At 40.5% G+C, this 71403-nt stretch overlaps 5 protein-coding genes and 1 long non-coding RNA gene across 7 annotated transcripts; 3 read left to right on the forward strand and 3 right to left on the reverse strand.

Moving 5' to 3' along the window:
* Positions 1–1696: 1696 nt before the first annotated feature.
* Positions 1697–4476, reverse strand: LOC129750094 (elongation factor 1-gamma). The gene is made up of 3 exons (XM_055745320.1): positions 4319–4476; positions 3823–3972; positions 1697–3185 (listed from the first exon to the last, which is right to left on the reverse strand). The coding sequence occupies exons 1-3, from the start codon at positions 4325–4327 to the stop codon at positions 2058–2060; spliced, it is 1287 nt and encodes a 428-aa protein (XP_055601295.1). The 5' UTR covers positions 4328–4476; the 3' UTR covers positions 1697–2057.
* A 7443-nt stretch (positions 4477–11919) lies between these two features.
* Positions 11920–41571, forward strand: LOC129753516 (uncharacterized). Of its 2 annotated transcripts, none has more exons than XM_055749338.1 (5): positions 11920–12216; positions 36638–38729; positions 38800–39271; positions 39332–39970; positions 40040–41571. In XM_055749338.1, exons 2-5 carry the CDS (start codon positions 36649–36651, stop codon positions 40664–40666), a joined length of 3819 nt encoding a protein of 1272 aa, XP_055605313.1. In that variant the 5' UTR covers positions 11920–12216; positions 36638–36648; the 3' UTR covers positions 40667–41571. The 2 variants fall into 2 exon arrangements, with proteins under 2 accessions (XP_055605313.1, XP_055605318.1); XM_055749343.1 differs by lacking the exon at positions 11920–12216 and adding an exon at positions 22204–22574.
* Positions 13926–20054, forward strand: LOC129757920 (uncharacterized). Its single transcript, XM_055755325.1, has one exon. The coding sequence runs from the start codon at positions 13926–13928 to the stop codon at positions 20052–20054; it is 6129 nt and encodes a 2042-aa protein (XP_055611300.1).
* A 2705-nt stretch (positions 41572–44276) lies between the features above and the next one.
* Positions 44277–53101, reverse strand: LOC129753004 (aminopeptidase N-like). The gene is made up of 4 exons (XM_055748798.1): positions 52566–53101; positions 46781–47055; positions 44674–46719; positions 44277–44615 (listed from the first exon to the last, which is right to left on the reverse strand). The coding sequence occupies exons 1-4, from the start codon at positions 52749–52751 to the stop codon at positions 44351–44353; spliced, it is 2772 nt and encodes a 923-aa protein (XP_055604773.1). The 5' UTR covers positions 52752–53101; the 3' UTR covers positions 44277–44350.
* A 1579-nt stretch (positions 53102–54680) lies between these two features.
* LOC129757183 (uncharacterized) lies at positions 54681–55735 on the forward strand. The gene is made up of 2 exons (XR_008739639.1): positions 54681–54840; positions 54912–55735. It is a non-coding gene; the product is annotated as an uncharacterized LOC129757183 (long non-coding RNA).
* Positions 55736–60825: 5090 nt separating this feature from the next.
* On the reverse strand, positions 60826–64246 carry LOC129739128 (aminopeptidase N-like). Its single transcript, XM_055730522.1, has 5 exons — positions 63994–64246; positions 63624–63928; positions 62746–63565; positions 61415–62691; positions 60826–61353 (listed from the first exon to the last, which is right to left on the reverse strand). The coding sequence occupies exons 1-5, from the start codon at positions 64204–64206 to the stop codon at positions 61083–61085; spliced, it is 2886 nt and encodes a 961-aa protein (XP_055586497.1). The 5' UTR covers positions 64207–64246; the 3' UTR covers positions 60826–61082.
* Positions 64247–71403: the final 7157 nt, after the last annotated feature.

Here is a 71403-nt window from a genome sequence, read left to right on the forward strand (position 1 = left end):
ACTAATCTGTAGATCTAGACCAGCTAGATCTCAAACCATCCAGAAAGTTCCACTCCAGCTGAGAAGCAAAAAAGCCCGACTGATTTAAACTAAGAAGTTTAGAGTATCGATGAATCTCGAGCCAGAAGCCACCGAGCAGGCTCGAAGGAGAAAAGCGAGGCAGCAGAAGTTATGTGAAATTCCTTCGGGTCTCTTCGTGCTGGCCGAGTATGGCTGCGAGGCATCGATTTGACATTGCCCCACACAACTACCTATACCTACTAGCGACTAGTCGAAGCCTCTGAAAGTCTAGCTAGATGATTAGCACACGTTTGGCAGGCACTCATACAGGGGGTTTAAGTAATCTAACTTTGCTCAATCTACATTATGCTCGGTGGAAGGTAAATGGCCATCGCTTTTGACTACTGCATATGCTAGCGCGAGTACTTTACGGAAACTTGCTTCTAGTTTGAGATCTCAGCGCCCAAGCTTGCGACAGCGATACGCCGAGAGTGCTGCTCGATGAGCCTAAACATATTTTGAACACTATTTACTACTCCTACTTAAAACCTTTAATATTTACTTTTGTCCTAACCCATCAAAAGTAAAAACAAAACATTCAACAGGTTTCTAACATAAGAAAATAGATGGACTCCCTCTAACAATCATTTACTGATGCCCTAAATCTCAGCCCCTCTAGAGAACTTCCGGAAAGACATTAATGTACTAAAAAAAACATCGTCTCCAATAAATGTTTTAAGATTAATACCTGAAAATCACTCGACTCGGCAAGCTGAGAAACACAGCGGAACACGGGTTCTGTATCCGGTAGAGTATCTGGCACTGGTCAACTCACTGTAGCTTCCCGGAGCTTTAACAACGATAAATATCACGGCGGAACTAGTAGCTAGCTAGTAGCAGCACCAATTACAGGCACGACGACGGCGACGTTACGCGACCTATCCGAACCGAGCGCATCGATTGAATGGATTGAATAGAAATAGATTGAATGAAATGGATCCAATCCGATACGCGAACCACGCGAACGCGCCGAGGAATTTCGGTGTGTGCGTTTGCCGTGCTGGAAGTCGAGCAGTTTTGAGGCGCTCGAGCTGTCATTTTTGTGGGAAACGTTTTGGTTGATTCGAGCATTTCAGGGGCACCCTATCTACTTAGAAAACATCGCACACACTGGGATATTTTGGAGAATTTCGCGGAAAATGACGTTTCTGCAAATATTAAATTTTCTTGAAATAAATCAGGATTTTGTTATATTTTACAACAGATTCTCCCTGAGATTTCACCATGACTTAAATAAAATTTTGAACGAAAATGAAAATAAATATATTCTTATTAGTTTCACAAATCACTCAGATTTTCATTGATTTCCAACAATAGATGTACAATATGAAATACTTATTTCATTAAGAGGGGTTTCTAAAATACTTATTACTTGATTTTTGTAGGAATCAAGGTACATTGTTTATTGTTCAAAAATACAAACATTTAATTATGGGCATTTTTAAACATTGTTACTTACAACTGGTTTCGAGACATATAAATAAATCCAAATGCTCTTGAGTTAATTTTTGAAAAGGAAATCGCATGTATATTCATCTATTAAAACTCAGTAAATTTCCAGAAACGAAATTTGTTATGGAAATTAGAGCAAAAAATAGTGATAAATGTGAAGAATTTTATGAAAAAAACGCAAAAATTGTAGTCTTATTAGTGTTGTGAATTTTATTTTATAACAAAAAAGGTTGTTTCTTTCTTGCTTAGCTGTGGTTGGCTTTTGTTTCGCTGCTGTTGATAACGAATTTGAGTTACTTATCCTTGCACCTGGTCGTTGACGATGATCTTCTTAGCGGGTCCGAGATTTGTTCATACTATTAAAAAAAACCGTCGTATCGCACGGCGGCATGAGAGAGACGGACATCTACTTTTGTTGATTGACTATAAAGCCCTCACACAGGAAACCGGAACTTTCTAATCTAGATTGAGGTTTATTGTGTAACCGTTTCTGTTTTTAAATAGTTGTTTATTTTCCTCTAAGAGCAAACCGTTCATTTGCTAATTTACTTGAAGATTTTACCCTGGTTGAACTTGCGACCGGCTTTGTCGGCTCCAGTCCAAGAGAAGTACTGCTTGACCAGGTTTTTAGTTTCCTCGGACTTGGGGTCAAGTTTCTTCCAGTCGTAAACCTCGTAATCGACCTGCCAATCGGGGGACAGAGTGAAGGCCAGCTCCTGTCCACGCCAGACCCAGATGCCGGAGATTGTGCTGTTGTTGTCCTCGCCGAACAGACACATGGAAGCGAAGGCCTGCTTACGCATCTTGTCCAATCGCTGATACATGCCCGAGATCAGGTTGCAGCTCATGAATACCTTGGTCAGTTCTTCGGGGTATTTGTATTCTCCGTACCAGATCGAGTAATTCTCCGTATCGAATTTTTCCCAGAAGTAAGGAATGGACTTGGCTTCATCCTCGTTGGAATAACACCGTTTGAAGTCGTCGAAGTTGAATGTTCCCTTCGGCAGAGAATCGAACGGATCCTTGGATTTGGGTTCCTCTGCCAAAGCCAATTCGGCAGCATCCATTTCCTCGGCAGGTTCCGGTTCCTTCTTGGCCGGGGCCGGTTTCTTTTCCTTCTTCTCCTTGGGTTCCTTCTGTTGAGCACCAGCACCTCCAGCCGTCTTGCTCTGGAACTCGGCGAACTTCTTTGGGTCGACTTCCGCTGCCTTGGCACAAAGCGTAAAGTTCTTAACCACTGCCTTAACCTGAGGCTGGTTCAGTACGGTCGTGAACCAACGGGTCACACTACCGAACGGTGCCCGGAACGATGGGTCCAGCACATATTCGTAGGCATTGAGCAGTGTGGCGAAGACAACGATGTCGGCCAGAGTCAGACGCTCACCAACAAGGAAGGTTTGGTGGATCAAACGAGCATTGAGGGCAGCCAGGGCGGCCTTCAGGTCCTGCTTGGCACGTTCCACGTTGTTCTTCTGGAACTGGATGATTCCGATGACCGGAAAAACCCAGGCGTGCACCGCCGGCAGCAGCTCATTGTCCGCGAACGACAGGAACGACAGAACTTCGGCCTGCTCCAAAGCACTCTTGCCCCGCAGCTGCTCGTTCGAAACGTAGTACGCGATAGCGTTGCTCTCGGTCAGGAACTTGCCATCGGCGGTTTCGAAAGCCGGAACCTATCGAGAAGCAAAATGTGATTAAAATTCGCTGTAATTCTCATTTTTTGATTGATAGTTTATATTCTGATCCATAAAAAACTTGACATATACATAGGTACCTAGCTGAAAGATATGATGATGTCGAAAATAGTTATTTATGCAACAAGTAACAAAAAGTGTATTTTTTTAGCACGAGTCGTAAATGGATATACGTCGAGAGCAAAAAACGATTTTTGCTACGAGTTGCATACACAATTTTATGCAAACTCGAAAAATTAGCAAGATGGACCATAAGGATCTCAGCCATCCCCTAGTGGGACAACGAAATGAAAAAAAAAATCATTTATTAATGAAGCGCATTTTTACAAATAACTACATTAAGAAAATTATGTCAGTGTCCTGAAAATTTTGATTAAGCAGATCGAGGACTGTTCTTTTGAAAGGAAAAAACAGTCTTGAAAAATGCACTGTTTTCAGTGTCGTAAAGTTCACTCAACTAATAATTAATTAACTGACCGGCTGCGTTAATGTTAATAAATTAAAAATTACTGAACAGCATAAAGCAAACTCTTCAATGACAGTAGAAACAAAACCGCATATTTTAACCTCACTGAAAAGAATGATCATGACATTTGGCATCGGCACGTTTACTAACCTTTCCAAGTGGGAACTTCTTCAGGAAGTCGGCACTCTTGTTCGTTTCGCCGAACACGAAATTTGGCGAAACCGTCACCTTGGCACCGGAGAACTGGGCCGCAATCAGGGCCTTGTAGGCGCGGAAGTTATCCGGATAAGTATACAGGGTCTGCAAAAATAAGAAGAAAACAAAAAAAATGTTAAAATCCTATTTCAAAGCTTTATATTTACACAAGATTTCTAAAAATATCATCAGTTTCGTGATGCATCATCGTAAGGGCGGCCAATGCCCATCTCGTTCTCTTCTACGTGGAGTATACGGGGAGCAACGTTGCTGCCACATCACTATCTTTCCTTGTCTAGCAAACGCGCGTGTATCGGAGCAATTGTCATGAAACTGAAACTTCAGCCAAAACCAGAAATCGGGTGAGCCGGGTAGATGAAATCCGTGCAAAATCCCATCTTTACTAATCGGAACCGACCGGAATTCACATTACGCCGAAGTGGATACTTACACCAGCCATTGCGAGCGTCGTTTGAGCACAATCAACACAGCGGAAAGTCGAAATTCTAGCCTTCGAATGCAAAACTCATGCGTTTTGCACGTACGTGTCTGGCCGCAGCGGAAATGAAGAGGAGGTCGCCACCGTCGCACTGGTCGGCTGCCAAGAGAGCGACAATGCGCGAGAGTGTCAAAGCTAAACCTGTCATATCATCGCATGCGATGTTGTCGGATAAATGTCAAAAAGTGACAGCAAATTGCAGCCGCCGTAGCTAAGACTTGAACCAAATTAGACGAGCGGCAAGTGAGAAAACGTCGTCGGTTGACCTATACACTGAAAAGAAAATATGACGATTTTGTTAGTTTACAAACAAAAAAAAATAACTTGAATCCTGAATAGGACATATTGTCAGAGATAAAGTCCCTAAAACTTCAGCAGACCCCTGCTGAAACCAGAAAGAAAAATCCTGAATAATAAAAAAAATTAATCAAGAAAAAATCTTCGTTCTTTCATCAATATCTGTGAAATAAAATGAAAGTTTGTAACTTTGGGATACATGGATCTCTTTTGAAATTTACGCATCCAACAATATGTAAAATTCCTGTACACAATAAAGGCCTTTTTAGATCTTGTTCAAATGAACGTGGAAAATCTTATTTCTTAAAAACTGAACGGAACTAAAGGTTTCCCCATCGATTCCACCATGTCACACAACTTAGTTTCATTGACTTGTTTGAGTTATTGAAGCTGTGGTAGATAGATTCTAGGAAATGGTAACAGTGAACGAACTTAACATTCTTGGTACGCAAAATATGTGTATGCTTTTAACGACACATACTTTGATAGCAGATAAACGTTTAAAATAAACTGTGGTAATGAAACACACTGTAGCTTCGTTCAATCGTTAGTAAAAATCGGTTTCAACTGGTTTCTGTTAACTGATAGATGTTCAACGAGCCAATGTTTTGGTCGAAACTAGTCAGGTCGTTGTTCAATGGAGCAAGTTGAAACTAGTCGAAACCAATCCAGCTCGGCAGCAGGATTAGTTTCGACTTGGTAGAAGTCGGTCGAAGTCAATTGGAAAGAGACAGGTGATCAACTATCAATCCATTTCTACTTGTTTCGACCCGTTTCTACTAGAGTTGATTGAACAGACATTGTGTTGATAGAGCGTGACATTCAATGCATGTAGTGGTGAGCTAGAAGAATTATTAAAAATAATCACTACTACATTAATAAAAGAGGATGGAAGAAATTTTGGTGGGAATTGGATGACGGTTGAATCTGGTGAGTCTTTCAACGAGATTTGATCCGAAGTGATGTGTTTCCGCATCTGGAGATTCGAAAGAAAAATTTGGATTGCAGCTACGACAGAAGCATTTGGATTTTTCAGGATCATTTTCACGAGAACATGTAAATAGCCCTTTATAGTCCTTTTTGCCGCTAGTATAGTATTCGTGCACGCAGAAAAATATATTTTAGAAACAATAAGATTTCGAACGAAAATAATAAAATTTTTGGTTGGGAAAAAGCACAAATATATTTTTGGCCACATTGAATAAAAGTATCGATTTGACTTGAACTTATCGATTGATTGAAAACCAAATACCCTCTTTTTGAAAATGATCCATCATACTTGTCAAAATAATAAAATAATTTTGGGTAAAACACACAAAATTTTTTTAGGCTATTATTAAAAAGAATAGGAGGTTAAAAATTAGCGATTTTGTATGATTTGAATTCATTTCTTTTTTTTTCAATTCAAACGAAAGCAAAATTGTTGTTGATTTTCGGATTTATTGATTCGGTTTCAATTAATTTTATTTATGCTTAATTTATTCGCATTAAAATGCCTTTCTTACATTGGAAATTCTTCTTGTGAGGATTGTGGGATACCAAAAGACTTATGTTGTCGATGATATTATTTGCGTTTCATATTACACATAATAATTACCAGAGTGTAACTGGATTGTCATTAGAACACCCCTCGTAAGTAAACGAATAGCAACTATCGCCGTTTCACATCTTGCGTGCAGGCCGTCTTTATCCACCTTCGTTAAGTCAGTTCAAGACAGCTCCCCGAACAGGCACCACGCGCGCATATCTTCAGGCGACGAATCGTTCCGAGTTTTCCCATCATGTCCGGGTTTGCACAAGGTAAGAGGCAACATTTCCTATAGCTAAACGTTATTTATCGGAACCAGATTGCACAATTGGCGATCCTGCCAGGAGCTGTTACAAATTGTAGTAACAGCAAAAATGATGGAACTAATCATGTTCGAAAAAAATAATGTTGGTTACGGAGGCAGCAGCCATTTTGTTTTTTTGGAATGTGCTTTGATTTTATACCGTGGATAAAGCCGCAGCGATATGTGTAATGAGTAACTTTAATATTTTGAAAATCCTTTATTTGATACCATTTAGATCATTTTGAGAAGGTGAAGCGAGGGTCAAAGTTAAAACATGTTCGCTTCGATCGTTTCAAGCGAGCAAGACAAATTCGTATGGTGAAATTAAAAATTAAGTAGGCAATACATTTCTATTTGTGAACCCAATTGGAAATAATTCGATTTCCAAAAAAACCCGTATTATCATGCATTCGGGAAGCAAGTTGGGCCATTTGTTAACAAGAGAACAGGGAATCCGTGCCAACCCACCCCCTCTCTCACCCATCTATATGCCTTTTTTCCTTACGAACGCCTAGAATCGTGACTTGAGGGTTGTTGACAGGACCCGATGAATGGGTGTTCATATAATTGTACATTAAAAAAATTTGTGCCAATTGCTTAGTGGAGTAATCATTCGAAGCTCTTGAGTTGCTTAAAAAAAGCAGCATACATAACGTTGCAAATTTCAAATGGATTGTTTAGTGTCTGGCGCGACAGAGAACTCCACCTGCTAGTACGTTATTGTTAAAAAAATGGTGAAAAGAACTTTGATTATGATGTCTGGCGCGACGAAGACCTCCGTCAGTTATAGTATGTCTGTATGGCAAGTGGCGCGATGTAGACTTCCGCCTAAGTAAATGTTGTTTGAAGTGGGCGCGATGAAGACTTCCGCCTGAGAGAAAGTAGATTCAGCTGTCTGGCGCGATGAAGACTTCCGCCTGAGAGAAAGTAGATTCAGCTGTCTGGCGTGACGCAGACCTCCGCCTAATAGAGTGTGACAGTCTGAAGAGTGGCGCGATGAAGGACTTCCGCCCAAGGAAACTTGAGGAATGGCGCGATGAAGACTTCCGCCTCAGAGAAAGTTGATTCAGCTGTCTGGCGCGACGAAGACCTCCGCCTAATAGAGTGTGACAGTTTGAAGAATGGCGCGATGAAGACTTCCGCCTTGAAAAAATCATTAGCTGGCGCGACGCAGACCTCCGCCTTAAAAAAAATTAAACAGTTTGAGAGATGGCGCGATGTAGACTTCCGCCTAAAAGAAATCGAAAAATTAAACAGCCCAATTTTGTAAGCTTACTGGCGCGACTCAGACCTCCGCCTAGTGATAAGAATTGAAAATGACCGTTTGAGGAACTTACTGGCGACCGCTTGAAAGTTAAAACGAACAGCTTTCGAAATTCAAGTTGCTCGGCATGTTGACTTGCGTATGCATAGAGCTAGAATGAACAGCTTAGGGAGTGCCAGCTGTTTGGTGAGACGGCTACAGCTGCTAAGAAAAAATAGACCTAGGCTTGATCAGACGCGATGCTGCCTATTATATAAAAATGGAAATTGTTATAGTGTGCAATGCATGTCCCGCGTTGAACTCCGTAATCACACAATTAAACTTAAAAGATTTGCGATTGTTAGCTATTTGAAATAGTATGGAGGCGTGATTTTATGAACACAAGTTTTGTAATCCTCAGATACGACACGTGAAAGATAAACAACAAACAAGATACTGAAATCCTGAATACCAAAATGCTGACCGTATTTTACATTGTTACTGATTTCAGTAATTTAGTTTTGGAAGTATATCTCTGAGAGCACTAATAAATGTGAAATTAATATAGTATTCAAAGCACTTAGGAAACTAACAAATTTTGATTGTTATAGCCCGTTTTGTTTGAGAACCGATCGTGGATTATAATCAATACTTGAACGAACACAAATGCCGAAAAAAATCTAGTACTCGCTTATTTGCTTATTGTTTGAATTGTTGAAAGGAGTTTCCGGAAATTGTTTTAATTCAGCTATTTTTATGTTACCAATTCTGGTTCACGCCTCCGCTTTAAATAAAATTTTGCACTTTGATTTCGATAAAAGTGAAAGCGAAATACTATCGTAACAGGGAAAGTTATCTTAATTGATAAATCAACCAAAGTTAGATTGACGCAGTTGCCAGTTATTTGACTTGATTCAAGTCTATTCATATTCTTGTCAGTTCTGGTTCTGGTGTTTCAACTTCGGACCAAGTCATGCGACATTTTTCTTACACCAGATATTCGAGAGCATCGTTGGTAATCCGCTTGAGATCCTATTAAATTTGAATGGCTGACTGTTCACACCTTAAGCATTGGCCTTGCTTTTCCATGTTTAATAACAATGCATGAAGGCCAAACTCTTGATACAAACGAAAAAAATGGGCAGGAACATTTCTCCGTGGTGATGTGATTCTTTTCTTTGCCTTCTGCATGTCAGCAATGTCAGGGTGCATCCCCCTAGGCTGAGATACGCTCTTTTTTTTTGAAAATCAACCAACGATAGTACACACGCCCTTTTATTCTCATCAGGTAGAGTCAACATCTAGCGTGGAAAGTCAGGGGATTCATCGATCACTTACTGCTGCTCGAGTGGCAGTTTTTTTGCATCCTTGGTCTCTTCGGTGCTTGGTACAATCATTCTTATTGGAAGGGTAGATTGACCCCTCACACGAAGAGAACTAGAAAGTAAAACACCTCGAAAGAATAGAAATAGCACGGTTGGTGTTCCTAAAATAATTTAAAAATCCACATTAAAACAAAGTTACACTTGCGAGAGAAACATAGAAGAACTTTCGTAGGTACCCAAAAAAGATGTTTAGTTGATGCACATCGAAACTTGATTTTCACTTTGATCATTAGAGTTGTGGTGATAGCCATTCGAGTTTTTTTTCCAGGATTGAATGCATGAAAGAATAAGAGTTTCAAAAGGGACAGAAGAACAAGCACTTCGATTCTAGAGAAGCAGCTTTAAGAGTTGCTGTTCATAAAAGGGCCTCTTGGAGCAAAGGTCTCGTCTGCTTTGCAACAGTGATTGCCATCGGCACGTTATTGCATATTTGCCTTGGGAAGTACTGCCAGCACCGTTGATTTGTTGTAACAGGGGTTTCTTTCGGGAAACATGTTGATAAGAGCGGCAGAGATTGAGACGAATGGCATTTGGATCAAGGAGCTAAAATAAAGAAGCGTTAAATAGTTGCGAATGCAAACCTTTGCAAATTACAAACATTTGATATCTACCTTATATACTGATGGAATCCGTAAGTGTTGCAGTTTGTGACCCCGTTCTTTTCTCGTTGGTTTTCTATCATCTCGTTCTCTTCCGGAATTACTTATTTGTTCCGAGGTCGAAAGTAAAGTTTACTGTTGGAAAACCGATTTAGAAAACGCGAAAAAAACTAGGAAAATGTTCTGCAATGATGAAAATTTGTGAGTTTTGTTTTTATCCGGTTCTACAGTTTTGGGTTACGTTGAATAAAAAGAAGAAACAGACATGTCAATAATACACGCTAAACTTGAAAACTTTCAATTTACGTAAAATTAAACCAAAAGTAATCAGGAAGCACATTTGCAAATGATGTAAATATTCTATACCGGTGAATCAAATATTTTTAATTGGTAAAAGAATTTCACGGTGCGATATTGAAAACGAGTTTAATAAGCAAACATACGATTTCCAAATACTATAAAAAGTACGTCAGTAAAAGTGGTTGATATTGTCAATAGAGTTGAAATCCGAAGTTTTCGCGCTGGTGATCGGCAACCAAAAATCATAAACATTGTACAGCAAACTTGTTAAACTTGTTTTTTTTTTCTTTTTTTTGAGAGTAGGAAGGGGATGTGGGATACCAAAAGACTTATGTTGTCGATGATATTATTTGCGTTTCATATTACACATAATAATTACCAGAGTGTAACTGGATTGTCATTAGAACACCCCTCGTAAGTAAACGAATAGCAACTATCGCCGTTTCACATCTTGCGTGCAGGCCGTCTTTATCCACCTTCGTTAAGTCAGTTCAAGACAGCTCCCCGAACAGGCACCACGCGCGCATATCTTCAGGCGACGAATCGTTCCGAGTTTTCCCATCATGTCCGGGTTTGCACAAGGTAAGAGGCAACATTTCCTATAGCTAAACGTTATTTATCGGAACCAGATTGCACAAGGATGAGTATTGGCACGTTATGGCCAACTTATCCTCACTAATCGCTAGCCAACCCACGTTATGTTGTAGCTGCTGGACGAAAGTAATGGTCCGCCTTTCTTTTAGAACGCACCGATGTAATAGGTAGGGTGCTCCGCATGTTAATACGCCTGTTCCTTAAAAATTAAAAACAAATTAGTATCTCACTTAATCTTTAATTTATGATACAAACCTGTTAGATGAGTGCATGGTGGATCAAATTCGGAGGGTTCCGGCCGCACCGACGAATGAGAATCGTGCTCGGCAGTCACAGGGGTTTCAAAAAATTGTTTCGGCTGCTGCTACTCGCTGTTCCAATGAGAAATTTTTTTAATATTTCCTCGAAAATTTTTCTTTTTTTTTTCTTTTGTTTTTCATTTTTAGTCTCACTACACGTTCATTGAAATTAACCGATTTCTGGTTTCGAACTAAACCAAATTTAATTTTTAAGTAATAAAAAAGGAGTGTGTAAAAATTACAATATTTTATTATTATTTCTGATCGATTTTGTAGTGAAAGCTATCAAGAAATATGCATTGAAAATGTAAAATAAAATAACAAAACGTTTTGTTGAAACCAACCCCCTTTCTTTTTCTGCGTGTGTCATAACTCAGGGCGTTTCGCTAACACTTTTAAAGTTTGGGAACATTAACCACTGATGAACATTAACTGCATTAACCTCAAAAACGACCGTGTTCGTCGGCCTCATGCACTGAAATTTTGGAGGTTAATTTTCCCGTTCTCGTCCGTACACGCCAGTTAATGTGCGTAAGAAACGTCAAAGAATCAATTGTGTAGACGGATTTTACACATTAATTGATGCAGAAATTTCAAAATGGATCCATGTTACTCAAGTTACGAACTTTCATTTGATTTCACCACATGATGAAGAAACGAAATATTTTTTAAATTACAATTTACCTAAATGAATGCTTGATTTGTTAAAAATAAATCGCAAATAATTTTTTATACCTCTTCCAAGCTTTAATTGAAGAGCCGAAAGTACATTTACAGAATCCTAATTTATAAAAAAAATCGTTCCTCAATTCTTGCAGTTCAAAGAGCTGCCAAGATGATTTTTTAACACCACATAATAAAAAGACCTGAAAGTTTCTGAGGGTCAAACCATTCAAACCTGAAGGTAGTTTGCGACGTTTCAAACCCAAATTTTCTCGTTTAGATCAACTGCTTCCCAAAGCAGCCGTCGGACCGGACCCCATCTAGAGTCGGCGCCCCTATTTTAAACACCAAAAACATCGCCAAATTTTCGAGATTAAACTCAGCAGCCATCGTCTGGGTGCCGCAGACATCTGAAAATTTGAGCAGAAAATTTCCTTTCCGCCGGGTTTCTTGCCAACAAAACGGATAATCGGTGCGATCCGGAACGTACGCGAACCGGGAATTTTGTTAATTCGGTCAAGGATAGGGCCACCGCGCGCGTGCCGGAAGTGATCCTGCTCCTACAGCTCCGCAGCCACACACAAGTGCTCCCCAAGTTAAAGATGTGGAAATTGGAGAAAATCGCCAGCAAAGTCGATGTAAGTGGTGCCTCTTCTTGTTCTCTTGTTTCCATCTTCCGCTGGGGATGGTTCCCAAATTCCAATTGGAACGATGGGATGGGTGGCTTGCTCTAGCGTTTTTAGGGAAAATCCGAATCGGATAGACGGATTTTATTAAAAAAAAAATGATAGCTTGGAAGTCACACACCTTTAAACTACATATTTCAGTGAAGCATCCTTTTCTGTGGCTATTAATATTCGTGCTTAATAAGCCATAGAATTTTCAATGATTTGACTATGCAGGAATTCGCTAATTATTTTGAAGGAGCGATTGGCAAGTAAAAGGAATTATACTGAAGATAACGCTGAATTATTATCTTGTTTTGTTTATACATTACATAAGGACCGAGTGCATCATCTGGTTTCCTAATAAGGCCGAAAATGATTTATAATCTTTCATAGTTCATACAAATATGAATTAATTCCTTATCAATTAGAAACTTTGACGTGTTTCGAATGTCTATATTCGATACATATAAACACTATATTTAACAATGTATTTATTTAAATTTTGAACTAATAATATCATACATACAATATTCATTATTTCTATTCACAGATAGAAAATTTTAGGAAAAGTCCTTAAATAGTAAATATTTTAATGCTCAGGTAATGCAAACTTTTTGCAAATTGAATGTTAACGTAGTTCAAAAAATGATCCCTGATGTTTTTAAATCGCGTGTGAGAGTACACATATGCAGTATCGGATTTTTTTTTATCAAATTTGTCCCGATTCCGAAAACTGACATCCCAACGAGGTTAATTATTAGAAACGTACTAAAGGAGGCTGAAGAAATATTTTAATAACATAACTCATATTTATTTTACAAAAGGGTATATGTATTAGAAAAAAATACTTAAGAATATTGTAATATCAAATAGAAAATATTTAAGTAACTATCGTATATACTGTTCCATAAATTCCTCAACTCAAAGGCTCACCCCAATTATCTCAACCCCTGTTGACGCAACTTTGGCCGCTCCCTTGTTGAAGCAGGAGAATCCAACTAACGTCAGTGGTGATGACAGCTATCGGGCCGGAGACGACGTCATCGTGACTTGCGATTAGGAAAATTGATTTCACGCGACTTGTAGAGTGAACCACAACGATCGGACGGTGGAATTAAATTACTTTGTATCCTATTATATTCTAAATATTATTCTTGCTATCGTGAGTATCTCAATATATATACCATAAATTTATCCTAACAAATCAAATACACAGCCAGGGAAATAATTCGATGCGTTGGAAGGAGCCAATTTAGGCTATCGAATAGTGGCACGTTTTGCACTACGTAGTTTTTCGAGAAGTTACTGCATTATTGTTATATAATTGATTTGCAGTTGTGAGTATTAACAATATTAAGGTAAAATCCATATAAAATTGTTATAATTATATTTCTATAGGCAAAAGTCATTCCATACGATTGGAATCAGTAATATTGTTGAGGAGAAGCGAAATTAGAGGTTAGCCAATGTGAGTGATATATTTGATTCACTATTTTTCTTTATAATCACACTTAAATATAGTTTTAGCTGTACCACATCATCATCGGGTTTGCTAAAAAATCCTCCGAAAATCTCGCCTCAACAACACTAAAAATTGGACTCAAACGATGGCGACAAACACTCCTACCGTACCCGGGCACAGCTGCAGTGCGAATTGTAATCTCCCGGACACAACCAGGATGGTGGCTTGTGACAAATGCGATTCGTGGTGGCACTTTGAGTGTGTGGGAGTAAGCGATAGCATCGGCGAAAAGGATTTTATTTGTCCTCGTTGTACCCAACCACAAGATAAACAAACCACTATCGTTCCCCCTGCTGAATCCATCTGCAGCTCGAAAGCGTCGACGAGTTGTTCTGCCCGGAAGGCGAAATTGCGTTTGAAGAAGTTAGAGGAGATGAAAGCGATTCAAGACAAACAGTTGGACCTTGAACGACAGGAACAAGAAAATCGTTTCCGTCTTGATCAACGAAAATTAGAAATGGAGAAAAAGTTCATCCAGGATAAGTTTCGAGTGCTCGAAGAAGGGGCAGAGGAAGAAGAAGAAGACGAAAGGCAAAGTGGAAAATCCAACCGGAGTAATTCCAGCCAGATTATCCAATGGAAGGTGGACCGACTTCTGGGCGGTGCTGTGAGCTCTACTGTAGTCCCACTAGCCCCAGAGACAGAATTTACCCCGGCTACGTCTAACAACGGTTTTCCAGTAGTTTCCGCGATGGAATATACGTTAGCTCCGGTAACTACGAGGCAATCAACCGTTTCTTTTCCCGTTTCTGCTTCCAATCGCATCCAAGAACCATCAGGCATGGCCTATCCGTTTTACTCAAGTGGAGAAAACTATCTTTCGGCAGGAAATCGCATTCAACAGAATTTGCCCGTAGGCGCAGTGAATACTAATGTGTTTAATTCCCTGCGAAGTTCGCTAATGTCGACCGGAGCAATTCCCAAATCGGCTCCATTTAATCTTGTGGGTCAACAAACATCGACACCTGTTTCCAGAGGACTTCCCGTGGCAAGTGGGTTGCCTGTAGCGCAACAATATTCGTCCGTTCCAGCAGTGGTTCCTCCATCAAGTACCATTCCGCAAACAGCTATCCCAGCATCCTTTCACACCCAGTCTGTAAACCAACCTGCGGTGATGAGTACCGTGAATGATTGCCAAAACCCGTATGCATTCACTAATGACGTTCCGGTCTCCGCCATGTTGGCACCCGCGGTAACGCTACCAAATTCCGTGTACAATCCGTTCGAGAATTATTCTACTCCAAATCGCAGTCAGATGGCCGCGCGTCAACTCATGGCCAAAGACCTGCCACAATTTTCCGGGGACCCGGAAGATTGGCCACTGTTTTCTACGATGTTTTACAACACCAGTCAAGCTTGTGGATATTCTGATGCCGATAATTTAACACGATTACAACGCTGCCTGCGAGGCCCAGCTTTGGATGCTGTTCGGAGCAAATTGCTTCTTCCGTCGTCGGTTCCGGTGATCATGGAAACCTTAAGATCTTTATACGGTCGACCGGAAATATTGATTCATACGCTGCTAAGAAAACTAAATGATACGCCCGGTCCAAAACCAGGAAAGCTCGACACGCTGATTACTTTTGGTATGACTGTTCAAAACTTAGTTGACCATCTCGAAGCTGGGCAACACTATGCCCACATGAACAATCCGACTCTAATCCACGAGCTTGTTAGTAAATTGCCAGATGATATGAAAATCGATTGGGTTTTGTACAAGAACCAATTTGTAGAACCCGATTTAAGAGCTTTTGCCAACTTTATGTCGATTTTGGTAAACGCAGCCACGCAAGTGACTATTCCCGTTGGAGGGAAACAGGATCACCGGAATGCGAAATTCGAAAAGCACAAAGATCGAGGTTTTTTGCACGCTCACACTGCTCACGAGCCATCTTATCCAACGAACGAGTTGCCACAGAACGAGTTAAAAACTATCGGTCCTAAAGTGTGCAAGATTTGTTCGAAAGCCGATCACAAAAACCCAGATTGTCCGCAGTTTTTTAAAATGAATCTCGAAGATCGTTGGCAAGTAGTACACAGCCTACCGCTTTGTCGGACTTGTCTTTTCCAGCATGGAAGAAGGCCGTGTAAGCTGAAGAAAGCTTGTGGAGAACAAGGGTGCCAACGAAAACACCATCCTCTTCTGCACACAACAACAACAAAAACCCAACCGACAAGCTCTGCCGGAAAAGTAAATAATCATCGCCAAGAAGGTCAATCCTCGTTGTTTCGAATTCTTCCCGTGACGCTATTCAGCAATGGTCGGTCCTTGAAAGTGTACGCGTTTTTCGATGATGGGTCCTCAATAACTTTGCTAGAGGAAAATATTGCGAACCAGTTGGGTCTAGAAGGAGAAAGTGCGAGACTATGCCTAACTTGGACAGCGGATGTTAGTCGAGAAGAAGTCGCCTCGAAGCGAGTAAATTTTGAAGTTGCTGGAGAAGGACGATCTCGAAAGTATTCGCTGTCAAATGTGCGCACGGTAAAGAATCTTGCTCTTCCTCGTCAATCGTTATGTTACCAGCAGTTGGCTGCCAGGTATCCTCATCTTTCGGGTCTCCCGGTGAGCGATTACAACGACGTGACTCCACAAATCTTGATCGGCAACGACAACGCACATTTGGCAGTAGCTCTTCGTATAAGAGAAAGCGACGCATATTCACCTCTTGCCACAAAAACGCGACTAGGGTGGTCAATCCATGGACCGATCTCCGATGGGAACGCAGTTGTCTCGGCGTTCAATATGCACATCTGTGAATGCTCCACAAAATTAGATGAACTACATGATCTGATTAAACAATCGTTTGCTGTCGATAGTTTGGGAGTATCTGTTAGGAACGCACCTCAATCCTCCGAAGACACACGAGCTCGAATGATTCTCGAAGCTACGACAAAAAGAATAGGTCGCAGATTTGAGACAGGTTTACTGTGGCGGTACGATGTTTTCGAGTTTCCCGATAGCTACGCTATGGCATTTAAACGTTTACAATGCCTAGAGCGACGCATGGAAGCTGATGCAATGATCGGAAGCAGTGTGAGGAGACAAATTTCGGAGTATCTAGAGAAAGGCTACTTGCGAGAAGCCACGAGAGCGGAATTGGAGAAAACGGATCCTCGCCGAATCTGGTATCTGCCGTTAGGGGTTGTAATCAATCCTAAAAAACCCGGGAAAATTCGAATTTTTTGCGACGCAGCCGCTAAGGTAGATGGAGTCTGTTTGAATGCCATGCTTATTAAAGGACCGGACCAATTAATATCGCTTCCGAAAGTTCTTACTGGGTTCCGGGAACGAAAAATCGCAGTTTGCGCGGACATCCGCGAAATGTTTCATCGCGTGATGATTCGCGAAGAAGATATTCAAGCCCAGCGGATTCTCTGGCGCGATGACCCTTCCAAGCCGCCTACAACATTCTTCATGACAGTAGCCACCTTTGGGTCGACTAGTTCCCCTTGTTCTGTGCAGCATGTCAAAAACATGAATGCGAAAGAGTTTGCCGATAAATTTCCGGAAGCAGTCGAATCGATTCTTAACCACCACTACATGGACGATTTCCTGCAGAGCTTTGACGATGAAACTGAAGCAGTAAAAAGGTCTCTGGAAGTTAAATTCGTCCACTCGCAAGCCGGATTCGACATTCACTCCTGGTCGTCGAACTCCAATCGTGTGCTAGAAGCCGTAGGTGAAACCGATCCGTCAGCTGTGAAATCCTTCGATGTATGTGATCCCAACGTTTCTCCCAGTGAAATCAAACGTGTACTTGGGATGTTTTGGCTTCGAGAAGAAGATGCTTTCACCTATTCATCTAACTTAGGACACATTCCTCATTGGCCGACTAAACGAGAGGTGTTAAGAATTGTCATGAGCCTATATGATCCTCTAGGCTTACTTTCTCATTTCGTCATACATGGGAAAATTCTTGTTCAAGATATCTGGCGTAGTCAAAAGTCCTGGGATGAGCCGATTTCTGAAGACTTACAAATCCGATGGACGCAATGGATCTCTCTTTTCCCGATGCTGAAGGATATTCGAATTCCCAGGTCCTATTTTGGTGAATATGCTACACATCAGCTTCAATCAGTCCAATTACATGTATTCGTTGACGCGAGCGAGCTGGCGTACGCTTGTGCGTCTTTCATCAGAGCGGAGGTTGATGGAGTCATCAAATGCATATTAGTTGCAGCGAAATCTAAAGTGGCTCCTCTTAAAACGTTATCGATCCCTCGACTCGAGCTACAGGCGGCAGTTATCGGAAGCCGTCAATCGAAAAGCGCTATCGAAACACATTCTTTGAAGATTTCACGTCGAATCCTGTGGACTGATTCACGCACCGTGCTGGCCTGGATTAATTCCGACTCACGCAAGTATAATCAATTTGTCTCTTGTCGTATTGGGGAGATTCTCGAAACAACAGATGTATTTGAGTGGAAATGGGTCCCAAGTAAACTCAACGTCGCTGACGAAGCCACCAAGTGGACAACTGGACCCGACCTATCGTCAACGAGTAGGTGGTTCAACGGCCCATCGTTTTTGTACGAGCCGGAAGATCGCTGGCCAACCCAGCAAGCGGAGTGCACTGGAACGAAAGTAGAATTAAGAGCGCAAAAAACAGATATCGTGAATGTTCATCACACTACAGGTAGCACATTTATTTCCATCGAATGGGACCGTTTTTCCCAGTGGAATCGCCTAGTTCACTCGATCGGATACGTTTTTCGTTACTTACATAACCGGCGTTGCCAGGCGAGGAACGTCACTGGTCGACAGGGGTACTTAGAGCAAATCGAACTGGCCGCAGCGGAAAAACTTGTCTTTCGAATTATGCAAAATGAATTCTACTCCGGAGAAATTGCCAAGTTAAAACAAACTAATTCACCGATTGAGCGTCGACGATTGAATCGTTCGAGCCCCCTTGCGAAGCTTTCCCCTTTCATCGACGAAGACGGGATTTTGCGTATGGAATCAAGAATTACCGCTGCAGCGTTCGTATTGTACGACACTAAAAATCCTATCATTCTTCCAAGGGAACACTACGCTACTCAGCTAATCGTTTTATGGTATCACAAGAAATACCTTCATTGCAATACGAACACCGTCGTGAACGAGATAAGACAGCGATTCCACGTGTCCAGATTAAAAACGTTAGTTCAACGTGTTGAAAAATTATGTGTGTACTGTCGAGTTCACAAAGCTTCCCCTAACGTGCCCAGAATGAGTCCTTTGCCTGCCGCCCGCTTGAGGGCCTTCTGCAAACCTTTTTCCTTCGTGGGACTGGACTATTTTGGACCAATGCAAGTGAGAGTAGGACGCAGTACGGTGAAAAGGTGGGTGGCATTATTCACCTGTCTGACCATCCGAGCTGTCCACCTGGAGGTCGTCCATTCACTTACCACAACGTCATGCAAGATGGCTATGAGGCGATTCATCGGCCGTCGAGGTTCACCAGTCGAAGTCTATTCGGATAATGGCACCAATTTTCTAGGTGCGAAGAACGATCTCATCGAGGAGTGCAAAACTATCAACGACGAACTCGCAACGACGTTTACGAATGCCGCCACGAAATGGTATTTCAATCCTCCTTCCGCGCCTCACATGGGTGGTGCGTGGGAGCGCCTTGTAAGATCTGTTAAAACCGCCTTTTATGCCATGACGACATCTAGAACACCGAACGAAGAAACATTCTCCACCGTCATTGTCGAAGCTGAATCAGTGGTCAATTCGAGGCCATTGACTTTCATTTTTCTGGAAAACGACACACAGGAAGCTTTGACCCCCAACCACTTTCTGCTCATGAGTTCCTCGGGCATCGGTCAGCCACATATGAAGTTTCTCCAACCTGGAATGGCCCTTAGAGACGACTGGAACCATAATAGGCACCTGGTGGATATTTTCTGGCATCGCTGGGTGAAAGAGTATTTGCCTACCATCGCGAGAAGAACCAAATGGTTCGAAGAAACGAAACCGCTGGAACCAGGAACCTTGGTGGTTATCATCGACGAGACGATACGGAATGGCTGGGTTCGAGGACGCGTAGTAGGTGTTACAAAAGGTTCTGATGGGCGAATACGTCGAGCTACAGTTCAAACTTCAAAGGGACTTGTTACTAGGCCGGTAGCAAAGTTAGCGGTGTTAGATATCGGTAAGACCTCAGGGGACCATCTGTCTTACGAGCGGGGGGATGTTGACGCAACTTTGGCCGCTCCCTTGTTGAAGCAGGAGAATCCAACTAACGTCAGTGGTGATGACAGCTATCGGGCCGGAGACGACGTCATCGTGACTTGCGATTAGGAAAATTGATTTCACGCGACTTGTAGAGTGAACCACAACGATCGGACGGTGGAATTAAATTACTTTGTATCCTATTATATTCTAAATATTATTCTTGCTATCGTGAGTATCTCAATATATATACCATAAATTTATCCTAACAAATCAAATACACAGCCAGGGAAATAATTCGATGCGTTGGAAGGAGCCAATTTAGGCTATCGAATAGTGGCACGTTTTGCACTACGTAGTTTTTCGAGAAGTTACTGCATTATTGTTATATAATTGATTTGCAGTTGTGAGTATTAACAATATTAAGGTAAAATCCATATAAAATTGTTATAATTATATTTCTATAGGCAAAAGTCATTCCATACGATTGGAATCAGTAATATTGTTGAGGAGAAGCGAAATTAGAGGTTAGCCAATGTGAGTGATATATTTGATTCACTATTTTTCTTTATAATCACACTTAAATATAGTTTTAGCTGTACCACATCATCATCGGGTTTGCTAAAAAATCCTCCGAAAATCTCGCCTCAACAACAACCCCGATATTTCGGATTCAATTCCTTAGGGCCGCGAAGTGGCATTGGTAATTTAACAAGCGTCAAGCGTACGATTGTTAATGTTTACATTGGCCATAACATTTCCGTGCTTCTCGACTGTTGTGGCTGTGGTTGTACAATCTTCGTTCGTTCTTGCGTGTTTCTGGATTTCATGCGCTTCTGAAACTGGAAACGGAGAAAGGAAACGTCAAAAATTTACTCCACACACACATGAAATCCGTAGCAGTCGTCCGCAGCCGATGGCCAATGGATCTGGCTCTGACTGACTGGTATGGTAGGCTGGCTAGCTGATTACCTGCTGGTTGAGTGCTATAGTGAGATTTTCCTCTGACGGGGAACGGAACATTTTTTCGTATAGAGTTGTGTAGGGGAGATGAGGGCATAACGAGCACCCGAGGCATAATGAGAAGTCCATTTTTCTACATAAGTACGTATTTTCTTAAACAAATTTTCATGAGGACTTGTTTCGTACTACCTATAGTATTAATTTTTCACCAAAAAAGAAATATCCTTTTCATATTTACAGAAATATTAAATAATAACCAGCAAGGTTCTCAAGTGACGAAAATATTATAATTTTTGAGCACCACCAAATAAGCTTTTATGACCTTTAAATCACCTTGATCTGAAATGTACGCACTGCAACATGATCTACACATTGTTTTTCAATTTTCAGCATCATAAAATTTTTGATTTTTCACTTTAATCAATTGTAAAACGCGTTTTTACTTTAATTTGTTCACTAGAGGCGAACAGAGCACTTTCAATGAAGGCATATTGAGCATTTTTTTGCCGGGGAATCTAGCAGCGAATTCGACTCGATGTAGTCAATTGAGTAATAGAGCTACAGCTTAACTTGTATCGTCTGACGATTTGGCCTATTGGTAAGATGTCGGAGAGGTAATCAGTAGACTCGAGTTCGATTCCTGTTCGAGGGGATTTTTTTTTGCACATACCATTCATGATTGATTTTTTTTATTGTTACATTATACGGCTAATAGCATCAAAGCATCATCCGTCAAACAAAACACCAGAAACATAATGTATGAACATGTGTTAATTCTTTGAATTCTACAAACAGACCTAGATTATTTTGTTTTTGCTTTGTTTGATGAATCTACGCCTCACCGTTTAGTGCAATCATGATCATAAATGATTAAAGAAGAAAAAAAAATCACCTCCACCAGGAATCGAACTCGAGCCTACTGATTACCTGTCCGACATCTTACCAATAGGCCAATTCGTCAGACGATACAAGTCAAGATATAGCGATATTAGTAAGTTGACTTCATCGAGTCGAATTTGCTGCTAGAATTCCCGGTAGAAAACGCTCATTATGCCTTCATTAATGGTGCTCATACTGCCTCAGGGGGGTTCTCATTATGCCTCTACAGTGGCTGGATTTCAGCTTTTGGCAAATTTTTTTAAAATGCATTTTTTAACGTTTTCATCTTGTTTTTCACGTTTCAGCCCGTTAGGGAATAGGCTTTTCAAGTGTCTGAACACGAAACAATAATGTAACCTCCATATTATAGCTATTTTCTATGGTTAAATAAGCGTTTTCCTTAAGGTGGCCATTATGCCCCCATCTCCCCTACGAGTTTTTATTTTCTTTTCTGGTAGACGTGTTGAAAATTTTCATCTCCCGTTGTGTTTTTGGAGATTTGCTTATCGTCTTCCCCCCATTCCGGATTGAAAAGATAGTTTTCGAGTGCATTTCGTGAAGAAACTGAGGGTTATTGAGGGTTTCTAAATGTTTGTGGTGGTCATTTATCTCGATATGGAAGGCCGAAGAGATCAGTGATATAAAACCAAGGAAGTGTCCTTTCCGGGGCCCCAATTTGGTCATGTTCTGGGTACCGAGTAGCCGCCCTTGGATGTCGACGGAGAGAAGAAACTCTGCCGATGGCTGGAACGTGGCGTTTTTAGTCTTGCTACAGCACCAATCGAAAAAGAACAAAAGTGAAAAGTGGTAAGTGAAATGTTGATTGGAATCAACCCAAAAATAAAAAGAACCTAAAGATTGAATTCAGCCTGAGCTGTCGTCTGATACTGGAATGAATAATTCGGATAAGTTGATTAGGATACGGTGTGGCACAAAGGGCAACCGTTGCTGCTGGCGATATTTGATACTATGGGATTTTCGCGACCTGAACCTTGTTTTGGTGAAGGGTCAAGAGAGGGTGCCATTTATTGATCCGTTTTTATTGGTGACGACTGTTGCTGGGATAAGCTTCTTTCTGCATTCGATAGGGTAGCGAAACAATTTGGTCGGTGGCATCATGTTGGCTGGCTTTGAATTGTATTATGTTACGGTGATTTGACAGTATATTTTGTTTTATTTTATTTTACGTTGTAAAGAATAATCATAAATTAAACCTTATTTTTATAAATGGTTAGTCCAATATCGACTAAAGATAATTAACCGTTTATCGAATCGTTTTAAGGTAGGTCAGGGTTTGGTATTTTCAGAAGATACCTAGTAAGCTACAAAAAGCAATGTCATTGAATAGGAGAAAATAAATTTTCATACTTTTTTTACCCGTTACAGTACCTGGAGTGTCAATTTGACACTCCTGACTTCTCACTTGTTTCTCAGCCGTATTGTTTAAAATTTATAGTTTAAGAACTCTAAGTAACTCAAATATATTTGTCAGACGATATTCAGCTAAAACACATAATTTTTCCGTTATTAAAAGTCTAAGAAAAAAAAAAACCGAATCCAAGTTTCAGATGAAAAATCTGTAGATAAGCTACGAAATACTAAAAAAATCACAAACCGTACGTTTCAATCAATCAACGTCAAAATTGTTTTAGTCACAACATTTAACTTTTGAAAGTTTATGTAATTTGACACACTTTGGCGTCTTTAGATTCTCAAAATACAAAACACAGAAATTTTTAGAATTTTCAAAGGAAGCTGTTTTCGAACTTTTTGTCAATTTGCAATTTGTCAGATCATAGATCTGAATGTACAACAAAACTTTATGAGAATCTTGAGTCAATCGTAGAGAGAAGTCGAGTACTTACAGCTTAATACAAATAAATTCCAACTATCCAAAACTAATTTTCGTTCACACGTGGCAAACGATGAATGCTGTTCGCGAGCTTCAATAGAAATTTGCCTGTGGCCGCGTTTTCACAAAATTCATTATTCATGTAAGGTACACCGGGGTAAGTGTGGACGCGGGGTAAGTGTGGACGCGGGGTAAGTGTGGACGATGGCTATAAAAACAATTCTGTGCACTATTTTTTCAAACTTTTGATGCAGAATGTTCAATTTACTTGTAATCTATCCAATAACTGTGAAAAAGATACGATCCAGACAATAACGGATGTTTACAGCGACTTTTTCGGAATTTTCTATTTTCAACTACGATGTCGAGTTGATGTGCATCTTTTTCAATTGCAAATTTCTCCTAAACTAGCTGGCTCTCGATGAAAAACTCAACATTGAAACAATCCTTACATTCCAAACAACCAGTTAGGAAAAGAAACGGCGGTTAAAAATTAAGAAAAAAGAGTTTATTTACAAAAAACTAAAATTTTGTCTCCAACCCCTACCTGGGGTAAGTGTGGACGGCTTTAAAAAGACTTGATGTTTACACATTTTTTCAATTTTCTGTCCTTCATCCTTTATGAGTTGTATTATTTAACGATATTTAGCATTCGGATCATGAAAATTTGAGTAAAGCACTTATTTGTTCTATGTTTTTGATAAAATCGGATCTCGTGTGTTGTAACATAAATTACACACTATAATTATAGTATCATCAACTTTTTTCAAAATTTTGGACGGTTCGAGCAATAAAGTAACGTATTCAACCAAGAAAACACAAATTTTTTGAAAATTTCGTGAGAAATCAAAGGGAAAATCTACCGTCCACACTTACCCCATAAAGCAGGGTAAGTTAAGACACCAGCCGTCCATAACGATTTACGTGATAACTTTTTTCGCTTTGCTGCTATCGAGCTCATCTCTTCAGCTTTTGTAAACAACATGTTCTGCATCACATTGAACGTCAATTTATCAAAATTCCTCCACTGCTGATTTTTTAATGATTTTTTAAAGTTGAACTATACGAAAACCCGTCCACACTTACCCCGGTGTACCTTATACGTAAAGTCTGCTTCATTTAATATTGGAACACATACAATTGCGTGTAGTTCAGTCATTTATTAAAGAATTCATAATTTGTTTTTTCATACAAATGTAGCATTTTCTTTACTCTTTCATAAAAAAAATTAAAAAAATTATTCATTGCTGTTTCGAAGAAATTCTCGTACTTTTCCCGTAATACGGCACATTAGGCGGCGCACACCCTTTTCGTCCACCGTTTTGGCGATTTGATTCCACCAGTTCTTCATTTGAGTCATGTTCCTAACAAGTTTTCCCTTTGCCTTAAGCCTCCGCTTCGTGATTGCCCAGTATTTCTCTATCGGGCGGAACTGGGGGCAGTTTGGGGGGTTGAGGTCCTTCGGTATTACGCTGACCCAGTTCGTTGCGTACCATTCCATAACCGTTTTGCTGTAATTGCAGCTTGCGAGGTCCGGCCAAAACATTACTGGACGGTCGTGGGCACGAATAGACGGCAGAATCCGTTTCTGTCGGCACTCTTTCTTGTAGACTTCTGATGTCATTGTCTTGTCAGTGTCAGTGTTTTCTGTCCACAACTGCATATCCCCTGCCAAATCATGTACTTGCGGGCGAATTTATCCGCAAACACGAACTTAAATTTTGCAGGTACATCCCCCCGAGCCGTCGCCAAATAAAATTTTTGACCTGGGATTTGCCCAAAGTCCGCCTTCACGTAGGTCTCATCGTCCATCAGAATACATCCGTCGAACTTGGTCAGCACTTGGTCGTACAGCTTTCGAGCACGGATTCTGGCCACATTGTTCTGCTTCAACGTCCGATTTGGCTGTTTGCTGGCTCGGAATGACCTTATTCCTTCCCGGAGACGAATTCGTCGCACCGTACTGTGAGCGGCCTGGAACTTATTGGCCAAATCGCGGTCTGAAAGCTTGGGATTCCTCTTGACGGCCTTGATGACTTTCCCACGCAGTTTCCGGTCGACAGTTCCACTCCGACGCTTCGAATGCGGCTTCCGAGCCCTTCGTCAATGTTTCCTTGTACTGCTTGATAACACGCCATACGGTATTTCTGGGCATTTTAAGCTGTTTAGCTAGCTTCGATGCCGACAACAATGGATTTTCAAGAAAACTGTGCACAATTTGATCTCTCCGTTCGGCTTCCATGGCGGTTGTTTACAAAATGCTATCGTTTGGTGTTATGACATAAATACATGGTGAAAGGTAATGAATTTCCCGATACGTGGGTGAAAAAAGTTTCCAAATCCGTCCACTAGGAGCGCCACAATGAGCAAAAGAATTTGTTCCGATATTAAATGAAGCAGACTTTATTGATGTGTTCATCTTTAAAATTTTATACGTAATATACACACTTTTCAAGACAATTTAGAGTTTTAAAATATCAGAAAGTTTTTTTTTTTAAACTCGTTTTTATACTCATAGAAGTTTTGAAACACTATATTCAATGATTTTTAAAATCATAATTTAAGTGCATTTATTGCACACATCAATAGAAAAAGCCCCTAGATGTAGACTTTTGATGTCTGTATGCTGGAGCTTTCAAATGAGCTGTTAAATCTGGCAAACAAAATGCCTCTCTTTCCACCATAGGTGAATTTAGGCTAGGAAGACAAAAGATCCAACTGCTCGATTTTTCGACTGTTATAATGTGTGCAACATTTCATTTATGCACGCATCAATAAGAAATTTTGTGAAAACGAGGCCTAAATCAAACAATATTGTATGTTCCACGTATTTTTGGCGTAAAAGGCTTAACCTGATCAAATGAGATGGCTCCACCTTATCCACGACCAAACACTTAACTTTCTATTGTAGTCTTTTGAAGTTTAATTTCTATTTAACGTTCTCTGTGATTTAACTTTTCCACTACTTGAACTTTTCTCTGCTTAACTTTCCTCTACTTCTTTTACAAACTGATCTTAGAATGACTTTAATTTGTCTACTCTCTCTTTTTCTTCCGATTTTCTGATTTTCCTCTCTCATGACATTCGTGACATTCAGCTGACATTTTATCGTTTCGACAGGGCCGTCCATCAAGCCCAGCGGTGTTGATCGTAATAACTCATCCGGTACAACTGGGATCGATGTTTACTCTTGGGCTCGAACTCACAGACATCGGCTAAGGAAGCAACTGACTTGCCAACTCAGCTATATCACAAGCCCCTGAAACATTAATCGATAACTTGATTTTATTTCACAAACATACGACAGTGGATTATTTGTCTATTAATTATCATCTTTCTGAATGATGCCTGTTGAATAACAAGGTAATTTTTTTGCCAGATATTCGTGCCATATGAAACAATTTATATTCGTTGTATCGAAGGCTGCCTTAACACACGCATTTGCAGTCCCCCTCAACTGCATTCGGTAGCTTCTCCACAACGTGAACATTTCGGCACGGAATAGACCACAACCTCCGTTTTTATCTAATCATGATCTTATGTTGGTTCCGCTGGACGATGTTTGGTTTTTTCGCTCCAGGTAAACCTTTCTTCAGTTCGTTAGACACAAGTCTTCTTTCTTCACGATACCCCTAAGGATTTTAGCTTGAGGATTTTCCATGGCACCGGCCCCACAATCCCCTAAACGATCGAGCTTTACAATATTTTAGGGCTCACGATTTCATAAATCTTCCAGTGGCTTTCGGTACGACTACTTTTAATTCAATAACTACGATCCAACGAATTTCCCAACTCGATGACCTCCCTAAGGCTTTGTGGCTCGACAACCTTCCAATGAATTTCCGGCTCGACAACTGCTTAACGTCCTTTTCCGTTCTCCAATCGTTCGAGAACATTCACAAGATCATGCTTCATCTTGTTTAACGCTCGTTGTGTTGTGCCCCAGCTCGACTGATGTTGTAGAGACCACCTTTTGCACATGACAGTCATGCGGAGTTCTTGTAACATGTACTGCCCAGCGTATCCGCCCCTTGTAGAACCACGAAAGCTCGTGGATGGTCCAAAGGGATTTAGTGTCCACGGCATTTTTGGAAGATTTGCCAACGTGTCGAAATCCCATTTTGATGAGTTTCGCCGGAGCCATCCGTCCCCTGGTGAACGCCTTCCTAGACTCCATTCATCGTTGAGAGTGGCGTCCAATACGTCGTTTGCTACCCCGGCAATGTACATTCCCTCGCCGTCTTGGCGATGAAGGCATGCCCCATGCATCCAAGTTCTGTTTTCTACCTTTGATAACCTTACGATCACCCGTCACAATGATTCCGTCTCTATCCCAGTACAATTCCGTTCGCGGAACGAAGCTTTTGCGGGATGCGTTGAGCTTTCCATGTCTCCAGGAAACGTTGCAGTTCCTCGAGCTCCTCTTCCTCTAAGACGTTCTCCGCTACGCTATTGACGACTTTCTGATTGTTGCTACAGCCCTGAGAGGGTGAAATTAGGGGGAACATTAAACCCATTTATGACAGAATACAGATTGACAGATTTTTGATAGGTAGACGGTTGGAGAAGAAAGAAAAGAAGTAAAATAAAAGAAAGTGGGATTTAGGAAAAACGTGCTGAAGCTTGTTAGATCGCAGGAGTAAAAATTGATTTGCGCCGTTTTAAATTAAAGTTTTTCGTGTCGAGTTCGCTCTAGTTTTGCTTCGAACAGATTGCTCGTTTACGCTACCATCGATCACCTTTATTGGATAATCGTAAGTCGCTATTAGAACAGGAAAATCATTAAATGAAAAATCACTAATTTACGCGTGTTCTATCTAGGTGCAATCTAATTCTGTAAGCCCTCTCACCCGTCTGGCGGGACATAGTTGCATTATATTCAAGCAAGCACAGATTCCTCAACCGTAAGTAACCAGATTAGATCTGAAAACAACAAGATATAGAATTTGTTAACTCAACAGGAAACTAAGGCCGATAGCGGGAAAGATCCCAGGCAAGCTCATTCAATCAAAGAGTCAAAGACTTATTTGTAAGTTGCTAAATTTATATTTTCTCTTAACTTGATAAAAATAACACTACGAATAAATTTCCAGTTGAGTCTCGTTGGAAAAACAGACTACAAAAACCTACACTGATGGTGTTTAAACTGCCCCAAAGCCGGACTTCGTCAAGCTCGTCCAATGCTGGCAGCGCTGCCTCGAGTGAATGCGCGTAGTCTGCACTGCAGTGAGCTTAGGTCCGTCTTGACCGATTCAAGCTTTACAGACTGAATAAACGTAACTAGTGCTGTTATTTGACATTGGCGTCTCTACAGGATTTGCCGTTTATGATGTACCATTCGCCAGCCAATCTACCGTCTCTATTATTCTATTCTTTTAATTCCTAATGTGTGTGGCTTGGAAATAATGATTCTTGCTTAACTGAGCAGTTTATAGAATCACCGGTTACATTACTAAAAACTGCCATAAAAGGTATAGAATTCTCACAGGATACAGCAAATCATTATGGAAGATTAAACTGATATCTAATAGTGTTTTCGTTTATTGGCAGTGGCAACCTAGTTACCCACGAGTTTTGCCCTAGCTGCTGTTATTGTGTACGTTTATTAATTCAGAAGTCCACTAGTTTTGCCCGAGATTTGAACCTCAAGCAGGCGGTTGCACCCCGCAAAAGTTGTCAGTGTTGGGGTAAACATAGGTGTGAGTATAGCAACCATATATTTGCATCGTCCCGGGTAACGATTTTGTTTGTTTATTCAGAAAAAGTTTTGCCCCGCGCTTGTGAAGAAAACGAAAAGGGCATAAGTTGAATTTTCCATGAAAAAATTGAGATTCATTGGGATATTGGGAACCCATGAGACTTAAAATTCCGAAAAAAAATGATTTATTGGGTTGAGGTACTGGAGGTTTGGAGGCCTATCTATCGTTCATACCTCAAAATCCTGGGTACAGTTTTTCGCATAGGACGTTAATATCGATAAGAACGCCTCGACTTCCAATCTTATAGAAGCTGTGAATCTGTGAGAATATATGCCTACGACTCCAAAACCATGAAAGAGGCCATAAAATGACCGAAGTTAAAAACTCTGGAGCTACATATCGTCTTGAGAAGAATTTAAGTCAATCAAACGCATATCTCGGATAGAACTTGTTTGTTATGGGTAGACGTTCTCGAGAAACGAAACCAAAAGTACTCGTACAAAATAACTAAACTGGAAATGTTCTATTCTTCAAATAAATTAGAAGTCAAAGTGCTTTTTTCTATGGACTTGTGACCTTGAAAATGGCTTCTTATAAAATTACCTGCCTCGGTGTGTTCCACGAAACCTTTCAACGATCCTATAAAAGCGAAAAGATTGAGCCCATACTCTAAATTATTATGCATTTTTGACTCATCACATCATAAAAGTATAGAACCATTGTAAGGTTGAGAAAATGAGCATAAACAGCATCTCTCCGGACGTTCACTACCTCCATACCTATGGGTATAATACAGCATAAAGCACCGCAGCATCCCATTTCTCATATTAAGACTATATACCGAGCAGCAAGTGTATTATAGACGTGTTATGCAGCTTCGGTGCCGCTAAATGAACAAAAGTACGGAGCAGCAGCAAGAAAAAAGTGGGTAGCATGGTATCGATTTTCCTCCCCAGCAAGCACAAGAACATCACATCCGTCCGTTTTTCCGCACACCCCCTACTTCACCTGGTTCAGCTCCACCACCGTGCCAAATATCATTAACAACAACAACAACAACAGCAGCAACACATACGCGATGATTTTCAGCTGATGTCGACGGCAGATTGTGGGGCGCATCACTCGAGCGCGCTCATATTATATCGTCAAAAGTCAATAACCGGTTCACGGGAGCGACTATGAGTATAAGTAGGTACCCCTACCTACCTATATATATGAATGTGGTACTGCACAGGCATGTTTTTTCACCGTCATTCACATTGCTCCTTCACTGCGCTCGCCGCTATCACTCGTGGACGAAATTGTCGACTACATACGTATGTGCTGCCGTGGCGAAGTTGCCGCTGGCTGATGATAGTAACGATGATGGCAGGAGAGAATCCGTGTCACCTTTTCCGCGGATTGCTCGCTTTTTCATTTATGTTGATAAGAAGGGACCGGAGGATGTGTTTGGTGCAACTTGGAACATGGCCTATCAGCTCAGGATTGCTTGCTCCACATCCAATGCTACACTTAACACCGTGCAGATTTATGGGCATCGTTATGTGTAAAGAAAAATTCTCGGATAATACCTGCATATCTCGTGAATAATGGGAATTGAGGCGGAACTAAAATCAAATTTACTTATTTACCATCAAGTAGCCCATCATCGCCAAGACACCATTTTCCCCCCAGAATTTCCCTATGTTGTATTCTTCGATTAAGTGAAACAAGAGAATAACTGTCTAAAGGTATTTATTAGGACTTGTTTCTTTCGTGGTCAGAATACGACTAGTGAAAATTTTCTAGTTTGTTACTGCATAGCCATGACAGCAAGTCATGGCTATCTCGACTATTCCTTGATATCTCCCCCTTTAAGAAAGATCGTAGTGCATCAGTCAACTGGGAAGCCTACGATTTTGGACTAAACGGTCAGGAGACTGGGAATGGATAGTGACAGGAGGCTGGATGAAACTATCATCATGGCGTTGCTTTGTGCACACTTCAGTTGGTCTCGGACTCTGCGGCTTGGCAGGATTCAGAGTTGTTCGAATCGGTCTTTTCAGGAAAAGTTCAGCAGGTGTCTTTCCTTCGGGGGCGTTTTGGTTCGGTGTTGAACGGTACGTGGACAACAGAATTTGAAGATGCTGGAAAGTTGCCCTGCTTTCCCCCTTGACGAGCTTCTTAAGATCCCTTTTCAGTGCGTCTACGAACCTATCGGCTTGTCCGTTTGACTGCGAGTGATGCGGAGCCGTGATCATATGGTTGACTCCGTTTGATTCGCAGAACTGCTTGAACGTTGAGCTCACAAACTGGGAACTGTTGCCTGTTACCAGGGTACGTGGATATCCATACCTTGCGAAGGTTTCTTGAAGGATATCCAGTGTTGCGGTGGTTGTCATACTGCGGGTACGGAAAACTTCGGGCCACTCGGAATAGGCGTCAACGATAGCTAAGTAGTAGTAGCCATCCACAGGACCAGAGTAGTAGACATGGATGCGCTCCCATGGCTTCGTTGGAATCGACCATGACTCCAGATTGGTTTTCCTCGGAGATTTTGCGGCGCAGAAACTACAACGTCGAATATTGGATTTCTGCTGCACGGACTGGATGAGTGTGTTGAATGGGACCGACCAGAGATTGAACTGATCAATCGTCTCGATGCCGAAGACGTTGAGATCCGGGTTCGTTGAAATGAAAACTCGGCCTTGCTTGGTGGTACCATGGACGGTGATATTTGCAAGAAATTGACCGATGATACCAATCTCGTCTCCTGATGCGCTGACAGCTATAACTTCCGGCTCTTGAATTACTGGTTGACCAATTGTTTCCCAGACCTGTTCGGAGATGATTGTAATGTCCGACGCACAGTCTAGTTGTAACTGGACTGGGAAGTTGTTGAGATCCACTTTGATGTATTTTCGTTTAGTGGAGTGGTCCAATCGATTAACCAAAGTGCCATTGGATTTGACGGTGTCCTTGGGCTTTGGTTGGTCGACTGGTTTGAAAGGTTTCTGTTCAGCAGAGGAACAATAACCATCTTTGTGACCCTTCTTCTTGCACTTGCTGCAATAACGATGTTGATAAGGGCAATCCTTGACGTAGTGTTGGTCTCCACACAGCCAACAGGGTGTTTTCGGGACCTTTTTGCTAGCAGGCTTCGAATGATGGGTGATGCTGTTGACGTACTTGTCGTTTCCTCCCTTCTCGATCATTTTTGTGTCTTGTTTGACGTTGATGATCCGATTGCACTCCTCCACTAGGTTTTCCAGCGTCAAAGTGGTTCCATCACCAGCGGGTACGGACTCTTCTGCTTCAAGCTTGCCAATCAATCGTGTCCGGATGTCTGCATCGCGTGGTGACTGGAGACCACAGACGAACCGGAGCGCCTTAAATTGATCGTTGGAGAGCTTCGTCAACTGGAACGCTTCACAGTGTTTGTTGATGGAGGCGGCGTAGGTGGAAAAATCATCAGCATCGTTCTTCCCGTACTGAAGACACTGATAGCGAGCGTTGAAGAGCGATGTTTGCCTTCCAAAAAGTTTCTTCAATTTCGTGACGGTTTCTTCGAAACGGAATTCTCGGGGGTGTTTTGGCAGAATGCTGTTCACGTAACGTTCGTGGAACTGCGTGCCAATCTTACGGAGAAGCAACCTCACCTTTGCGTTGTCGTCCAACTGCTTGCCGTCTTCCTTGAAAACGTCTTCGAAGCGCGCGTACCAGGATTCAAAAAATATTCCGCCGTCAGGATCGTACCGGAACTCATCGATACCAGTTGCGAGGGACTCGATGATTCGCTCACTGCCAGCCGGATTTGCGTTCGTCCGTTGGAGATCTGCAATCTGCCGCTGCTGGTTTGAGATCAGTTCGGTGAGCTGGATAATCGCGTCTCGAAAAGCCTTGTCGGTCATTATGAATCGGTTGTTGCTTGAAGGTTTTAGAAATAGGAATTGGGTTGCTTTCGGAGGTTCTTGAAATTCCTCGTCGCCAAAAGAATGTTGTATTCTTCGATTAAGTGAAACAAGAGAATAACTGTCTAAAGGTATTTATTAGGACTTGTTTCTTTCGTGGTCAGAATACGACTAGTGAAAATTTTCTAGTTTGTTACTGCATAGCCATGACAGCAAGTCATGGCTATCTCGACTATTCCTTGATACCCTATAATGAGCATTATAAAAAAAACTGGGGTATTTTACCTAAAAATATGACGTTTATTCTGCATTGGTATCATTGTTCTACCATTTCACTGAAAAAACCTCACTTAATTAGATATCGGTATCGAATTTTGAATACGGCGAATGCGCCAACTGTAAACAAATCCAGATAATCACATAAATGCGTTAAACTATTAATTTTACATCCGAAAATATGATCTCCTTTCAATTTTTCTTATTTTAGTGATGTTAAATTTAATTTTTTAAATAAGGCGAATAGCTTTTTTTATGAGTGTGTAATCCCACAGTTCATTCGCCCATTTCCCCTCAAAATTTCGTCGCGAACAAAAGGGCCAATAGTTATTTCGAGATGGAAAAAGGGCATTGAAGTTTTCGAAAAAAAATTTTCCAGGACGAGGAGATGCACAAATCAGTATTTATAAGATCGTTGAATGTGCTAATGTGTTAACGTGATCATTTGGACCCGTTTTCAAGCCGAAATTTGCTTGAATATTGTTTCTTTAATGAGTGATCCAAAAGGCGAATAGTCATTCTGCAATTCAAAAGGGCACTCCAATTTGGCGAATGAACAAAATGAGAGCACCAGTCTGTGGTAAAAGGGCCCACAGTTATATTTATTAATTTTTTGTGGTAATTAGTACGGAAAAGCTATATTTATCGATCGGGTGTTGAAATTTAACCAATTTGAAAGCATTTTAGCGACTTCTTTAGGAAAATGATTGTACGCAGCTAAATAGGAAATTGATTTTATTTTCTGAAACTTGGAATGCGTTTTTCTCAAAACAAAGGTCTTGGCGCATTCGCCGTATTCAAAATTTGATACCGATATGCTAACGATAACCAGAAATAAAGTATTTTGTTTTTCGTTTCCAGTCAAATTATGAAATTCGACGCCTTTTAGCGAAATAAGTATTATTGTGCTGCTAGTGTATAAAGGGTTTTTTTTTGTGATTATATCACGGCTCCTGGTAAACCATTTCGCGATAAATATTCAATTTGGCGGTATGAAATTTCGCGTATGAGCCTATTTGGTGGTTTGTAACACTTGGCAGTCTCTCATTTGGTATTTGGCCCTTTTGACGATTTGCTATTCAGCGGTTTGTAACACAACGCGGTTTTCGAATTTATGAATTAGTCTATTTGGCGTTATAGACAATTGGCAACTGAGTAATTTCGCAGTGTGTTCAAATGTTCAACAGGTCGTCCTAGTCATATGGATCAGAATTACGAAAATTGTATTGGAGTATCGTCTTGTCTCTAGCTTTGGGTAAACCTACACCCAAAATTCAGCCTCTTAGTTAATCATGAGTAATCAATATCATACCGTTATCGGCATAAGAAAAGAACGCGACCGCGGATGATTTGATTTGCGAACGCCGGCATTAACCTCCCAGCGCAACCGCATTGCGTATGACTGAAAGAATCAAAATAAAAACATTTTCTTGTCCCTCCCTATCCCATCACAAGACGAAGGAGGATGGGAATAATTAGCGGCCACCACCAGGCCGCCAGCGAAGCGAGCGCCGAGCACAGTGCGTGTGTATGTAGCAAAAGCAAAAAAACATCCCCTTATTTCAATCCACCGGCAAACAACCACTCTCCAAGCTGCCCGGCTTTCAATGGTAATGAATTTCCTTTCCCGTTTACTTCAGACATGCAGTAAACAAAATACAATTCCATTCCAATCCATTCACTTTTCCGTTTCCTTCGCAAGACAAAGGACTAACTTGAAAGGAGGCAAAACGCCAGGAAGTCACCGTTGTGCGTTTTTTGGCGATTGATCGCCTATGACAAATATCCCTCGTTCTCCATCCGGCTCAGGTAGTACACTGATTAAGATGTCGGATTGGCAAGACGATATAAAAATGGTGTTGTGAGTTCGATTCTGACTTCCCTACGGTACCGAGGTTTTTTTTTGTTTTCTTGTTTCTGTGATGAATTATTCAATAGGATGAAAATCTCATAAAATGTTGTTCTTGGTTCGCTTGAATGTGCAGAGGTCATGCATCATTTTGCTTGGGAGCTAGAGTTCTTGTGCCAGTAGTGCTTTTTCAAACATATAATCTTTGGCACAGTACACTTTTCAGCGCATTTTCAGCACGGAGATTTGCTAAATAGGCATTGGATTTTTGCAACCTCTTCTATGGGTGTAGAAACACGTGGCCTTTCTATAGATCTATGAGTAAACCTAGAAAAACGGGGTGGTCCTAGAAACATCGATCAGAGCTAAGAGGCTACTCCTCACGCTGCCCGTCCGAACAATAATAATGTATGGTCCTTACGCTTCACGTTGAGACCAGGCTAGGGGATTGTCCCTAGCTTTGGTTAAACCATAGAAACACGGGGCTTTCCTTGATCTTTGAGTAAACGTATAAAAGCGGGGCCGTCTTAGAAACATAGATCAGAGCTTTAAGCTTTGTTTGCCTTGATAGCATTGGAGATGAAAGCTTGAAACATGATAAGTTACGAAAAGAGAATAAGATATTATTGAAATTCCGATATTGTATTAAAAAATTTTCGCTGCAAACCAGAGTAAGAAGCCCTAAATCATATGAGCCTGTACAAATAAGATTCCGCTTCCACCCATGATTTGGTTTGCTTTCGGTATCAGTTGTTTTATTTTTATTGATTGCTTCATTTCGGCGCACAGTTTCGACTTTTCCATCCAACGACTATCAACTAATGACGAACCATCTGTTAATGTGAGTTTTGTTGCTGGATTGTTTTCATTTGAATCGCGCGATGATTTTGAGGTGCTATTTTTAGCAGTTTTATTTGGAGATAAAACACAATCACCCGAAGTCAAATCTTGGGGACCCTGAAATTGAAATGGTGATTGAACAAATGTATTGGTTATCAGGCACCTCAGCTGTATGCGGTTTGGGAAAAATGTTATGAATTGTGGCTTTTCAGATATAGAAATACCATTTTAATTTATTACTTCATGATCAAGTTACTTATGTCTTTCAAAATGCTCAAACGAATCCATAACCCGTCAACCGACCTTCAGTCTTAATTTCAACCTTAGTTTTCTTGCAAATTTTTACACCTGTTTTTCTTAATTAAAGAACATTCCAGGCTCTTTAGAAAACTTACTATTTCTCTTTTACTTCTAACCTTATTAAAAGTTACCTTACTAAAAAAAATCTTTTTTTCCCACAACAGGTCATCCGAAAATGCCAACAGCTACACTAGAGCACGAGCAAGAGGATGTAAATCCGGATGATTATTTGGAGAAACAACGCGATCACTATACTGTCCATCAACAGCAGTTATTGTGGCCTGTGGTGTCATTGTCGTCATCGACGTTGTCAGTAAAGAGTGCCGGAAACAGTAGCACCACAGAATCCATCACTTCAACGTCGGACAGAAAGATACCACTAAGTGCTGCAAATACTGGAGGTAACAGTAGTAGCAGTAGTAGTGCAGGAGAATCTCCACAACTTCTACCTTTGTTTAAACTTAAAAAGCGGCACCGAAATAAAGAAAACGAAGCTACGAAGGAAGGGCAGCGCGTATCCAATCAGAATCAGAATACCAATCCAGTAATACGCAAACGGTCACTGTTGGAAGTTTTCGAGGCCGATCTTAAAAGGCGTGAAAAAGAGTCTACGGAAAATCAGCAGAAACAAAACAAGTTTTTGAACAAATTAAATATTCGAAAGAAACTTTCTTTGAGTTTAGGTTCTACCAACTTCACAAAGAACCGAACAGCTAAGGTTAAAGAAGTTGAAAAACAGCTTCACAGTATTATTGAAGATAAACCAATAGAGTGTAGCCCTCCTGTCTTCGAAGAAGAAGAAGAAGAAGAAGAAGAGGAAGAGATCATCGTCGAACTACCAACTCCAGATAAACAACAATCAATTGTACATAGGGAAAAGAAAGAAGATCACAAATCGTGTGAAAATCTATCCGGAAAAAGCAAACGATCCTCCCAACCAATTGACTGGGATCAAGTAGAACCGTACGTCGAGGAAGAGCGTTCGTCTTCCCCATTTGATTTTGATTTATTATTTAAAGATAGGAAAGAGCGACGCGACAAAGGCCCTCCGCGCACCTATCCAGGCTGCTCGAGTAGCCGTTTGTGCTTGTCAAAAAATTTCCAAAATCAGCAGCAACAACAACCGAATGGACAGCCATCGTCGTCGACCAAAGTAGTCTACGACGTTGAAGTAACGAATCAGAATAAGCGAAAATTATTAGATCAACTGCCAGGCACAGCAACAGAGGCCAAGTGTGCTAAACTAACTGCTGCCACCGGTGAGGACGATATGTCCATTCACCATCAGCAACAATTTTATCATCCGCCGTTATCAAGTGTTAGCAGCAGTACATCAGTCAACAAGTATCAGTCGGACGTTTTTTTCTTCACAGCACCCTCTACCTCGTCAGAGGAAACAATTGGAAAAATGTCCGGTCATTCGCATTACACTCGAAGTAAAGTTTGGATGAAAGAGGTTGCTGCGACGGAGTTGGCAATAGCGCAATCCTTAAGCGAAGACCAGCAAAACCTTATCAATGCTGGTGCGTCAGCGGTGGTGGTCAACATGTGTCCCAATACAAGTCCCTCAACTCCGGCGAGCATTGCCGCAGCCGCTAATATGAACAATACATTGGCCACCTTGTGCAATATTGGTAACTCATGTTACCTCAACTCGGTCCTGTATACGTTACGGTTCTCGCCTAACTTTATTCATAATTTGCATCACCTCATTGAAGATACGGATAGCGTGTACCAAAGGCTAGCGCAAAATAAACTGAAGTCATCCTCACTTGGTCGTAACATACCGGGTTTACACGGCCAAAGTGGCCGTAGCTGGAGCAGCAAGGATCTAGCATCTCTTGGTAGCTCCACCGGTAGCAATTCATCCTCAGCAACCGTCATGTCGAGTGGCGGTGGCAGTGCCGGTGCCAATTCGACAATCAATGGTAGCGTTACCGGAGCTGGAGGCGGCAGCATTCGGGATCTATCGAATCGCGGCGAGGAGAACCTTCCTCCCAAGACCAACCGGCAGGTGGTAACCGAGCAGTTGCATGAATTGTTCCAAAATTTGCACCGCAACGAAGCAATCGAAGCAGCGGAACCTTTCCACGCCGGCAACATTCTAAGGGCTGTACAGGACGTCAGCAGCACGTTCGAGGGGAACCAGCAACAGGATGCGCATGAATTTCTGATGTGCGTACTGGACAGCATTAGGGAATCTTGTCAAGCATTGATCAAAACCATCACGGATCATCCGGACGTATTAATTAATACGTAAGTTAGATTGAATCTCTATCAACCAATCAGTGTCCCATTACTAAATTATTCTTATTTTTTGTTTTAGTTGTCCCCCGGTGCCGGAGAGTATCGAACCTCTGGTGCCAGAATCCAAAAGCAGTGGTGCCCGGCGACTGTTCCGAAGAAAAAAAGAATCGATGAAATCGCAAAAGATCATCTCGATTGCCAATGGCAGCAGTGGTGCCACCACGTTGCCGAAAACCGGTTCCAGCATCGGTAGTATTGCCGGGGGTGGTGACGGAGTGACAACCACTATGTCGGATCAGCTGTCCAATCTGAAGAACTCACTTTTTACCAAACCGTCTTCCGTGTTAAGCGAGCAGGCCGTTCGGGAGCGGTTACAGGCTTTAGGGTTGGACTTTTTCCGGGACGATTTCGAAGGGGTCACGGTGGCTAAAACCAAATGCTTGGCGTGCGAAACTTGCACCGAACAGAAAGAAACCATGATAGATATTGCCATCCCGATAGCTGCCAGTGAAGTTAGCGATGCCGCCAAAAATCCACAACACTTCTATCAGGTATTTGTTTTGATTTTCCACATAATCGTTGATTTTGTTTCCAATAAACCTTCTTTCTAGAATTCATGCATAACGCGAGAGTACTTCCGAGGTGATAACAAGTACCGGTGTGAGGTCTGCTGTGGGTACAGAGAAGCCATCCGGTCTATTTCATTCGAGATTCTTCCCCGACAGTTGATATTGCAGCTAAAGCGTTTCAACGGGGACATGGAAAAGATTAACAGTTACATCCCGACGCCGTTTGTGTTGCGGTGCTTCTGTAACACCTGTTTGCCAAAGCCGGACTGTGATAAGCCGCACATCTATCGCCTGTACAGTGTGATAACTCACGTTGGTGCCCGGATGTCCGTCGGTCATTATATTGCGTACACCAGTTCGCTGGACGTTCATGGTGAATATATGGGCTGTGGGAAGGATCATCGAAGGCAGGTGTTGTTATCGGGAGGTTCGCTCGATAGTGGATTCGGGACCCTGGGCAGTGGCAGTGGAATAAATGGTGGGGGATCGGGGAGTACCGGAAGTAGCAAGAGCGGCAGCGAGAAAAGTACTTCAGTGCATTTGAAAAAGTTGTTTTGCAGCAAGAAGACTTCCAGTGCCGGTGACATGAGCAAAAAAATCAAGAACAATGTGGTCAACAAATTGAACCTCATTAACGGAATGGAAGGACTCAACCTCATAAACGGCTCGAGTGCAAGTTCGGTAAGTTACCAACTACATATTTTAATGTGTTTGTTCTTTTGGTTTAATTGAATGTTCTTGGTTTTTAAGGGTTCATTCGGTTCGCAATCGGGAGGAAACAGTCCAAATAGTAACGGAACCCCAACCAGCAGTGGCAGTGGTTCCTTATTGGCTAGTCGAATTCCTTGTGCCGGGTTAAATTGTTGTGGAATTCATCTTAAGAACAGTCATCTTAGTTTGTACGGTCACTCATCAAATAGTAACAGCAGCAATAGTAGTGGTAGTGCTATTCATAATAGTAATATGATTGGAAGTGAACCCATCAGTAGCAACGGATCGACCGTTGTCGATTGTGGCGATATAAGTGATAATCCTCAAAGCAACTGCTCAGCTGGTATGAAGTCAACGTCCCCAGTAAACGGAAGCACGCCGTCTACTGCATCAAGCATGGTGACGACAGTGGCGGCGTTCGAGCAAAGTCTAAGTCAACAGCTGTGGCATATGTGTGACGATGATAAGATCAAGGTGATGTCACAGGCTGAATTTGAAGAGCTATTATCGCCAAACCGACGGCATGTCATCACTCCGTACTTACTGTTCTACGTACGATACGATTTGGTACAACCTCAACAGCCACAACAGCAGCAAAAAGAAGCGTCAACGGCGTCGATCAACGCAGGTATGAGAAATGCAGATCACCTCTTGATAGTGGATTAATGGTGTGTGTCAGTGAACGAACGGTAGGTTTATCAATTGTTCCTCAGTATGTTCCTAGTGTTTTAAATTGTGGACAGCGTTATTTTTTTTTCTCGAAAAGATAATTGATTGTCCTTTACGCGCTGCCATGTACAAGTGATAAGGGAAACTTTATTTCCCACAGTGTATTTATCGCTTAGTCGCAATAGATCCTGAACTGCATATAAACAGTTGTATTGATTATATAGTTCAAAATTCTAATGAATGGTTGCGTGCATTGTTGAGTATTTTACTTATCAAACCCCTACCCCTTCAAAATTTTCTATAACATTACAACCAGTAGAACTGTTTAAATTTTTTTACTTCATAACTGAACTCAGTCCCGTCAAGTTTCTAATTGATTGACTGAGGAATACACTGGATTCTTTTTTTTAAACGATTGTTGTGTTAAAGTTAAAAAAGTCCCCAACAACCGGTCAAAAATCATCGTTCATTTCGATAAAAAATGGCCAACTAGGACTGTAATCAACCATTTTTCTATGGAAGCCCATTCTAAGGTGATTTGAGTGAAATCAAGAAATTCAAAGATTTGTTTCGAATTTTGTTTTCTCCGCAGATTCTCTGAGTGGCCATTCCGACCCATACTTCTTTTGAGAAGCTAAACATTTTTTAGTCAAATCAATCTATTGAGTTTATTAAAAACCTAAATCTATATTGCTGCTCAACAATTTAAAGCTTTTCAAATCAATAGTTTTTGAAGCTCGATACTCGAAATATCACGAATAACTGGAATGAACGCAACATTTATATCCACAATCTAGAACACTAGAAATCCAAAACCACTTGTCCGCTAATCATGATCGCTGTCCGGAAACTTTCCGTTTTTTCTCCTTTATGAAATTGAACTCTTCTTAGCATTCGACAAATATCTGTGATTATTGTTCCCTGCATGTATTATTATTATCATTATTATTATATTTAAATGCTACAACTATCCCTACTAGCCTTAAAGAAACAAAAAAGAAAGTATTGAGGATAATCGTTTCCGAAGAGTCAATCGGAAATTAAAACTCGCCTATTCAAGCCAGGTGCGTTGAAATCGTAATTCTTCCAGAATGCTGCTACTACCTTCTTACTGATTGCATATGATTTTAACTGATTCGAGCACACCACAAACGTAATAACGACGAACAATCTACAGGACTTACTTCCTTTGCTTGCATTTTATCTTGAAACTACACTGCTGGTTAGTTGAGAAGAGATGAGACAATGAGAGTGGCGAAAGCGGGGGTACAATCCTTCCAATGTTCGGCTCAAGAAATGTGTGTACATATATTGCTTTTACTTATATCCGGTTAAATAAAAAATCGTTTTTTGCTTCAAGTTTTTAACAGAAATTTTCTTCAGAAATAAGCTTTCAGTGAAGTGATAAAACTGTCTGTGTGCTGGCGGACAAAAATTCCAATTCTCTCGGCGAAATTTAGAACACAAAAATGTTACATTCAGTAAACTGTCTAGTTGAAGAAAATAGATGAACAAAACATACTGGAAAGAATATTAAAATCAACACAATAAAAAAACATTTAACGAAAGAAACGTACGGTGACTCCTACCGGCCCGAACACTGCAAACAAAAACGAAGTGTTTTAAAACCCTGTTATTTTTGTTGGTGGAACCAAACCTAGAAAGTGTTACAATCCACGTGGTTTATACGTGGTCCAACCCCAAAATAGATTGATATTATTCTGGAAGGGGTTTACGGGGTGGGAAAGCAACAATGTCAATCGATGCGGGAAATGGGAATAAGCAAAAAAAAAAACAAACAACAAACAGTCAACGCAGACAGATTATATAAAATTGTTGTACATATTTAACAGTTAGAGGTATTTATCGAAAAGTTGCTGCTGTGCGAAAAGATATTCATAGAATGCTATTAAAATAAAAAAAAAACGAAAAACAAAACAAACAAGAATAACACAAAAAAACTTAGAAGGTAGATTCGGATCCATCAGTGATTGTAATATGTTCTTTTCTTCAGTTCAGCTAGTTTAGATAGAATGCGCGCTGCGGTCGAAAGGAGGTAGGTATCTGAAATGCTAGGCAACAGGAGCCAAATCGAAAGGAAAATTTCCAAGTACGCACGGCGCAGCATTACCATAATATTTTGCGTTTAGAATCTATGCAGCCTGCGAAATTGTGAGACATACACCATGTTGTAAATTCACATACCTATAGAATACATCCGTCTAACGGATAACGGTTTGTTGTAGCGCTTGAATCTACCTAACAAGAGAACAAACAAAACTAAGAAAAAAAAACTGTATAGGAGTAGAAAATAGGATCAAGAGGGTTACAAACAAACCTTGCACACCAATCAGCATTTGTTTGAGCATGTGATGATGAGACAGCAGAGCGCTTGTTGGGAAAGCAAATTGGTCTCGAAGATTATTAATATAGATTACAAAATAATGAAGGAAAAAAAAAGTCAAAAGTGCGCGCGAAAACGGAGAGAACAACTCCATTGATAATAATATCAAATATTTAATGAACTTAATAAAGTAAAACGCTAAACAAATGTTACTCTAGTAACATGAAATCATAGATGGGCTGTTGCCGTTGTTGTTGTTGGTTCATTGATGCCGAAAAACTCCTGTGTTCTCTGGTGAGTTTGGTTTCTAACTAACTTTTGAAGTTTTGTGGAGCAACCATGCATGCGGAAAGTACTATTCAAGATTACGCGGTAATATTCCTGGCCGACTGAATGGAGGGTATCCTTGTAAAAGTCCCGAAGAAAGAAGACTTAACTGGATGTAGCATGACGTTCAAAGTACGCCGCAGCAGTGTGAAGAAAGTATAGGTACGACGCTTCGATGGCAGCATGTAGAAGCTCGTGTCGGGGTCTCTAACCGTGGATTGCCGTGGATTGCCAGCGTCTTGCAGGTTTGAAAGCTAGGTAAGGAATGAAATTTAATAGTTCAGGATTCCTTTTCATGGATTGCTTCGCTTCAGAAGAACTCACCGGAAGCTCTAAAGCAGCAGACCCCAAAGTCAACGTTGAAAAGGCCAAATCGATGAACGTCAACACAGAAAATCTAGCCAGTTCCATGGTCGTCGCGCACTAGGTTTAGAAGTGAAATACTTCCGGTTTCATGGTTGCCAGATGGTGGTACCAGAAATGGTATGAAAAATTTAAAGATATGACGAAAACTCAACATTAAAATGGCAGCAAAATTCTTGTCTTATCTGGTGTGCCTCAAGGGAGTCATTTAGGGCCCATCATATTCTTCACTTATTTCATTGATGTACTGTCGCTTCTCGACGGACCTTACCTAAACTAGCGTATGGATACTGCCCGAAGACGTCGAGAGTCGTTTCGACTACCCAGTTACGGCTTTTGTATGGGCTCCTTGGGAAACAAACTTGTTTTAAATTGCAAACAATAAAAAGCTTCTAAACTTCAGATAGTGTCAAACTGGCTATCGAATACCTGATTAACATTTTTAAGCTTGCGGTTCAATCTCCCGACTCTTCGTATTCGATTTTCCAAACAATAATGCTATTTTTAGTAGTAACAATCCATGAGACGCAGAACTAATATTTAAAGCATGTTTTGTAACTTCCGATCTACATTACAAAAATAATGAAAAAACAAATTAAAAGACAGATTTTAGGGAAAATAGAGTTTTTTTTCGAAATAGCTTTCGGTTATGACAACTTGCTGGCATCGTAATCGTTGTCGGCTAGCTGTCGCAAGACGGTCGCAAACCCGGGATAGCTTCTATTCATCCATTGAATGTTGATCCGGGCCTGTTCCAGTGCCTGGGCAATCGCAAGGCTGTTTCCGGCCAGGAGCGTTTGCTTCGCCTCTACAAACTGTTGCAACTCCTCTAGCTCCTGGGTCGTAACGATACGTTCCGCCAGCACCTTTACGTGGCTGGCCAAGCGTGATTCGAAGCTCTCCGGATTGACACTTGAAAAAAATAAGGATGAATGTGAGTAAAAATTCGTTTTAAGAACAGTTAACTTACTAATCTTCCATCCGGTCGATATTTTCGAACAGGAAGCGCTTGGCAATGGGAGTTCCTTCCGGTTGAGCTGCTATGATGTTGAAGATTTCGGTCGTATGTTCCAGCCTTAGCCCGGACATCAGTTGAATAGACCAATCGAGCAGCTGTTCCATAAGGGTTGTGTTTTTAGTGCAAGCCAGCCCTTGAGCGATCGAAAATCGCTCGAAGCTGTAAACGTTGCTGTCTTGATAACGTTCCCAAAGGAACTGCCAATCTTGCTGGGATCCTTCCTGGATGGCGAAACAGTACACGGTCGGTCGAATCTCGACAGGAATGGTGTTTTCGCCCGTTGTGAACCACCGCTCGAAAAGGTCTATGGAGCTGGAAACACAATCGGTGATATTTTTGGAGCAAGCCCACTCAGTGACCAGCTTCTTCAAGCGTATCTGACCCACGCTGGTCATGGTGAGGTTCGATTGGAATACATCTAGCTTTTCGTAGATGGGCTGCAGAAGCTTGCGGGCGTAGGCTTCGAACATGTCATACGAATCGGTTCTGGCAAGAACACGATCGAGTTGGTCCATGTTTGACAAGGCAGCTTTCCAGGGTATGTACTCTTGTTCAACAGAAAGGTAGTTTAGTAGTGAAAAAGCGATACCGTAGTCTTGTAAACCAGCCCAAGCGAGGTCTAGAGAATCATCGATCAGTTGACCACGGTTTACTGTATTGATGGTACTGTAGGAGGGTCCATTCAAATGATTGATCAACAGTTTGTAGTTACGTTCGTCGTATTGAACTTTGTAGAGCCCGGCAAGTTTGCTGTTTAGGAGTATCCAATCATCGGAGGAAACGTTTGTTACTTTGGGCGTGGTTTCTTTAGTGCAACCTAACCACATCTGGGGTTGGGTTGTATCAAAGTTGAAGTTGCTCGCAAAGTTGAGTGTTAGAGGAATCCACCAACAGGCTGGATCTATTACTGTTTCATCGTACAGGAACCTCATTTGTTGGAAGGTAACCGTTTGGTCGGTGTAATTACGATCAACATACACAACCGGATATCCTGTTTGTAGCGTCCAAGTATCCATGATCGCTTTTACATCTAAATCAACTTCGAACTCTTTGGCTTCCTCCGTCAAAGATTGCCACAAATCGTTCTGTTCGGCGTTACTGTACTGGAACTTTTTCAAATACCTCGCTACTCCCCCGAAGAAAGCATCATCACCTAAAAACAGATGCATCATACGAACGAGCGCCGATCCTTTTTTGTAAGAAATAGAATCGAACAACTGAGGAATTTCCTCCGGATTACCTATTTCGATAGAAACCCGGTGACTGTTGTTGAGCGCGTCAAACTTGAAAATCTCCATCACATCTTCGATGGCAATCTCCTGGAGTGATTTCCACTCCGGGTGTAGCTCTTCAATGGCCAAAAACTCAGTGTATCTTGCGAAACCCTCATTCAGCCATAGGTCCGTCCACCAACGCATGGTTACGAGATTCCCAAACCACATATGCGCGATCTCGTGGGAAACTACCGATGCAACGAAGTGTTGCTCATCCAATGTTGCCGAGGCTGGCGAATACTCCAAAGCACCCTCCGTAAACGTTACCAGACCCCAATTTTCCATCGCCGCAAACAACATATTGTTAATGGTAATGAGGTCCAGCTTTGGCAATGGGAAAGGCAGCTCAAAATTCCTCTCGTACATCGGAATCAACTTAACCGCCAACTCATTGGCGTACCGCAGGTTTTCCACGGCTTCCCTTCTGGTCCATGACCTTATCGAAACCGAACTGTTACCACCTTCTGCCTCCAGCGAGGAGTAATCGTTGATGGAGTATCCTACCAAATATGGTGACATAAGCACACTTTTTTCGAAAGTATCAATGATCCAATTGGGACGAACGTTGGAAACCTCTCGACTCAGAAGTGGCATGTTCGAAAGCGCATTGTATCGCTTGTGATGGCCAAGGCTTACATTGAACGTAGCCTTCAGCTCGGGTTCATCGAAGCAGGGAAACCCTCGTCTGGCATAAATCGCTTGAAACTGCGTTATTGAAAGCCACCTGAAATTTTACGCATCTTAACAAACCGAATTAAGAAATAAATGTACCGCATAATCCTTACACTGGTTCCTGGCTATCGGAACTTTCGTAGCTGCTTCGATAGTATCCAACAGGCGCGGTGCCAAAATCCGCTTCGAATGGAATACTGATGGTGTAGTTCTTACCGGTCAGCAGCTTCCGCCGGGTTTGTATTATGATGAAATCTGTCTCGTCTTGTATAGTGAGCGACGCAACCGGCACTTCTCGACCATTCAACTCAACCCGAATTCCGTCTTCATCGAGGGTAAGGTTTTTCGCGTGCAGCGTGACGACGTTCGTGTCACTATTGGCGGTTACCTGCGAAAATAATAACAAATGAAATTTGAATATTTCTCTAGTTAAGTTCGATAACCTGTTAGTTGATCTATCTCAATGGATTGTCACCCCTTAGTGTTAGTACCTACATTTTTAAAAACCTGCCAATGATACACGTGCTCAATAAAAAGTTCTAGAGAAGAGCGGCTGAATCATATCATTCCCTGGATCATCTGTTGCTGCTGTCGGAAAATTTTATCACATACGCAACGTAATGCGGCTAGACTAAACAGCATTATCTCTCGGACGCGTGGCGGAGAGATTCCGACGCAGAAAAAAAATCCGGACACATACGATGAAACAATTACTTGTTGCCTACATGGGAAATTAACGTATGCGCGTCGTCCAACAACCTTACCAGACACGTGTGCATTAAATTAATTACTCTGTTCGGAATGTTGTTGTTGTTGTTTTTATAACTTTTGGAAATGTAAACAGGTTCCAGAACGTACTAAGGCTATGATCATTTAGTATCCGGGCACTTTATTTCGGTGACAGCTACGTTAATTGAGCTCGGATCTGCAAAACTTTAGCAGCAATTTGTTGGTTATGAAAAGGACTATCTTGCCTGTTTTTGATAGATTTTTAAGTTAACGTGTGTTTGAGTTATTTACGATGCAAAAAGACATGGTAAAAATAATTTTGCACAAATTTGCTCCTTTTACGCATTTTGCGCCTTGAAAATTCTTCATTGTTGACTTGAAAGCTCATGATCTGTTGATATTTTCTGATTTTTTTTGTACCAAATGGTTGAGAAGTATAAGGAGTCACTCTAGGGTCCACACGAAGTTCAAACCAACCATCGGAGTGCAACCCTTGATCTTAAATATGGTAAAAAGTCTATGGTTATTGGGGAATTCAGTTATCCCCCTTCAGTTCGACTCCTTAAATAATGCCGAAAATCCATTTTCGGCAGGCAAAAAGTGTTGTCTAACATAGTAGACACCAAGTAAATAACTAATAATGATCAATTCCAAAGATCGCAATCTGTGCATCCGGTTTTTACGCAATATGACAGATGTGTTCTGATGGATAAAAAAAATTATGTTAAAACTGGGTTTAAAGGATCAAATTTTTCGAGAAGCCTACTCATGAAAAGGTTCCAACCAAATTCCAATTGCTTTTTCCAGGTGAGTTTGTGTAAAATATCATGATTTTGCAAAGGTTTTACTTCTATGGTAGAAAAAATAAATCAATACATGACTGAAAAAGTGTGCAAAGATAAAAAAGAGATTTTATGAAAAAGTTAGAGTATTTCTTGAAATCATTGATAAATATTTTTTTTACATTTTTACATTAAATGTCATATTAACACCTTCATTTCCTCTATACAAAGTTTTTCGATCAAATGAATAGTTTTTAAAATACACACGTTTGTAACTGCCCGGATACTAAATGATCATAGCCTTAACAAGACCAGGGTTATTGTCACGAACCTGTTGTAGGAACGTCGTGTTCCGAAATATATCAGATCTGACAAAACATTCGTCTTCCCTAAAGAATTCAAGAAATTTAAAACCGAGGTAATAACAATGAATTTCTATTAGCAGAGTCTACCTAATGAACTTCCAGATATTACAAACAGCAAATCAAAATCAAAATTTTATCACACGAAGCCTGCAATAAATCTTCCTTAGGTTGTTTTTCCCATTTTTCAGTTATCTCCATATCCAATTCTACATCGTGTCGTAAAAAGGTTTCGTAATTGCAATTTTGTGCAGCGGCTATGAATTTCTCGTTAAAAAAACTGCTGGGAAAGAACTGCTACCAGTAACAATAGTTGACATTTTAGTGCGGTATTCCCCAAAGTAATTTCATGGAAATCGAATTCTCTAACCTTGCCAAATACCACCTGTTTAACCAGTGATGAGCCATGTGAGCAGTTGATTTAACTTTTTTTTATTTGGCATCACAAGTTTGTATATCAGAATAATGCGTCAGCTATATAAATAACCCTTTAACGATATTTAAGCTGCATTGCGGAATTATACTGCCTCTACTCGCAAATTTGCCCCAAATGTAAAATCGTTGGATTGAGAAAAAGAAACAAATAAACATGTTGGTTTACATTTATGTATTTTGCAAATAAAAGAATGAATTTTCATGTTCCAAGCGCCGAAATGGTCTAGTGGTTGGAGTGGCGCGAATCTGGTGTCGACAGGCGATCTGGGTTCGAATCACGAAAGTCCTGTGATCAAAACTCGCGGAAATAGAGTCGAAAGAACAGACTTTCGCATTCATCACGAGAACAAGGATCTCTCGCTTCGTTCCATCGCCAAAACGTTGGGAATCGCGAATTCCACGGTGTCACGAGTGATTAAGCGGTTCGAGGAACGATTGACCACCGATCGGAAGCCCAGAAGTGAAGGAAAAGGTATTCCGTACAACACCAAAAATCACAACCGCGTAGTTGGGGCATTCAACCCATACTCGATTGTCTCCGTTCGGGATGTGACTAAGAAGCTGCACCTAAACCGAAGTTTTGTCCAGAAGGCCAAAACTAAGGCTGGGCTTCGAACGTTCAAGGTACAAAAGGCCACTAATCGCGACGAGAAGCAGTACAAGTCCGCCAAAACCCGTGCCAGGAAGTTGCACCTCAACATGCTGACGACATCATGGACGACGAAACATATGTGAAGGCCGACTTCATACAGATCCCCGGTAACCTGTTTTTCAGAGCATGTCCGCACTCAGAAGATGTCAAAATTTGCGAATAAATTCCTGGTTTGGCAAGCCATCTACACGTGCGGGAAACCGAATGCACCTTTCGTGACCCACGACACGATGAACGGATAGGTGTACATGAAACAGTGTCTCCAGAAGCGGCTGCTTCCTCTCCTGAAGGCCCCCAACGTCCCAACAATCTTCTGGTCGGATTTGGCCCCATGCCACTACTCCAAGAACGTGCTGAAGTGGTATGCGGAAAATAAGGTCCATTTCGTGTGAAAATGTTCAACACTCCGGAGCTCCGGCCCATCGCCCCAATACTGGGCTTTTATGAAGCAACACCTTCTTAAACGACCCAAGGTAGTAAAGACAGTCGAGAAACTGAAGAAATTATGGGTTTACATGCAAAAAACGGTTGATTCACAGGTTTTGCAGAATCTTATGGCCGGGGTTAAGGCCAAGGTGCGATCATTTGCGTATGGACTGTAAAATAAAATACGAGTAAAATGGTTAAATGAAGTTTAATAGTTATTTTTCAATCCCTGAAAATTTTATGGCAATCGGATGAAATCTCGAATTTTGCGAATTAATTTTGTGTGTGGCAATTTCATCGTGGACACCCTTAAGTGGAAAGGAGGAGAAGAAGAATCGCTAGGAATCAACAGTGGCTAGGAGAGCCAACGGAAGGACGGACAACGAACCAGGAATCATTGGGAGGTCATTGATGCAGGAACCAGAGCCACTGGAAGATCGTCGGTGCAGATCCATATGAAGGTCGTTGCACCGGGGCCACTGGAAGGTCGGCTAGCCGGAGACCGTTGAAGTTTGTCCGTTTGAAGTCAAACCGGGAAGCCAAGTGAAGGTCAACAAACCAGGAAACACGGGAGGACGTCTAACAGGCGCAATAGAAGGTCGTTTGGTCGAATCCTTGGATTCGGGAGCAAACAGAGGGTCGCCGTGCCATTGGTAAGGCATCGGGCCAAAATAAGAGCGTCGAGCCAGAACCAACAAGGTCATCGTACCGGAGCCCCTGGGAGGTCGTCGCACCGAAAGCCATGGAATTTCGGTGGGCTGAGACAACGAAGCAGTCGTCGGCCCTGATCCACTTGAACCGAAAGCCATGAAAGGTTGGCTAGCCGGTATCATGAACGTCGTCGAGTCAGGAACCAGGTGGTGATCATCGCACCAGGAGCCACTGGAGGACTTACGAGCGGGGTACCACGTAAGGTCGTCAGACGGAAAGCCAAGTGGAGGTCGTCGGGTTGAAACCATTGGGTGGCGTCAGGCCTCGGGAAAGGAGTCGAGGGGCAGAAGTAAGCTTCGAGCAAGGAAGTTGGAACCAAAAGTCTTCTGGAAAATCGTCAGATCGGAGCCATGTGGAGGTCGTTGGATCATGGAAGGTCATCGTGCCTAAAGGCCAGTTGGAGGTCGTAGAGCCGGAAATCATGGAAGATCGACGGCCTGAAGCCAATGGTAGATTGTCAAGCCGGAAGCCAGAAGGTCGTCTAGCTGCAACCGGGGCGAGAGCGTCGTGCAATGTAGACAACGAATGAGGTCCGGTGCGTGAGTTGAAAAGCAGCCAATACTTCAGGAGAAGCCGTCGGAGTGAAGAGTGTTGGGATTCGTCTCATCGAAGCAATCGATGAGATGAGTAGCAACACACGCATGATGTTTGTTTATCATGTGTAAACAACTAGTAAATGTAACTATGGTGATCGTTTAGTATAAAAACAAGTTAGAAAAGTAAAATAAAGTATTCCAGTTTTTTTTCCTATACAGTAATTTTTACTGCCTAAAGTGCTTCCTACAACAAATTACAAATTTATTCGAAAGTTCAGTTCAAATTATTCAGTTTACCTAGATGTTACGAAACTGATCATATTTAAACTAAGAATTTCAAATTACCTGGAGTGCAAAATTTAGGCAAAGCTCTGGTTGCCTAGGTATAGTTTGCAGCATTTCTGACAAATCTAACCAAAAAATCTGAAATTGATTTTTTGTATCCAACAACGTAATTTTCTGAGTAAGTTTCATTGAAAACTACATCGGCGCTATGTGAAATCAAGAAAATCGAAAATATGAAGTTGCCAAATGGCTGAAAATGCATGAAACGTCGAAATCTGATGATAAATGGAAACATGGTTCTGGACAAAAGTCGACTTACTTTGCCGTTTGTGAACAACTGAGGGCTTTGTATTTCATTCATTCAAATATTTATGCATCCAAAAATACATTTTTCTAAAACGACTATTCAGAAAGTCAATTTTTGACCCAAAACATTTTTTTCGAAATTACATCAGATTTCGATTTACTTATTTTTTCGCATTTTTCTGTCATTTGGCATCAACAATAAATTTTTGTTTTTCTTTCAGTTTCTTGATCAGTTTTTGGATATATTCCAATTTTTGAATTTTCAACTTCCTATATCCTTCTTACTTTAAACAAATAACTGAATAATTTTTTATAACTTCAAAAGCCTTAACATCGCCAAAAACTTAACAACACAGCATGATTTAGTTTCATCACCTCTCAAGAACAGGTAAGAAAGTTAAAGCGAACATTTTAAAACTTATTATGAAACTGAAACCTTTTTCAATCTTATAGAGATAAGAAAAAATACATTTAACATTTAACTTAAAAATAGTTTTTTACAATTTCAGCATATTTATTCTTATTCTGAGCTACGATTTCCAATTAATCATCCAAACATGTTATCTATTATAGAACTGGACAATCGAAAATGCAAATATTCAGAAAATAAAACATATAAAGAAATTCCAATCAAAGCTCCATCACACCCTCGAAGCCACCCGAATACTACTCACCAAAATCTTAACCCGCCCTTCAAACCGGAAGCCCTCATTATCGTCACCCAAATGTGTGTGCACTTCCAAATCGTAGTGCCGAGGAGTAACCTCCAGCGGAAGTCGATAATCTTCAGTGGCAGCCGAGACCAACAACGCACCTGTCCCCAAAACCAACAACCAAACCCAAAAGGGCTGTGTCCACATTTTTGCACTGCACTTTCGGAAGCTCCCGCCCAAGTTCACCAGGTCACACACGCTTCCCGGACCAGAGTTCAACCCACAATGATTAGCACCTCAGCGGGCAACGAAATTTTAAACTTGCTGCTCAATCACTGGATTCTTGTTTTAGCGAGAGAGAAAAAAAATCCCCGGCGCCGAAAATCATGTTCGTTTTTTTTTTTGGGAAGGCGAGAAACGGGATGGGTAATTTTTTTTTAATTCCCGAAAAACGAAAAAAAAAAATCCAAAAAGGATTACATTCGAGAGGAACAGGTTCTAATCCGACTTAACGCTCCCCCGGACGGCTGCGCACTGTAGAGATAGACGACGAAGAAACGCGCGGGAGTTCTCAACGGGTTCGAAAATTACATACGATTGATCAAACGTGTTCAAATAAACAATGCTTTATTTATACGAAAAAGCTAGGCATCTGTCGGCAGTGTTGTGGAGCCGCGGATGCCCGCAACGCGCAGCTGAAATTAAATTTTTAAACCGTAGTCATTTGATTCTGTGAACCATCAACACGTGTGCAATTTTGTCACTTGAAGCCGGCGCGCTATCAGCAGATTGATGCGCGCCTAATAGGCTTGGATAGGCTCATATCTATCCTGTATGAACTATGTAGACGTTAGTCCTTGTAGGAATGGTATCTACTAAGTTCCCTGTTTACGTACGTTCTTACATATTGGTTCAGAATGTTGCCGGTTAGCCCGGTGTCTGTCTGTCTATCGAATGTGCGGCGAACTGTTGTGAGGATTACTATCGCGAAAAACCGCCGTTGCGTACTATGCATTTGCCGTTTCTACTATTTAGTTTTAGTCGAGGTGCGAACAATGTGGTTATCGTTTTTGCCGAGAATGGATACAGCTATGAGCTATTGATAACAACTAAAAACTTCCGGTGTTGAGGCGTTTATCTGTTAGAAGGTGCAATTTTATAATGGGCTGGCGTTTAGTGATAGTTTTTTGTTTCCCTACTATGCCCAACGAATAAACTCAAAGCACAATTAAAAGTGTGTAAAAGTTTGATTTTACATTAGATGTCTTGGAAATATGACATTTAAAAAAAAATCAATATAACCTACACATGTCAAAAAACTGTTATAAAAATAACCTACAAAATTTAAATTTTACGTATCTTTTAAATCTTGTTGCAAACGTCAGTTTCAAATCAAGAACTTTGAGTTCATCTGTATTTTAGATATTTATACAAAGCTTCGACAAGAACCCCGGATGGGAACCGCAAATGTTGCACATGTTTTCAAAAAAATATTTTGTTTGTGGATAGATTGATTGCTGTCATCAGGCTTGGCAAAACTCATCGTCATGAGGCGTGAAGCTGTGACTGTGAAGCCTCTTGGTCCGTCAAAATCAATTGACTGTTCCTTAACGACCAGTCACTTCGTTTGCCAGTCATTCAACCCCCAGTCGTTTGAAGCTGAAAAAATTCCATAGTCAGCATTTACCAATCGCATTCGAACGAGTCGTCGACCGAGCTGAAGACGAAAAAGAAACGCATTTATTATTATTGTTACTCCTGCCAGCAAGCCGAAGACGACCGAAGACGAAAAAGAAACGCATTTATTATTATTGTTGCTCCTGCCAGCAAGCTCGTTTTCAGTTTTTTATTGCTATTGTTGCTCTCTGCCAGCAAGTCGTTCAATTAGTTGTACCTGCCGTCAGAAGCCGATCGAAGTGTGATGAGATTTACCAGTCACTCTCAGGAGAAATGTTGACCATGTGTAGGAGCTTCGCCAGTCGATGATGGAGAAATGTTGATTGTTGTCGTGCTTTATCCGTCATGCGAAAAGGGAGGCTCCGTCAATTGAGAACAGTGCCCGTCGTTTGATGAAACAAAACTAGTCGGGTCAAGCGTGACGGGCGAAATTTACCAACACTGGCTGTCATTCAATCCGACACCTTGTTTCTTTGAGCTGACCGAAAGCATGGTTCCTTGGGATAGGTTCAGTCCAAATTGACTCTATTTTCTATTTTTCGGTTCCATACATATATAATACGCACAGCCAGTGGTGAGACCAGATTTTCAGGAACCAGTTTTGGTAGGCGCTTTAGGAGTGAGTAGAATCATTTGCATACCTCAGTAGTTACAACCTTTTTTTCACTGATCCCTTTTTTCATATTTCAGAACTCACTGACTGTGTAATTTGCGGACATATTCAATAAAAAAAAACTTTACATTGATAATCCAGAATGCACCTATCGTATTTTGTAAGTTGTAATTCACTGCAAGATGCATTTAAATTTTTGATATTGGAGGTTACGTGGCGCTAGAAGGTGTTATTCGACGAGCGGTGGGCGAAACGCGAGGCACAATTTTCAACAGATCCAGTCAACTTATCTGCTTTGCCGACGACATTGATATAGTCGGCAGATCATCTGCGGCATTGAAGGAGATCTACCGCAAACCGGAACGGGAAGCAGGAAGGATTGGATCAATAATTAATACGTCCAAGACGAAGTGTATGCTGGCCTGCGGATCCGGGACCGAACGAACCCGCTTGTCCAGGTCACTATCGACGGCGACGAGATGGAGATGGTCGAAGACTTTTTCAATCTCAGCTCACTGGTGACCGCAGACAATGACACCAGCCGTGAGATTCGGCGGCAAGTCATCAGCGGAAGTCGTGCCTACTATGGACTCCACAAGCAACTGCGGTCGAAAAGACTTAGTCCTCTCAAGAAGTGTACATAACGCTCATTAGACCGGTTGTTCTCTACGGACACGAGACATTGTTGTTTATTTAATATAAAATCATCTGACATATGTATCCCAAGTAACACAGATTATGCCAACTAGCAATAGGAAGTTTTATTATGGTTTAATTATGGCATTTTTTGTGCAGCTCGTTTTATGGCGGTTTTATTATGGTCATGCAGAATGCTTATAATTTTTTTTTCGACCATATGTTTTTAGATGGTTTTGAAAACGCTAATAAAACTTTTATTAAACATGCTGTTTTAGTTATTTTGAAAGAGTTGTGAATGCTTTTTTGAAACTATAATAAAACACAAACCTAGAAGTTTGCTCCAAGCTTTCTTTTGCATGTTCTATAATAGCACTCAGTGCATGATTATTAAACCGCCATAAAACTTAGTGACAGTTCTCGATCAAGATGTCAAAACAGGACACGCTCAGATTAGATAGCCATATTTGAATTGGAACTCCCATTTTTACACATTTTTGGTAAGTTATGCGTGTTGGTTTTGAGTTAAAATAAAAAAAAAAATACATCTTTGAAAACTTGAAATCACCGAAAGTGGTATGAATATCTTTACAATATGAGTATTGAGTGAAAGGGCCCAAATAGTAGGAAAAAAAATTGTTGCTTGACGCCATCATTAATTCAAGATGGCGGCTTCCGCATTTATTTTCAAAGCTGTAAATTACTGAAAATATCGTGAAACCTTCACAATATGGTTATTAGGTGAAAGTAATAAACGAGTAGAAGTCAAATTTCGTTGCCCGTCGCCATCTTAAATCCAAGATGGCGGCTACCACTCAACATGAAAATACTGTAAATGACTGAAAATCGCATAAAACCTATATTATAGGGGTAAATATAAGTTGAAAGAAATCAACCGGTAGAAGTTGAATTTCGCTATCTGACGCCATCTTGAAATCCAAGATGGTGGCTTCCGCTAAACTTTAAAATGTAGTAAATGACTTAAAATGACATGAAACCCAGATGGTAGTGGGTGGAAAGGCTTAACGAGTAGAAGTCGAATATTGCTATCTTACGCCATCTTGAAATCCAAGATGGCAGCTTTCTATAAACTTTAAAAATGCTCTAAATCATTGAATATCGCATGAAACCTCCAAAATATGGGTGTTTATCAATTGGGATAAGCTATAAAAAGTTTATTTTTGCATTCTGTCGCTATCTTGAAATCCAAGTTGGTGGCTTCAGCTGAACTTAAAAATACTGTAAATGAATGAAAATAGCATGAAACTCCCAAATATATTGTATTGGGTGCTAAGGCTAATTGATAGAAGTCAAATATCTCTTTTCGCGTTTCTCTGAAAATCTGTAAGTGACTGAAAAACCCACAAAAATCACCACAATACAGACCCCATTCGTATTTGGCAACATTCGATTTTGGCAACATCGAATTTGGCACATGTGCCTAAATCAGACGGTAAACAGAAACAACATAACCTTATAGTTTTCGCTAGAATAAGACCAATACAATTTAAACATAATAGCATGATAGGAATAATAGAATTACATAAATGGCAAAAAAATCAAAAACTATAAACAAAGCAAGAAAAGTGCTAAATGCATTAGAAACATAATGAAAAAATAATAAAAGTGATTTAAAATGATCTAAATTGTCTTAAAATAGTAGTTTTAATGTAGACAAAAATGATGTTCCAGCGATTTTCATTGATTAACAATATTTTAAATTCAGTGGAAGCTGCCATCTTGGATTTCAAGATGGCGTCGGAAAGAAAAAAATCGACTTCTAGTTTAGCCCTTTCACCCAATACCCGTATAGTGGTGGTTTAATGCGACTTTTTGTCAGCATTAAGCATTAAAAGTTGAGCGGATGCCGCCATCTTGGATTTCAAGATGGCGTCTGATAGCTAAATTCAACTTCTACTCGTTTAGCCCTTTCACCCGATACCCATTTTGTTGGGGTTTCATGCGATTTCAAGTCATTTACACCATTTTAAAGTTCAGCGGAAGCCGCCATCTTGGATTTCAAGATGGCGTCAGACAACGAAATTTGACTTCAACTCATGATTTATTCCACGGGTCATTCAAAACCAATCCCTTTTCATTCAAAAAGTCTGTCCTCATTTACTGTACTAATGATTAACAACTCAGAAATGAGGAACTCAACCTTAGCGTGTAATTGGTTGGCTTGCGAGAGAAACGTCAAATCGTAGCTTTTTTTGGGGTCATCATTAAACCATAATAAAACTATGAATTGACTCACGCCATGTTGGTTGCACAATCGAAGGACACAAAATGACGCCATGTTGATGGATTCACAATGCAAGCATTGGAAAATATTTTTTCAGGCCTTTTTCCATCATTTCCATCATGATTGACCATCAGATTTAACGAGGCGCATTTATTTTAAGATATTATTTCATATACATTTTACCTAAAATCTTGACTGGCAGTAGAAAAGAAGCTCAATATATGGTTAAAACACTGGTTTTTTTTAGCTATTAATTTTACCAGATCATATCTGAATAATGCAATCATCATTCATCAACCATTATGGTTGCTGGAAAAAATAAAAAAAAAAACTCCGAGAACTGACAGAACCGAAAAAAAAACAAAAATTTCTAACATGTTTTATAATAGCTTTTTAAAAGCTTTGGTGACCAATATTGATGACCAACAATTATATGTCTTGATGACGTTTCTAGGGTAGGGCCAAATAGCCTGATTTTGGCTTTATTAGAGTCCAGGTGATGTTATAGAATGCGCTTTAGCTTTTTATGAAGATTAATGCGATAGTCCAAACGATATTTTGCTGACCATAATAAAGCTAAAATTGTTACTTGGGATGTGTCTTAATGATCTACTTAATATTATTTGTACATAACATGATACTTTTCCTAAGTTGTTAATTGGTCACTTAAGCCAGATTCAATGCGGCGTCTAAAAGTTGAAATGGATACATTGAAGTCGAAGATATTAAAATAACGTAAAAAGCATAATTTCGCGGAACGGAGAGGGTCATTGCTGCCATATCGCGTGCTTTTTTGTTCCAGAGAGAGCCAATTCCTATTACGCAGGGTTCTTTCTGGAGCATAAATATTGCAGCAAGAGTAACGCAGCGAGATTTCATTCCGAAGAATCTTTGCCACGAACATCGATTGACCGATGGAACGACGATCGGACAGCGTATGGAGTCCAAGCAGGGCACATCATCGTACGTATGGAGGTAATTTAATGGATTCTCCCAAGGTAGATCACGAAGAGCATAACGCACGAACCGACGTTTAATTGCTTCAAAACGCGCTGTCCATGCAGCTTCAAACGGCCTCCATACCAGGTTCGCAGATTCCAATATTCATCGCACCAGGCAGAAAATCGGATCAGTGAATTCTTTGCTCAAACGTATAATGAATCCCAGCATTCGGTTTGCCTTCTCGAGTACCACAGAATAATGACGCTTAAAAGTCATACGGTTGTCCAACAAAACGCCAAGATCCTTAATCTCCTCAACACGATGCAACCGCCCAAATGTGATAATACAGCACTTCGCAAAGCTCAAAACAAGTAAATTATTAGCGCACCAGTTCACAACTGTGTCCAAGAAGCGTTGCAATTCATAACAGTCAGCGTGGTTGTTTATGACTAAAAATATTTTCAGGTCGTCCGCGTATAGGAGAACTCCACATCCAATGAGCAACAAATTAATGTCATTACAGAATAGTGTAAACGATAAAGGACCCAAATTGCTACCTTGGGGTACCCCAGACTTTGGAATAAAGTCAGAGGATTCCTCAGAACCAATTCTTACAGCCAATCGACGATCCGTTAGGCAGCTTCTGATCCATGCACACAATCGTTCGAAAAAACCTGATACTGATTAAAAATGCGCGTAAGTGGTTTTACCAGCAAAGAGCGACACTTTTTCAATACGCATGCCGGTATTCCATCCTGTCCAGCTGAATTGGAATTCTTCAAATTATTGATAGCTTCTAAAACCATTTCCTCGCTTACAGCAAAAACATCCAGATCCAACACATCGATAGGTAATCGTGTTACAGCGACGTTTAATTGATCGGCAGTTGGCGATTCCACTGAAAAGCCACTGGCGAAATGCGTCGCAAAAAGGTAACATTTTTCAGCAGGTGACGTGGCAATACGGTTTTTTTAATTTGAGGATAGCTGGAAGCCCGGATTCCTTCCGTTTGGAGTTTACAAATCTCCAGAACTTTTTTTGATTGCGACGAAGCTCGCTTTGAGTACGATCCACATAACGGCGATAGCACAGTCGATTATATATCCGGTATTGTTTAGTAGCAGCATTCAAATTGATTTTTACAAATGGGCATCTGGAGTTACAAAACTTCCGCAACAATTTCGAACGTGTCTGTTTCAATCGTTTCAGGTGAGCATTAGTCCAAGGAGGTCGAAGAGGAGGTCGCACCAAGGGTACGGATTTATCAAAAGCGTCATCCAGAATTGCGCAAAATGTATTAACAGCCACATCTACGTTAATGCAACATTGAATGTCGGACCAGTCGATTGGAATATGTGCGATTAAAGTCGACGGGCTGATGCATCGAAATCCTCAATAAATGCGATAGGACTCGGGAATGAGATTTCAAACTCTAAAGGAGGGTGGTACACGTCTATAGGGACGACGACATTGCTCGCCTCGATTATGGGGCTGATCAGAATAGATTCATCCACGAAAACCAAATCCAGCGTTCGATTCTGAGAATTTCGAATCCCGTTTCGCTGTTTCACTTCATAGATGGGCATCGAAGGAGAGGCAGGCCCAAAAGCTCTTGGCGGTGTAGTCTAGCCGCTGTAATCCGCACAGTTGACGAGAACCTTGGCTGGCAGCAAGTGAAGACGCTGGCTCCGGATCGCCAACAGTGGAGATCTTTTATCTCAGCCCTATGCGACGGTTAATCGGCGCCGGATCCTTAGGTAGGTAGGTAGGTATCATAGGACTGGTTACAATGACGTCTAGTTTTAGAAAACCTAATTTTTGGCTTCTGTTAAGCCAAAAACAAATGCAGCCCCCAAGGCCCTAAGGTACTGATTTTGGAGCACATAAGTGTTTTTGAACTTCGACATATTTTTTTTTTGGTTTTATCAAATATGTAACTATCGAGCTTTTAGTTTGTTTGGTAGAATCATACGGTTGCTTGGCAAAAATGGCTAAAATTAAATTTGTCTAGATAGACAATTGCCACGTTTCATAGTTCTAGTCACTCGAACATTCACTCTCTCCGCAAGTGAAAAACTACAGTACAGTGGAAAACTTCCGGTTTCGGCGTTTCCCGTTTACTGTGCAGTTTTTCTTTTTCTTTTTCAAACAAAAAATTAGCTCCACAGTTCACAGTTTTAAAATGAGGACCTGCAACAGTCCACGTTTATTCATAATTTAAAACAATTTGTTCTCGAAACACATCGTAGTACGTGATATAGTAGGTAAGTAGTAAGTAACAACAAGAAATGAATTGCTAACGCGATGCGTCATACGACAAACACTAACATTAAAGAATACATTTTAACGAGCTCACAAATTCTTCGAATATCGAAACGGGTTGTTGTTGTTGTTGGGATGATGATACACCAAAGCTCTCGTTTTCTTAATTGCCAATCAGCTCCATCACGTCCAGTCCGGATGAACGGTAGTTGAGGAGCGGCAGATATCGTGTCATTTGCTGATAGTTAATCGCCTTCCACTGGGTGTGGATTTCCACCGTTTCGAGCGCTTGTTTCACTCCTTGGGTGGCCTTGGCAAAGATGTTTTGCTTTTTCTCGATCAGGTCCTTAAGTTCGGTAAGCTCCTTCATGGTGGACATTTGGTCAGCCAAAGGCTTGAGGTAACGGGACAGTCGTGAGGTGTCAGGAGCTAAGCTGGAAGGGAAGAGAAAAAAGGTTAGTGGATCTAAAACTGCTAACTCGAACAACAACTTACTAGTTATAGATTTCTTCGACATTTTCTAGCAGGAAAGTTTTCGCTAGATGGAATCCAACATCGGCCTTGGCGACATTTGCGAATACTATGACGGAGTCCTGCTTGCGAACACCTGAGGTACTGTTGAGCGACCAAAGAAGGAACCTCTCAGTCAGCCAAACTTCGCGGGTACAAGCCAAAGATCCAATGATCGTAATCTTCTCAGATCCTACGTTGCTCTTGAGGTATCGTTGCCACAGGAAATTCCATTCGGCTTCCTTTCCATTGCGAATTGCGTTACAGTAGACGACAGAGCGCAGATCTCGTGGTATAGGGTTGGTTACATCTGGATCTTCGACGGCCATCCATTCAGCGAACAATGCCTTCGAGCGATCACCACAATCTCCTACGTCGAATTTGCAAGCCCAGCCTGCGATTTGTACGACTTGTTTTGTGGCGTCCAGTCGATCACTCGCAGGCCGATTGGCATCGAAGATCTTCAAGCGGTCATAGATTGGTTCGAGAATGAATTGAATATAACTTCGGAATACGGCATAAACGGGGGTTCGTTTCAGCAGTCGGTTTAATGTGTTCAAATTTCTGAGAGCTGCTCTCCATGGAATAAACTCTACCTCCTGGTGGAGATAGTTGATCATGGCAAAAGCAATTCCATATTCTTGTGATCCAGTCCAAGCCAAATCCATGGCATCGTCGATAAGTTGAGCACGATTGGCCAGACTAATCGTATTATAGCTTTCACTGTTCAGTTGTTTGACGATAAGCCGATAGTTTTGTTTGTCATACTTGAGCTTGTACAGACCCGCTAGCTGAACATTGAATAACACCCATTCGTCTTTACCTGGAAGATTGCGAACTACTTTCAGTGGACCCTTTCTCGAATCACTTTGTCCACACTTCATCCAATCCTTGGTGGCGGTATCTTCGAAATTGGGGTTTTCCGATGTAACATAGGTCAGGGGAATCCACCAACAATAGTCAGTGAAGTTTTGCTGTTGATCACGGTCCGAGAGGAATCGAACTTGGCTGAGTTCAGCTGTTTTGTTGTCGTAGTTTCGGTTAACCGTAACTACTGGATAGCCAGTTTGAAGAGTCCACGAGTCCATTACCGTTTTGACATCGATATCAGCTGGGAGGACACCGTTTTTGTGTGCCTCTTCGGTCAAGGCAGCCCAGAGGTCGTTCTGCTCGGCGTTGCCGTATTTGTGCTTCTTCAGATAAAGCCGAACACCGTTACGGAAAGTTTCCTCTCCTAGGAACAAATGCATCATGCGGATGACCTAAAAAAAAGTTATCGTTTAAAAGATTCTTTAACAAAGTGTACAACAACTCACCGTTGAACCCTTCTCGTAGGATATAGCGTCGAAGATCTGTGAAATCTGATTTGGGTGTCCAATTTCAACCGAAACTGGATGGCTGCTGATCAAAGAATCGAACTTGAAGATATCCAAAGCATTACCGACAGATTCTTCCTCGAGGGCATGCCATTCAGGGTGCAAATATTCTACTCCCAAGCTGGCCACATACGTAGCAAATCCTTCATTCAGCCACAAATCGGTCCACCACTTCATCGTAACTAGATTGCCGAACCATTGATGGGCCAACTCATGAGCAATTACTGAAGCCACACGGTGTTTGTTACTGGCGGTTGAAATATTCGGATGATACAGCAGGGCGGTTTCCCGGTAGGTGATCAAACCCCAATTTTCCATGGCACCAGCGGAGAAATCCGGAATAGCAATCATGTCGATCTTGGGCAGCGGGAACTTCTCATCGAAGTACTCCTCGTAAAAGCGAGTCACTCGAGGTCCAACATCCCGAGCGTAATCCACCTGATCGATGGCATCGCGACGAGCCCAAATCTTGAACAACACATCACCTTCCTCGTGGGTCATAGCTTCGCGATACTCAAAATCATTAACCGAATAGGCCACCAAGTAGGTTGACATCGGAACCGTCGTATCGAAATGGTCCATCACCCAATCGGCCGGGCTAGTCATCGGTTCCGTCCGGTTGACTGGCATGTTACTGAGGGCAGTCAAGTTCTTGTGATGGCCGAGAGAAACGTCGAAGGTCGCCTTCATTTCCGGCTCGTCGAAGCAAGGGAACGCCTCACGAGCATAGGTTGGCTCAAACTGGGTAACTGAGAGCCATCTGAAATGAAAATACGTTTGAACATCTGTCAACTAAAGGAGTTCAACGGATCACTTACACCTTTTTCTGAGACTTCTGATCCATATAGCTGCTGCGGTAGTAACCCAGTAAGCCGGTTCCCAAAGCACCCTGGAATAGAATGGACAGCTCGTAACGGAGGCCCTTCTTCATCGTTTCCCCGGTATGGAAAACCACGTAGTCGTTATCGGTAATGTACTGAACTTTTTTGATCTCTAGCGGCTTGGAGCTTTCGCTACCGGACGACGACGACGGAGGAAGTTCAACTAGTTGGATTGCGCTTTCCGTCAGGTTGAGATTCTTGGAGTGCAGCGTGATGTTGGAGGCATCCTCATCGCAAACCATCTGTTAAAAAATAATTAGAAAAATCAATACGCTGAACTGATCAGGGCTTCGAGGACTCAACTTACCCTTATTAGAACATTGCCGAAGAAGGCGAAACCATTCTCGTCGCCCAGATGGGTCAGCACCTGCAGGGTGTAGTGCTCCGGATGGAAGGCCTTCGGTAGCCGATAGCTGGTGTAGGTATCTTCGCTGGATATGGCGGCTGTGTAGCCGTTGACTAGAACTATCACGGTAGAGAGCACGGCTAGCCCGACTAGAACTGGATGGCACGCAGCCATGATGGTGTTGGTGGTTTACTGGAAGAAATGCAAAAAAAGGTAGTGATACTTTTAAAATTAAATTATCTGAATTGGAATTAACTCTTCACTCTTTTAAATAGATTATATCGAAAAGTGAATCAAAGTTACTGTAGTACTTAGAAATGTTCTATGGCGGCCGTTAAAAGAATTTATGAGATTTCCAGGTATTTCTGCAGAACACTAAAGCGTCCTGAAGAGTAATTGCTAGGGAAATGGCACACGCATTAAATGACAAGCAAATGATTCTATTTGGAAAATGTTATCTCTGTATGTTTGGATAGCGTGCCGCTATTAAACCTATCCCCATTCTGATACCTGAAATATCGGCGATTTCATGTTTCATACAAAAAGAAGTATATAGCAAAACAAATTAACTCTGGCTTGAAATCGGATGACCTGTCCCGCATTTGTGGGACCTATGGCTACCTTAGCATGAATGTTATATTTGATGCGATTTCTTCTCTATCACTTCAAAAATATTTGCATTGTAAAGTATATGAGGTGTCAGAGCCAAATGGGTATGAGTTCAAAAATGATCGAATTTGAATAAATGATGCCGAAATTCGCCAAAATCATGAGTTCGATTCCGATTACCTTAACGGCGATGAAAATAATGAGTGTGAGAGAGATGGAAACAAACATATTTTTAGTAAAAATTTTAAGTAGTGCAAATCATATTTTTAAATCCGTTTTCACTTTCAAAACATATCAAAATGTTATCTTCCTCCCAACCAGATCAATAGTAAGTAGAACAGAATTCCAAGAAGATTGCGTGAAAACAGAAAGCTTATATTTTTAAAGCTTCAAATTTTTTTTGTTTTACGCCACAGACAACTGGACGTACATTTCCCGATTAGACAGTTTAGCAGATTAAAAAACCATTTTGAACAATTAAAATAAAAAAAATCAATAAGTGCACTAAATATTATTAAACTTTTTAAATTACTATCAATATGACAGACTCCTTGGAAAAGGCATAATAAAAGCCGAAACGTCGGATGAAGAGATAAAAACCTTTTTAAGATGTTTTCTTGACTAAAATCAATTTGTTCAAATAACATTTTTTTCATCTCAACTCAATTTTTTGACATTTTCTCATAGGCGTCGTGTGAAAGTGTGGATAAGCAGTATATCGGCTGATTTGCAGGCCAAAAATCCGGACTATTTTGTCCGCAAATCCAAGCTATTTTAACTCAAAACCTAGCAAAATCCGGCAAGTTATTAACCAGCAATTATTCGACACCAAATCAAGAAAGAAACTGGACCGGGTTCCTTCTTCTACCTCCTCAAATTTGGTATCAAATATTCGGGCAAATCCGGGTAAAATCGGGCAATCTGGTAAGCTTATTATAAGTGCTCATTGAGTTATGGTTATTTTACTTGAGTTATGGTTTAATTACTCATTAAACATTTTATACGTTCAACTAGAAAACTATGTATGTACTGAATGGAATTTCTTCGAAATCATCAATCAAATTGTCTCACTTGATTGGAAACAAATGTTTTCTTTCCATAGACAAGGAAGAAGGATATGATGGCACGCTTCATCAGAGTGGCATACACAGCCAACATGTGACAGACCATGTTAACACCATTGCTGATTGATGATGGTCACCATTTTTTTCTGGCTTCTGGTAGAGCAAAAAGTCACATCCAATTGAATCAACCGACTGAAGGTGATTCCACCTCCATGTACCTCTTTGAACAAAACTCATGTTGAGATAAGCGAAAACAAACGGGTGATTTTGCATTTATGCAAATCAATCACTTTCTTTCGACTGTTGATTGTTGTATTTCAATCGGCTGATTCGAAGCTGGAAATGAATATAAATGTTTTCTTTTCCTCACCCGCAGTTTACAATCGGTGCCTTTTTTGTCTACATTTGGGCAGTACCGAAACATATGTATGTTAATAGACTGTGTTGTACAGCGTAAATAATTGTGGTATAACATTGTGAGCTGGGAATTCAATTCCCCGATTTAACTTAAAAACTGAAATAGGGTAACGGACTTATTTTGGACCGGGTACATATTTTGGACCACCTTGCCGCTTTTTTTCTAATATTTCTCTCATACATCATTAGAAACATGAAAATTTTAACAAATATAGTTAAAGCTCCTCCTTATGATTCTAATCATATCTAAGATTCCATTTAAATAAGCTGGTTAGAGATACAAAATTGAGAATAAAGTTTTGATTTTTCACAGTTGGGCCAAATCAAGCCCATTTCAGGAGGACGTGCCATTATTGGAGTCAACTTTCAAGAGGTTTTCTGCATAGCTGTGATGAATTTAACAACTACAAACATGTTCACAGCTATGATTAAACACATGATAACTGGTTTGCAAGCTCGAAGAACCAAAAAAACTTGTTTTAATAGAAATTTAACCCATGTCGAAAATAGGTCCAACTAAATTCCTTAGGGACTTATTTTGGACCACCCAACATAACCTGAATATTAAATTGCTGTCAAATGTTCATGAACTTAATAAAATGTTGTTCGGTGATATGAAAAGAATTATGTACACTTTTTCAATTGCTTATTATAAATTAAATTTAGAATTTTCGCTTTATTTTATTTAATCAACTCGCCAAAGCTCAAACCTACCTTTGGACGGGGTTCAATTCAATCGGCATAAAACTAAGCCAATCATTCTTTTAACTTACTTTTTGTGCACTATGCTTCAAATTACGTTAATCTTACAATCTACATTAAAAGCAACACGGTGTCTTTGGTGGAACGATTTTATTTATCGAAAATTAGCATCGCTAATTTTTGCACCATTCAAAAGCTGGGACTTTCCCCTTTCATTTGAGCCCAAATGTGAAATAATCCACCGGGGGGTCTAGAACATTTTATTTTTTTGAAGATTTTTTAACCTTTTTAACGGTTTTTTTCAAAGTCAAAATCGTACTTATCACTGTGGAAATGATTGTCTTTCCTTTAGCGCAAATCCAACATCATATGTCAATAACATGATTTAATAGGAAATTTCCCTGGCTACAATTTTGTAGAAGACATCAAAGTGATACAAATTAAGAGAAAAAAATTGGACTGTCACAAAAAGAGTGATTATTATTTCATTTGAAAAATCTAATAAAACTTCTCACCACTGATTTTACTAAGACCAGAAAAAGTATTCTACGAGCTAAGTTATTGATTGTAGAGTGTATCAATGTTCAAAACGGTTTATTTACATTAAAAATCAATCTTTTACATGAAATTGATCAGGATCATCTGAAGTTATGAACATTTTTGTGGTTTTATTATTCCGGAACAAATATCAAATTCTTTTTTTTCACTCCCATTTTTCCAAAAATCCCGAAGTGGGGAATAAATAAAGTTTAAAATATTTTAAACAAAAATTTGATACATTCTTCGAAAATTAAAACAGTTGAAAGAGCGAAAGCCAAACTGTAGATGCTGGGAGTAATATCACCTGTCGTTTGGAATTTTTTTTGTTTAAATGTTTGATCTTAATTTTCTCGATTGTTTGATTTTGTGCAATGTAGATTGTATACAAGTTTGTTGCAAGCCAGCTTTTTTTCAATTTTTTTTCCAATGTATTGAAAATTTGAATTAATTTTTATTTTAAATCCCCCCCTTCTCTCCTACTCGTGATGTTTCAACTCCTAATTACAAAAGATAGATTTCAAATTTGTTCTTATAAAAAAAAGTCACCTGCTTGACTTGAAGATTAGGTTATTCATTTCATACTTTGAGCAAAGTTACATTTTGAATAAGTGCCTAATCTGGGCAAATATATGTAGAAAAATTATTTTAAGCATTTTAAGCCACTCCTTCAAATACTGTTTATGACAAAAAATCTGATGACTTCAGATCTGAAAACTTAAAGTGAATTGAGAGAATATTTTCAGATAATAGTATTACATCAAATCAACCTTTAAAATTGTTGAAAACAAAGTTGATGTTGAGATTTTGTAATCTTTTTTTTTCCTTTTTATCAAAAAAAAAAAACCAGTGAAAGATAATGAAAGATTAGGTTCAGTTCATGTACGTTTGAGAAAAATGAACAATCTCGAAGTTTTGCTTGAAAACTTACATAAACTCGACCACATTCTTACATACACGAGGGCGAGTGGTTCCAAAAACACTAATTTATGCAATCAAATATTAAGAATAGATTGAGTTTTTTTTTAATTTTATATATGACACTTTATCATGCTTGTGATACCCTTGTTTAAGGTTTACCAATCAATCAAAAGTAAAAAGTATGAAAACCTTCAGAAATCATCAAAAAGAATAAAAGATTTCAACCAAGATGTTTGATTTTGAAATTCAGGTGAATTATTTGAAATTTGGGCTAACTGTAAGAAGTAAATCTGATTTGTCTCCTTGTCCCAAATGTTTATTTAAAAAGTATTCAATCTAACTTAGCTCAGAATATAAATAACTAAATTTTCAAGATAAGTGGGAGACATTTTTTCAAGAATAAAACCCTACAAATGCTTATAACTTCAGATAATACTGATCAATTTCATGTAAAAGATTGATTTTTCAATGTAAATGTTTTGAACATTGATACACTGATTGATACACTCAACAATCAATAACTTAGCTCGTAGAATACTTTTTCTGGTCATAGTACAATCAGTGGTGAGAAGTTTTATTAGATTTTTCATATGAAATAATAATCACTCTGTTTGTGACAGTCCAACTCTTTTCTCTCAATTTGTATCACTTTGGTGTCTTCTACAAAATTGTAGCCAGGGAAATTTCCTATTAAATCATGTTACTGACATATGATGTTGGATTTGCGCTAAGGGAAAGACAACCGTTTTCACAGTGATTAGTATGATTTTGACTTTTAAAAAAACCGGTAGAAAGGTTAAAAAATCTTCAAAAAAATAAAATGTTCTAGACCCCCCGGTGGATTATTTCAAATTTGGGCTTAAATGAAAGGGAAAAGTCCCAGCTTTCGAATGGTGCAAAAGTTAGCGATGCTAATTTTCGAAAAATAAAGTTTTCTCCCAGAGACACCGTGAGCAACTGTTTGATAAGCAGACGTCAAAAATAACGAGCCTAATGTCAAAAGCTACAGCTTAAAGAAGCTTAAAAACATGAAAAAACTGGACATGCACCAATTTTTTATTGAGTCGTTATTTTATGCTTCATGAAAAATTATTGACAGTTTGGTCTAAAAGTAACATCTAGACAGGGTTGATTATCGAGAAAAAAAAAATATACTTGGTTAGGTAGAAAAGACGAAATGTAAACCCCGTTTCAAGGATGAGAGAAAAAACTGGCTTTTATTTAGATGGTTGAAAAAAGATCGCATAATTGTCGCACATTTTTTATCTTTTTTGAATTTCTGTCTTCTACAGAAATGAAGCCAAATGAAATCCACTAAGGTTTTGAAAGTCAAAATGCATCAATTTATGTCGCGGAGTTCATGATGTCAGACATTCTTCACTTATTATTGGGTCACCTGAAAAAGATATGCGTTCTAAACATTGATCCTAAAGATAAGCCAACTGGCTAGTATTTAACACTGCAGAACGAATTCCGTCGAGATGAATGAATTAACGTCAACAAGACAAAACTTGACTACAAGAATAAGAAAGGAATAGATTAACTGAATTATTAGAATAATTGAGCATCAATCGCTGTCGTAATAATGGCAAAATTAAAAAAAAATCTTAGTAAATTTAAGGGTGGTCCAAAATAGGTCCAAAGGGTGGTCCAAAAAAGAAACCTGGTGGTCCAAAATACCGACCAGAGTTATTATCGGAGAAACGAGTTTGTAGGTTTAAATCTTGTTACTTTGCAACAAACGACGATATGTTTCGATAGAAAAAGCCTTGATCTTCATAATGAACGGATAAAGCAGTCAAAAATTGTGACATATACTTTATTATTTCAGAAAATAACATAGTCACTTCCCAAAGCGGTCCAAAATAGGTCCGTTACCCTATATAAAAAAATATCACTGAAATTTTTACCTAAGCAAAACTTATAATCGCAACTAGACAAATGACGAATCGTAAAGAAAATCACGTGAACGCCGCCGTCGTTTCTCAAAACAATGGGCGGCAATCGCAAACCAATATTCATAAAGCGCAGCAAATGCCGGCCAGTTAATTAGAATGCTAATCGTGGACGCCGTAACCAATTCCGAATGGGGAATCCATTTCACGTCGTTTCCGCAACTGAGCCGTAACGTATCGTACACGCCATTGAACTTGACTTTCAGCGAGTTCTTTTCCTTGGAAATTACCTACCAAGTGAAGTGTTTGTTTTTTTTTCTTTCTAGTTCAAAAGACTGTGCTGATTGAACTGTGCCGGTTTCTTTCTGATGTATTTCGTGTATTTGAAAACATAGTCTTAATTTTTTTTGTAAGATCCTTAAGATAGGCTCTCCATTGCATTCTATTCATCTTGAAATTTAAGATCTTATCGATATTTAGAGTTCTATAATGCATGAGACTTTGAATAAAAAATATTTTTATAGAAACTCCCTTAACTCTCTTGAAATCTTACACATTTTTATTTTTGTTTTAATATTCGCCTGACTTGATGAATTTGAGTTAATAGAAAATTTAAATGTTTGAAGATTCACGCTGCCTTTGTTCTATGGCCAATGCTTGTACTGATGTCTCTCGAAACATGAATTCAGTGGCCTATTCCATAACTTTGTGACTAAGTCACTCAGAATATTTGTGGGGTTTTCAGCTTCGAAGATACAATCATTCAACAATTATCAATAAAGAATGATACGGTCAAAATTTGGTCAAGGGTGTAAATCGGTGAAATCGTTTATTTTAAAAATCAAATTAAATTTCTTTTTCAAGTTTAATTAGTATAAAATTCAGGAAAAATATTCAGTTAGGCTTCCGCTTTTCCAAATCCGAATTGCCGGACCGTACACTTAACCCCTGCCATCAGATTTTGTACAGCCACCTTGTCCACCTTCTTCGCCGCAGAAAGCCAGTTTGCCTTGAACTGCTGCTCGTCCTTAGCAGTTTTTTGGGTCTTCTTTAGGTTCCGCTTAACAATAGCCCAGTATTTCTCAATTGGGCGGAGCTCTGGCGTGTTGGGAGGGTTCCTTGGGAAACACCTGCACGTTGTTGGCGGCGTAACACTCCATGGCCTTTTTACCGTAATGGCAAGATGCCAAATCCGGCCAAAACAGTACGGAACAACCGAGTTTCTT

This window comes from Uranotaenia lowii, chromosome 1 (genome assembly GCF_029784155.1).
Source record: "Uranotaenia lowii strain MFRU-FL chromosome 1, ASM2978415v1, whole genome shotgun sequence".
NCBI classification, from domain to species: Eukaryota; Metazoa; Arthropoda; class Insecta; order Diptera; family Culicidae; genus Uranotaenia; species Uranotaenia lowii.

Bases quoted from the DNA above. Each gene is read 5' to 3' on its own strand.
- LOC129750094 (XM_055745320.1), bottom strand. The intron at 3,186-3,822 runs GTTAGTAAACGT...GCTTCTCGATAG, and splicing joins AGAAGTTCCCACTTGGAAAG to GTTCCGGCTTTCGAAACCGC.
- LOC129757920 (XM_055755325.1), top strand. From the start codon at position 13,926: ATGGTGGCTTGTGACAAATGCGATTCGTGGTGGCACTTTGAGTGTGTG.
- LOC129753516 (XM_055749338.1), top strand. From the start codon at position 36,649: ATGCCAACAGCTACACTAGAGCACGAGCAAGAGGATGTAAATCCGGAT. The intron at 39,272-39,331 runs GTATTTGTTTTG...CCTTCTTTCTAG, and splicing joins ATCCACAACACTTCTATCAG to AATTCATGCATAACGCGAGA. The intron at 39,971-40,039 runs GTAAGTTACCAA...TTGGTTTTTAAG, and splicing joins ACGGCTCGAGTGCAAGTTCG to GGTTCATTCGGTTCGCAATC.
- LOC129753004 (XM_055748798.1), bottom strand. From the start codon at position 52,751: ATGTGGACACAGCCCTTTTGGGTTTGGTTGTTGGTTTTGGGGACAGGT. The intron at 47,056-52,565 runs GTGAGTAGTATT...TTATTTTCGCAG, and splicing joins AAGGGCGGGTTAAGATTTTG to GTAACCGCCAATAGTGACAC. The intron at 44,616-44,673 runs GTAAGTTAACTG...ATTTTTTTCAAG, and splicing joins ATCGACCGGATGGAAGATTA to TGTCAATCCGGAGAGCTTCG.
- LOC129739128 (XM_055730522.1), bottom strand. From the start codon at position 64,206: ATGGCTGCGTGCCATCCAGTTCTAGTCGGGCTAGCCGTGCTCTCTACC. The intron at 62,692-62,745 runs GTGAGTTGTTGT...ACTTTTTTTTAG, and splicing joins CCTACGAGAAGGGTTCAACG to GTCATCCGCATGATGCATTT. The intron at 61,354-61,414 runs GTAAGTTGTTGT...CTTCCCTTCCAG, and splicing joins GTCGAAGAAATCTATAACTA to CTTAGCTCCTGACACCTCAC.